The 65,466-nt window shown below is 35.3% G+C and overlaps 1 long non-coding RNA gene across 1 annotated transcript; it reads left to right on the forward strand.

The window, feature by feature from the left end:
• Positions 1 to 28,440: 28,440 nt before the first annotated feature.
• Positions 28,441 to 60,650, forward strand: LOC116278402 (uncharacterized). The gene is made up of 4 exons (XR_004187783.2): positions 28,441 to 28,557; positions 29,927 to 30,062; positions 38,514 to 38,734; positions 60,586 to 60,650. It is a non-coding gene; the product is annotated as an uncharacterized lncRNA (long non-coding RNA).
• Positions 60,651 to 65,466: the final 4,816 nt, after the last annotated feature.

Genomic DNA, 65,466 nt, shown 5'->3' on the forward strand with positions numbered 1-65,466 from the left:
CGACTGAAGCAGCCAAACCATTGAAAATGGGTAGATGCCAATAAGAGGGCAGTCACCCCTTCCAAGCATCTGAAGAATGCGCATTCAACACATTCCAGGAGCACCTCCCCCGCGGGTGACTTTGCTTAGCCCAGTGGCTATCCACCTCAAACTGCATTGTGCAGAAATTAGTAGGGAGGAAAGAAGGCTTTTCTGGAATTGTCAAGTTACGCCACACTAGTAACCCTTTCCCTCATAAGTCAGTCAGAAACCCACTGTGAAAAGGGAAAGAGTGTGTATCCAGAAGTTTCTGGGAAAGGGGTGGAAGGGTCTGCAGGGATAAACACAGTAACACACATAGAATTTGCTAGATGTGTTTTTCCTTTTAGTCACTCTTCATAATGCTTTGGTTGAAGCCGCATCTGATCTCCCTCAGTGGAATTCCCATGCTTTCTCAGTGTAAGGATGGAGGAGGGGGTGTTTCATTGTGGACCAGGGCCACCCCACCTGTGGTTTAAAAACACGAATGGCTTCAGTAGACAGAAAACCCTGCCCTTACCAGTGTACACAAATCACCCAATTTCTACTTACAAACCAAGCATGTCAGGAAACTCATTCCACCTTTGATAACCAGAAGCAGTAAATCAGCAAAATGGGTTAATTGTATTAGGTCACTAGTTTTTGCTGCTATGGAGATGCCTATGGCTACCCTTCAAGGGACACCAGAACTTTATACACATGGAGGTGACCTGCTCCCAATTCTTTTACTTTCTATCACTATCTGTTGTTCTCAGTAAACTTCTTGTAAAACTTTAGCAAGATTCTAAAATTTTAAAGATGAGCCCCACATAACTAAAATTTCTACTGTAATAAAGCAAGATTATTGTCGTACAGTTTAGTGATTATCTGTGTTAAGTAGGATTTCACTGTACATCATAATTTTTTTCTTACATAGTCCTCATGTAATAACACGTCATAGAACATACTTGATTCACTTTTCACCAGATAGGCATCATGCTTCTATCTTTTTTGAAAAAAGAAATCTTCATATTCTAGCTTCATATACTAGAGGGAACTTAATTTATCATTTACTCTGTATTCTGATCATATGTTATTAACTTGAGGTTATAATCTACTTTTAATATTTCCTCTGTTTTCTAAACTATAGATGTAAGAGGGTGAGAGTATGTGTTGTGTGTCTGTCTCAGAACCAGTCCTGGACATATTTCGGTCTTGATTTTAATTTACAATTATTTATGTAAATATTTATAAAATATTCTAAAATAAATGGCTTTTATCATTGCATGTCATGTTATTTTCTATTGAAAGTGAGTATTATACTAATTCTAACTGACTCAGATTTTTAAGGCAATACATTCTAGTCTACCCTTCATATGAGAAATGGTTAATAAGACAGGTTATTTTTAAGGGACCAAAAGCTAGAAAAGAACTTTTCCTCCAAAAGCTGTATTTCTTTATGCCATTCTGCCAAGTAGAAAATGCACGTCCTTGGATTTTACCTGAATGGTGTTTTCCTAATACTTAAACCTCATAATTCTTGATTTTGGGGGGCATATATTTCAAACTCTTGGCATTTTGATTTTTATCATTCTCAGGTAGGCTAAATTAGCTCTTAAGTGTCTTGCCTTCATTATCTACAGGAAGTATAATAAATTACAGTACAAGCCCTCTAATGAGAATTTATCTACTGGTCAGTTGAGAGGCATGAAGAATTAGGAGATGATGTATCTACAAAACTGTGAATGACATTTTGGTGTTGAAACTGATGCAGGAAAAACAGATGTGGGGCGTGAGGAGGGCCATGTCCCAGGCTTTGGCTGAGCCCCTGGGACGTGCCCCGCCAAGTGTGCGTCCTTGGCTTCACACAGGAAAGAATTCAAAAGCAAGACACAGTTGAGTAAAGGTAGACTTATTTAGAGAGATACATCGAAAGGCAAGAGAAAGGCCATGAGGTCTGGGGATTGGCTGCTCACATTAGAGTAAAAGTAGATACACGCTCCATAGACAGCGTGTGGGCCGTCTTCGAAGTGGGGGAGAGAGAGCGGGCGGTGGCCACGAGGTGCCATGTTGCCAGTTGCCAGTTCTTATGGGCTCAGTGGCTTCATATGCTAATAAGTGGAAGGACCAGTCTAACTAGCCTGGAGAAGGGACTGGGATTCCCAGGAAGTTGGCCATTTCCCAATCTTCGACCTTTCACGGCTAGCCTTGGGACTGCCATGGCGCCTGTGGGTGTGTTACTCACCATGCTAATGTATTACAATGGGTGTATAATAATGAAGCTCAAGGAAGTCAAATCTCCCACCATCTTGAGCCTCAAGGCCTATTGGGGGTTGAATCTTTCGTCATTCTGGCGTTAACTGTTATGTTGTTCCTTGAATAGCTGTGCCTTGCACCCTCTCTGTCTCAAAACCAACATGGCTTGTTAGTCTGATATGTCTCCCATGTGTGTCTTCCCTACTGCTCATACCTAGATCTTGTTTCCTCTTGATTTTCTGTGTGTGTGTGGGGGGTGTGTGTGTGTGTGTGTGTGTGTGCATGTAACATGATGGCTTTTTGAAAGATAATGTAGATAAAAGATACATTGGAGAGTAAGGGCAATAATAACCATATTCTAAGTGTCCTGTGTATCATAACACCAAGAGTTATTGTATATGTTCAAAACTGAAAATTAAAATGAATATGTTTTTATATAATAAGTACTTCATCCTAAAGTTATGCCTATGGGAAAATGCATAAAATATTAAATATAATTAGTCAAGAAAGGGTTGCATTCAGTAGTGAACTGTACTCTAAACTGTTGGACTGTGATATCTCTGGTTAAATATTTTGCAACCTAAATTCATGAGCTGTATATTTTAAAAATCTTAGGTATTTCCATCAAATAATTTGAATATGGTTTCCACTTATCCATTGTTTTTGGTTCTTACTGGTGACATTTTTATTTAAGAGTTCGTATAAAGAATACAGATAAATATGTTTCTAGGGTTTTTGAGATGATTCCGAGCTTTTTGCCCACATTAAATACTGTGAGTTTATAACATCTAATATCATTTGCCAAATAAGCAAGTTTATCATTTTTCTTTTTCTCAACAAAAGCTTTAAGGAGAGTATTAAGAATTCTTAAATTATTCAACACACCCACCTTGCCCCATTCCCTTCCTTTATAATGGAAAACTTCTGTAAAAACTAATGTTAGTATTTAAGAAATGGAAAATTATGGATCTGTGTTGCACAGTGGTCAACCAAAAAGGTTTCTTTCCCGAGCCCAGCAAATTTCATTCCATATCCCTTGAATCGGGTTTAATGTACACTGAAAAATAAAGCTCTACTTTGAATTACTAAAGTTAATGTAAGATCATCATATTTTTTGAGGTTTCCCTAATCTTCAAGACTCTAAGGGGTTTACTCTGAGACCGCTTAATCAAACCTTCATAATTTGGGGGTTCTTATTTTCTCACTGGCTGTTAACAGCCTACCATCATCAGTAAGAAAATTTTCCTTAAACAGAATGATTATATCTTCAACATTGTGTACTAATATTTTTCCTAAAGGAAAAGAAATCCTCCCTTGTATATTTATAGACAACTTTGACCCCGTATTTGGCCTAGATTAATCTCTCTGCTAATTTTCATGTCAGTTGGATGAAAGGAGGACTTCAAGGTTTATATTTCTTGCAAACTAAGGAAAAGTGAGTATCTCACATAAGGTACCAAATTTACCGTCTTTATTTCTTTTGTGCAGTGGGCCCTCACATACGTGTGCCTGACAGCCTTCCACAGTGAATTGAGTTGGTTTGTGTATGAAGCCTGTCTTTCAACCTCCTAAAAGGCGTCTAAACATTTGATAATGCGTTATCCACACCTAGGGTTCTACAACATAGACTAAATTAGGTATATGAATCCAGTATTGGAAGAGGGGTAATTAAAAAAGCATTTAAAAATTGTTTTGAAGAATGCATTGCTGCAAGGTGGCACAGCCTTATAAACATGACACCACTGTCTTATGGAATGTACAAAAGAAGGGTGGCTCTTGTGCCAAATAAACATTCTTCAATTAACGCTTCACAATATGTAGTGTGAACGTTCATAGTCTGTGTTTATCCATCCTGAGGCTGCTACTTTTAATGCCTCAAAAACTGTTGCCTGTGTATGTTCTCATTCTGGTGGATCTTGGGGGGAAGATCTGATCACAGGCACATTGACATGAAGCTGTCTAAAAAGCTAAACTCAAACCAAATGAATACAGGATAGAAGGATTCATGATGAATTCAGTGGAGCCCTGCAAGTAGACATTAGGATTTTAAGGAAACTGATGGCATGATAAACACTTTGTGTTTGACCTTGTCACACTTGCTTTGAATTCCGTAACTAGAATTCTGATATATGAAAAGCTTCCTACTTGGGTTGTTTTTAGTCATAGTTTTGGGGAAAAAATATTTCATTGTAAGGTTTTTGAAAAAGCAATTTGACACCCTTTGTCTACTTGCAGGGAATGATAGATCTTAGAACGAAATAGACCGTGTTAACCTGATTTCTCCCTTTTGTTACTGAAAGATTGACTCTCATATTGTCTATTTGTTTTGTCTGTAATACTCACCTTTTTAAAAAAAGTAATACACAATCCTTTTCAATAGTTTCATTTTTAAATAATATATAACGCCTCAATTTTGAATAGCTATAAATAGCTTTACGTGCAGTTCTTCCAGAAGGTTCATGTTCAAATAATTACAATGGTTCTATTCTATTTATTATATATTTAAATATATATTCTAAAGAAAAAAAAGAAATGCTTATCTTTGACATAGCCTAAGCTGTTTTGCCCCCCTTTTCTTCATGAATATTAGTATTTCTTAAAGCAACCAAAATTCACATCATATCAGCAGTGGGCAGACCTCAGTGCTCGGTGATTCGGCTTTAGTGATAGGGCATATTTCCTGCACATTTTATTAATGACTTCTATTTCATAAGTTTTTCTTTTCCAGTGTCTATACCTTTAATTATTCTTTCTTTGCTTATGTTAACTTCAGTCTCATAGGCATTTATAGAATGCTGGTGTTCAAATGGTTAAATAGTTGTTTGAAGCTCAGATTTTAAGTCTCGTTTAGTTGTACCAACGTGAGTTATTTCAATCAAACATTATCCCATCCCCTCTGAGCTGCTTGTTAGGTGGTTGTAGCAGAGGTTGGGCTGGTCTCGTGCAGGAGAAACAGGGATGGACTTTGTAGCTAATCTGGTCAGTGAGTCTACATCAGGTGATGGGCTCTTAGATCCTTGTTGAATTCACAGGTTGTTCTGGCATAGCTAGGGTGACGCTTTTTGAACTATGGGCAGCTGACCTTAACCTTGATGATTACCTCTTCCATCATTGCTAGCATTTTTCTTTTCCACTTATTATTTTAACTGGGGAGAAAGACCTTGTAATATTAGCCTTGTTATATCCCCTTATATGTAATATATACAGTATGTACATATTACTTAAATCATGATTAGATCCATTCTTCACTAAAAATTTTAAAGCCAGTATGTTCTTTCCTAATAATATTTCTAAAACTAAATTATTTTAAATACCAGGTAAAGCTAATAGGTAGTGGTTTCCTCAGTGTAGATTCTTAACCTAGAACTAAGCAATGCTTTCTGATAACCAGACCTCAAGTATAAGAATTTTTTTCATTATTAGAAACATTGTTAGTGTGGCCTAAGACTCCAAATTGTTATTACATTTATGAAATTCAATTCTCTGGCTACTTCTTTCTTATCCATCTTACGTTCCCTTGGAGTGTGTTTATTGCAGCACTTGGGGAAGACAAGATTTTCTTGACTCCAGTCACAACTAGAAAATATAATGAAAATTCATGTAAAAAAGTTTGCATATATAAGTAAAAAGAAGCAGGGATATGTTATTGTTTGAAAACAAGGTCAAGCATATTTTTAAAATCCTGTAATAAACAGAATGAACATTGGTTTACAAAGTACATGTTAAACTACTATCATCTATACTTCAAATGAAGACAACTGGATAAAATAAATAAAGTGTTGTCTAAAGTCATTGCTAAAGTTTCAAGGGACAGAGGCGGTCAGAAAATCACCAGGTCTGGTGAACGAACCATTTGGATATTTGATTCAAAGCCAATGGAAATTATAGGAATGGCAGCTAAAAGCATCCTGCACGTGGGTAGAACCAGAGGTACATTTATCCGGTCAAGTGTAGCAGGATTTCCGTTATCAGGTGGCTGCGTTAGTGATTGGGAACATATCCTAGAAGGCATGGTTTTCATGTATCTCCAGGCGTCTGCTCAGTGGATGAGCAGCAGGTGATGTGGCGGCTGTCTGGTAAATCCCAAGAGGATATACACCAGTGAAAGAAGAGAGCGAGGAATGTGAGAGAAACATGTTTGAACCTCATATGTTGTTAAATTGCAAAACCATCCATAATTGCATCTTTTTTTAATGTACCATTGTTCTTTCTCCTCAAGAACAGACCGTTCTGTGATTTTTCTTTCTTGTCTTCATATTTTTAAAAATAGTATGTAACACATTCTCCACTTAATCTCAAGAAAAAATTTACAGAGTTTCTTTAAATTCTTAACTCAGTGTTTTTCAAGATAGGGCAAACCGTGGTGAAGACAGGAACACACAATTCCAGACGTGGTGGAGGTGTGTAAGAACTCTAACTCTGCTGTAGACAACAGCTTAGGTAGCTGTCGGGACAATTAGGGAGGTCACATACTACCTCTTTGTTCAGGAATTCTACTTCTCTGATGTGTTCAAGATAGCCTTTTTGTGAAAAGAGTTTTGACTGTAACGAGAGAATGAATGAATAAGCATTTTTTATAAAACAAGCTCGACTTTGTTTTCTTGCTGCTGCTCCTTTGTTGTTGTCATGTGTGCTTCAGATTCACGCAGGACCCGGCGTGCTGTTCTTCTCCTTAAGAAATAACTCTTAGTGAAATACTTTCACTTCTAAACAGTGTGACATATATAGAGTTGAAATTTTCTTTTCGTTAACAGAGATCTATGTGGGAGTGTGGTCTGGAATATTGATAAAAACCCTTCGAATACCTTCAAGTCTGTCTGAACAGGCAATAAAAAGTCATCAGAGTAGAAATATACCTTCTAATTCCCCATTCCATCTATTGATTTCTTTTTCCTAAATAATGAACGAAAAGGAAAAGACGTTTTAAAAATTATCCCAGGTGTGTGGGCATGTGCTACTCACTGCACAGGGATAGAAGTCAGATATCTGAAGCTGGGATACATTTTTGCAGTCACAAGGCAGCTTTCTCTAAAACTGGTTGGGATTATTTGAGAATCCACCCAGTGGATCCCTTCCTACCCTGTTGAGAAAGTCCCCACACTGCTGTTCTTCAGACACAGAGATCAGGGTGCAGGGAAAACACCGACAAAAGGACCTTACATTTTCCTGACTTGTTTACTGACCTCCTTTCCCTCCCCATAAGCAATACATGTTTTTAGGCTTTATGTGCATGATGTTTTTCAAAATTGTTATAAGGTCCTCCCTTCACAGGAGTCTAAAGTGCCTTTCATATATTTTATTACTTTTGTAAATCTAAAACTTTTTTGGAAGGGCCATGTGAGCTGAGATGGCATTATTACAGTTTGGAAATTTTACCTGATTCTTCATTTCCGAATAACAGTGCCCTTAGATCTTGAAAAGTCCACTAGTTGTCTCTCTATTTACCCTACTAGAATTTATGTACGTTAATCAAAGGGAAAAGTTCAGACTTTTTTCCTTTACGCTCTGCTCCACTTCACATCTTCAAAACCCAGCAACTTTGCCACCACACTCCAGGTGAATCAAGCCAAGTTTGAGAAATAGAAATTAATTGGGAATTTTTAAAATTTCATTTAAATTAAATGAAAATTTGATTTTAACGTAGCAGGTGAAAACAAAACGCAAATCAAGCTACTGTTACATGGAAATGTTATTTTGTGTTTATATGGCACCTTTTGTTTTCATTGGGCTTAAATTTGCAAAATTAACATTCCAATCCTGTGTGGTAGCTTAATGCTTTTTCAAATGAGGAAACCCAAACCTTGAAGTGCTAAGTAGCCTGTCGAAATTGCACCATGAACATGGCAGAGACAAAATTAGAACTCGATTTCTAAGTTTCAATGTATTTTTTATCTGCTTTTCTTTTACAGATTAAATCCTCAAATTAGAAGGACTGTGGGCTTTCAAAATTAGGTTAGATCTCTCAGAAACACTTGTCCTATGATACACTTATGCTTATTTTTCTGTGATTTAAGTGCTTATTTTCAAAAGGTCAAAAATGTTAGAAATGTGAATGAAATAGAAATACAAATAAAAACCTCCAAACTGATAGATTTCTTATTTTGATAAAATCCTCATGGGAGATTTGGTACAAACTTTGATGTTCTACCAAATGATTTTTTTCCTTGGAATAGACATAATGGTGTATTGCTAAATGCACATTTATTGTGTAACTTGAGACTACCACATGGGAGAAAATAGAATATTTTGTTGATATGTCCTTTGAACATTGAAGTATTCAGTGGTTACTCTCAAAGTTTACCAGATAAAGGAAAGTCTTAACTTTGGCTGATTTTTTTTTAACTGGCTAATGAACAGTCAGATCAGAAATAGATGAGCAACAAAATTGTTGGGTAATGAACCAATGGAAAAATGAATCAATGGAATAAAACTTACAAGCAAAAACTTTAAAGAAATCGTATTAGATATTATGGTTGTATGTTTGATATATTGTAAAATTCAAACAAAAATACAAAACATCTCTAGGCTACCAATTATTCAGTTATGCCAGTTATTCAGCTGTTTTAAATCATTGTAACTTTCTCACTTCTGCAATGTTATGCAAAGGAAGAAATAGGGAACAAGACACATGGAGAAAAGTATTAATTTCAACACTATTCATAACATACCCCAACTGGAACTCCCAGAGAGTCTCAGCAATCAGGAAACAGTTAAATACACTGTGGTACCTTCCCAGAATGAAATGTCATACAGCCACTTAATTTATTAATTAGACAAATTATAAGTTGTGATGAAAGAAAGAGCATGAGCTTTGGGATTGGACAGACCTCTGTTTTGAATCTTTCTGTCACTTCCAAAATACTCAGGATTTGAAGTTGACTCCTAGAATCCCTGTGCCATCTTAGAAGTTCTTCCTGACAGGATGTAGACTGCCTGGCTTGTTGGGTCGTGAGATCCTGATTCAAGAGTGTACTCTAAGAGAGGCCGATTTAATTCTGAGTGGTGATGTGACAATACACTTAAGAAAGAGATAAACTTCAGAATCAGTTAGGCCAGGATCAAATTCTAGCCACTTACTAGTGGTTTGACGTCAGGTACATCACTTAACTGTCTTTGAACCTCAGATTCCCTGACATTAAATTGCAGATGAGGATACCACTTACCTCATGGAGTCATTGGGATGAGAAAATGCCATGATGTGTATCAGCACCAGACTAGATAAGGATTAGATGTTGAATATATGGTAATTGTGGTATTATTGTTGGTGGATCATTATACTAATCAAAAAAAGTCCCACTCAAAAAGATTTTAATTGTTCATTTTTGACTAAACTAATTTCCAGTATAATATTAAAGACCCTCTATAACTCCAATCCAACTGCTTGGCCATTTTTCCTAAGAACATTCCTTGTGGAAGCCAGCATTTGCCACTCTCACCTGGTCAGTTCTCAAATGTTGCACCAACCCCCCCGTAATCCTTACCTCTTTCTCTGCCCTCAGACCTGATGTCTTTCTATCTAACTTTGCCTCCTCTAACAGCTTTTCTCATCCTTCAAGGCCCAACTCAAGCGGGCTTGTTGGGTAGTCTCCCTGTGTCCTCAGAGCACTTTGTGTAAAACAGCATGCTTCCTACTTTCCAGGCATACATATCAGGCCTTTTGAGGACAAGAGACCACTTCTCCCCTCATTTTATTAATTCTTTTTAGCAACTTAGTCACTTGTACACAGTGGACAGTCACAAACTAACTGTCAAATTAAATTCAATAGCCACTGAAAGCTCTAGAAATAGCCTTATGTAACTCTTTTTGATAGCTAAGTGCCATTTGAAATGCCCATTTGAGTGATTTTTCTTATTTTTACATGTCAAATTTTCCTTTAGATGTGGTTCATTCCATAAAGGCAAAAAGTATTGGAATACCTGACCCCCTAATCACTTTTTTCCACTCCAATTTCATTTTAATTAATTGCACAGATACAAGACTTAAGGTACAATTATATGGCTGATATGTTATTTCTGTCTAGGCTAATTCATGGCCATAGCCTTTATGTAATTCACAAGCTCTATCCCTGGCTTGCTTACAATGGTGTGTATAATATTGTGGGAAATTTTTACTACTTAAAAATATGGAGAGATAAATGCATTAACTAACATGGTAAATTTGGAAGACGTGTAGATCCTCTGGAAAGAAATTGGAATCAAAATTTCAAACATATTGTACAGTTCTTTCTTTGGAAAAAAAAGAAATTTTAGGTCTATAAAACTGATTTGCTACAAGGGTGGTAAAATTGGGGAGGGGGAGCCAAAAACCTGACCCTAACATGAATGTCAGCTCATCTTGAAAGAGTTCTGAATTTCAGTCTAATTAAAGTAATTTTTTTAGCAGCCTGGTGTATAACTTCACCTATTGATAGGTGATATCCTCTAAGCCTCAAAAAACAAAAGCTGCTCTTGGAGATGTTGGACTCCTTCATGTCTTGACAAATGTGGGAACCATTTATACAGGATATTGCTCTCTGAGTGACTGAAGATATCCATTAACCTACAAAATTTGATGCATATATAATATGTATAAATATGTGTCTACATTATATATACATGTAGGTTTTTTTTCTTTTCCAAAGAATTTATACCCAAATGAATTGCCTGTTTCTTCCTGACCTAGAGAATTTGGCTAAACCCTGGGATAAAACATTCTAAAATGGTTCATGATATCCACTTTCTGACAAGGAGTCAGTATATCCAATAATGTAATCAAATAATTAAATGCCTGATCATATACACATTCATACTGAATGATCCAACCCTGGAAAAAGAAGTGACTGGACTTTCCTCAGAGTTTGACAAAGAAAACCCACCAAAATTTAAAACTATCAAAGTCAGAATAGACTTTCAAAAATCTTTATTCTTGGTCAGATGCAGTGATAAACTTAAACTTTAAAGATAAATCTATTCGTATTTTGCAAATCAATACAAGATCCAGGTCTCTCTCTTATATCAGAAATGGAGAAGCAATGGTTTAAGTATTACGTATTTTTCTTAAAAAATAAAAGAGACAAACCAGTTCATGTGCAGTCCTAACTTGGGAGTATTATTTGATTTAGGAAAACTCTAGAGTATGTGTTAAGGATCTTGTCTTGTCTTGTCTTTTGAGCCCTTTCTCTGTTTCACGCTGTGTTGCTTTTCCAGTCTCACCTCCCTGCATTCTCCTCATGTTCATTTTTATGCATCAAAATAGGACTTCTCACCCCATCCTGAATGTGTGTTTTTTATTACTTTCTACCTTGCCAAGTTCCAGACCACTTTTAGATATGTCATGTTCTACTGTTTCCCCATGGAGACTGGATGATAGTTGTGTACCACTGCAAACAAAATATACACATAAGCCAACAACTAGTATAAATAAATGCTGCCTTGATGGTTAAAAAATCAATTTATTAGGATTTAGAAGTGTTTATTAAGTAACAAAGGTAATTTTTAACCTAGTATAATGGTAATTATATTAAAGTACATCCTTTTAAAATTTATGTTGTAACCCAGCATGTAACCGAAAGAAATTAAAATTACTATTATCACACATGTTTGTATGTAATATGCTTACCAAAGGACTTGGAATATTGATGAAATCCCATGTCTTGCTAGTACTAAAAGAGTCCATCTAACATTAATAGATGAAATAATCCTTTAGCATAATTAGAGGAAACAGACATGAAATAGTTGCCTATTTTAGACCATTTTCCTCTAGTCTGTCAGCTCAAAACTAGATGAGAAACCCATTTTTTTTAGTTCCTGAAGATGAATTAGGACTGGCACAGATTTTTGGAGTTTAACAACTCATGATAACGCAGATACAGGCATTTTCCTATAAAGTTGTCATAGGCTGTGTTGCATGGATCACATATCAAATGTTCATTTTAAAACTAAGAAGCCAAAGAAATTGTGAGAAAAGAAAATGAGTAATAAATCAAACTTCAATAATACTAAGTTTAAGTAAAGAACTAATTGATTTCTGTTACCTTGTAATTCTTAAAGGTAATCCTCACATCACTGACAATTCATTATTTATTAAGTTTAGTTGTTCACTGGGCATATCCCAAGATGTTATCAGTTGGAGAACACCTAATATAAATTATTTTTAATAAGAACCCACTCCCTCCTTTTTTTCTCTCAGCTGAAATTGTCATGGAAAGTCTATTTTGTTTGTTTGCTATGAAAAAGTACTTGTGGAACAATTTGTCATGCTCTTGGTACAGGTAATTTTCTATGGTAGATGATGAAGATTCCTGGATATTTTTATTTTTTACAAACATAATAAATGTTCATTCATATAAAAATGTGTGTATATATGTAAATGTCATATGTTACAGATGTCTTGAAATATTAGACAAGTGAGTAAATACATAGACATCATAGGATCACAGGATTCTAGAATCCATGTAAATTCAAATAACAAAAATGTTTATAAATAGCACTGAAAACTTTAGTCATGTGGATTTCCTTATGAAACACACTTTAATATTGCAGCAGAGAACAGTGTGGGAGTTGCCTAATTTTAGTTCTATTTTAAAATAATGAGAATTTTAACTGGTTGCTTAATTTTAAATGACATATTCATAAAATCAAGCTATGTCCATTCAATTATTCCTATCAAGTTAACTTTCCCTCTGCTCATCAAGAATATTATCTAGTATACTCTAATTGTTTCTGGATAGTTTGGTTCTTCTGAAAATGACAGATTGATTTCTTTTAGTGGTGTTCACCCCCAAAATGATGAAAGGAAAATTGGGGACTCTACATTTCAGGGGCAATGGGATAAGCAAATATATTGGGATTTTTTAAATTATCTACAAAAATATGAACATTTGAGCTGGAAAGGACATTAGATCTTTAGTTTACAGGGAATCTAAAGAGATTATGTGCCTTCCTTTAGATTCCACAGCCAGTTAATAACCAATCATAGACAAGAGGGCAGATGTCAAGCCTTCTGGTTGGGTGTAATTTTCTACTATCCTGAAATTATTAAAGGTAATCCTCAGGACACTGAATATACCATTATTTATTAAATTATATTTCTGACTATTCCAGAATATTTTTCTATAGCCCATGTACACAGTGAATGACTCATAAAAATCAGTCACATGTTTACGATGTGAATGAATTCACACACCTTTATGTGAATTCAGTATCTAATGGAGAACTGCTACTTAGTATGTGCTCACCATCTGTCATTCAGAAAGTAGACTTTATTACTATGTATTTTTCCACTCTTTTAGTTAGAGGTACAAGTCATAAGGGAGTTAACTGAGTGTTGACCCAGTATAATTGAAAGAACCACACATTTGAAGAAGATGGCTCCAATAATGACAATGATTTGTTTACCTGTATATTGATTTAATTAGGGAAGGAAAATAAAGTGTATTTGTGATTTGTTTATGTATTTTTTAACACAACAAAAACTGGATTGAGAAGCTTGCCAGACATACATATTCATTTTCCCAAGAATATATTTTCAATGGCTTTAGTGAAGAAAATGATGCATTTGAATCAATATATTGTATGCAATTTCAATGCCAAGGATACATTTACTCTTCCAGGTTTTTATTTGTTTTAAATATATCCAACTTTAATGGAAGGGTCTTTATGTCCAGGATTGGCTGCATCAGATTTTGTTTTGGGAGGAATCTTAACTTTCACCCTATGTGAAGTTATATGCCTCTAGGATACAGCGAAGTGGCTGGTGCTGTTGGATTCTCTTCTTCTAGTGTCAGAATACTTCCCGAAGTACTGCATGTAGAACATTCGTAATCCACAATTGTTTCTCCCAGGACTCTGCTCCTTGGGGATTTGCCTGCTTAGCTTGATGGAAGTATTCCAGCTCTGCTTTCTTTCGGATAGTATTTCTCTTTCATTTTATCTAAATAGAGGATTATATTAGCTAAACATGATTAAATTTGAGATATAAGTAGGTCCATTTCTGGTATCTGGTTTTGTGACAGTTTTTACGGTTGATGTTTCTGCATGTAACATTGTGTTTTAATGTAACGATCTTTTAATAGCTACAACTCCTAGGAAAAAGTTTGGAAGCATCCTAAGCAAGTTGTTGGAAAGAAATAGGCATTCGAGTTCTTAATTCAATTAGTAACTCATAAAGTATATACTGATGAGGATGCAAAGAGCCTTTGTAAGCATTAATTTCATGAAATGAACATTTTGTAAAAGTGAACGTGAAGTGTGTAGATCCTTAGGCAAATCTTCACTGTCGGTGGAATTTATTTAAAGAGCTTTTCTGGTCACCTTTGAACCTCAATGATTTCTCCAGATGTACAGAAGTGAACAATGTAAAAATCTTGCTGTTTCAGCAGAACTGATTCCAGCTGGCTGGGAACTGGATCTGCAAGTCATTGGTTACAGCTGTGTTTCGATTTATGTGATGGTTGAAAAAATAAATTACCCGATTAGATGGCTAGAAAGAGGACTCTTTGTTTAGCCCTTGTGTGGGGACTGAAAGTGTTTATGGTGCTGTTTTCTACGCAGTCTTTGCAAAGTAAGCTGGACAAATAGACTTATTCAATGCTCCTAAGAAATGTTGCATATTCAGCTTTAATTCTTTGCTAAAGAAACTTTTTCTATATATAATGCTGTCATCCAGCAAATGTTTTAAAGGTCTAGCATTTAAGAGAAGCAGTAAGTTTTCTGTCCTACTGAGCTCTGCATTTAGTCATTGAAAAGCCGTTTTCTTTTAATATGCATTTTAAAATATGTCTTTATCAGGCATACGTATTAAAATGTGTTTCTCTTAAAATCAAATCTTTATAATAGCAAAGTATCCGAACATAAATTCTGATTTAACCCTTTTCCTTAATGAGTTATGACTCATGACACATAATAGAGAATAAATTAATTAAGTTGCTAAATTAAAAAAAGATAATCAAGCATTACTGCAAAAAAAAAAAAAAAAGACATGCCTGTGGTCCACTTAGGCTATGAGGGGTTTGAATTTGTGACTGTTTTCATTTTTATCTAAGTAAAGTTTACAGATAAGAGTAGAAAGAATATTAAACATCCTGTAACTTTCTAGGTTAGTTAAAGTCAAAATGCTAATAACTCTTGGAGGTTTAGAGTACTACCCTCCTGAGAGGATTTACATACTAATATAACATTATGTGAAGATTTAAAAAAAAAAAAGTATTTTCCAAGGTAGGTTTTTTCCTAAGTTTTCATAAAATCATAAAATCCTTAAAAGGGACAGAATGCTCAAGTGAACTTGAAATTGATCAACCCCAAGCACTTGATCAGGGGTTACAATGTCCACCAAGTTCAATAGCAATTCAGTAGGGGGAATACCCAGGAAAGTATCATTTTTTTCCCCAAAACTTAGATGATTCTTTATCCATTTCCTTTCTTAGGCTGAGATATATATTATGGAATTTAGGTGATGCAAAATGAAGAGCCATAATGTATCCAAAAGGAAACTGAGGCGGGATTGATCTGTCTTGAATTGTCACAGTTATGCTGTGTCAAGCTATTTCTCTGATCAGTGGAAGTGTACCCTCTAACCCTTAGCAAGTCAATACAATTGACTGGAAAGGATAGGAACGAAGCATAAGAATGCAGGATACACTTGAACCTTCACGGTTCAGAACTATTTAAATGATGTTTATAATGCGTAGAAGTATTTTCCTCTGCTCCCATGTGACAGAAGCTTCCTCAACTTATGTTGGAAACTGATGTAACAAAGTTCAGGAGTATGCTATAGTGGCATTCTTCATGAAAGGAATGTTTTGAAAAGTTAAACTAGTCTCATAGTACTTATACTTCTAAAAGTATATTAATTTGGAAGCAATCTCTATCACTGAGCATGGATTTAGCAAAGTGAAAATTCAATCTGGAAAAAAATGTATGATTTTGTGATGTTAAATTTCAAACATGTACATTATTTTAATAGGTAAAAAAACAGGAAAGGAAATGAAAGTATCTATAAAGAGAGAATACTTTATTTAAGATAATTTACCTTATCATTTGTCTTCCATTCCTACTTATCATAATTAATGGATAAAATATTACCTTTTCTTTATAATAAAAAATTTATAAAATTAGAATTTTTTTCGTATTAAAGAAAACTCAGAATCTAGAATAAAAATGTTTACCAGTAATCAGAGTAACTATCCATTAATAACTTTCCTTCACAAGTTAAGCAGCATTCAAAATGAGTACTTTAAAAAATCAAAAAAGATATTTTTTAAAGCTTTATAATTAATAGAGATTTTTAAACCTATGATTCACCTGGCTTTCTGATATCTTTTTTTATTCAAAATTTCTAAAATCCATTTAAGGAAGTTTTATAAACTGACATATTTTATTTAAATGCATTATTAAAGCTAAACTATGTCTATTTGATCAATTAATCCTATTTTTTTAAATCTAGATAGGCTAATTTTTATAAATAAATTATTCAAGGAAACTGTGACTTCTCCATAGTGCATGTACCATAACAGTGTATACATATTTTTTTAACTTAGAAAATTACTACCTCCCTAGTTCTAAAATGAAAATATTTTATGTTATTTCAAATAAATGAAAATTTAAATGTGAATAGGGTAATCCACATAAAAAAGCTAATATAATATTTTAATATTGCCATATTATAGAGCAAAGATGAAAGGATGCATTTTTGAGATTCTGTTATTAGGTGAGATATCACAGGAGCATATGAAGAGTATTTATCATTAGTCTTTCTGGGGATAAATGCTACTGAACAGATACAAATTTTAGATACAAATATCTAAATAGTAGGTAGTAATTACCAACATGTGTTTCCAATTTTACTTTCTTTCATTGCACAAATTTTAGAGCTGAATTAGGCCTTGGTGAGTAGCCTAATCACCCCTCCTAATTTTAAAGATAACAGAACTAAGTTTCCAGGAGTTAAATGACTTTTCCAGGACCATAAACTTCATTATTTACCAAATTGGCACAATTACCTGACTTCTAGATTACTTCCCTTCCCACTCCGTTCGAAAGTGTTGTGCATAGAACGTATAAGGAAGATAGTACTGTCAGCCCTTCAAATGTGAGGGTTCTGCGTCCGCAGATTGAACCAACCACAGATCAGAAGTATCCCAACCCCCCACCAAATTCCAGAAAGTTCCAAAAAGCAAAACTTGAAATTGCTACGTACTGACAACTATTTACATAGCATTTATATTGAATTAGGTATTATAAGGAATCTAGATATGACAACGCATATGGGAGGATGCCTGTAGGTTATATGCAAATACTACACCATTTTACACAGGAGACTTGAACATCTGCAGATTTTGGTTCCCCCAGGGTCCTGACACCAGTTCCCTGCAGATACTGAGGGATGCCTGTGCTCTTCTATAGTATGTTAGCTAAAACATAAGTTGTCACTGCTCTAAATACGACAGTCACTCGGTATCATTGTCACCTAACATTCCATCTTAAAAAGTCAAGGTTAATCTTTCAGCCCCTCACCTGTTGGGAAGCACCTCAACACAGCAGAAACGTTCCTTTATTGTCAGTATGTGTAATCCTCCCAGCTATTGAAAAGTACTCTTCCAGATTTAACGATAATTTGATACAGCATAATTTTTTCGTGGTTTCCAAATTGCCCCTCATTATCATACTGTACCTTTTACCCAAAAGAGAAACAGTTCACCAGTATCCTCAAGACCTATTTGTTCCTGTGTGTGGCTGTACCACAGTGGCCATTATTGTCACTTTCCCCTCAAGACCTCCCTCAAGTCCATGTTCTTGCCCTAATTACCCCTGTCTCAGACTTGCTCTCCTCAAGTCTCATCTCTCTGGTGTGGCTTTGAATGTGGTCCCCTGTGCATACTGACGACAGACCGAATTGGCAAGTGGGTTACATACTTGGGGAAAACAGGGGGGGAGGTGGAGAAGCAGAAAGGAAATTGGAGGGAGGGCAGGAGAAAAGGAGATTGCTATGGAAAGTTACAATCGTATGCATTTCCTAAGAGAAGAATGAACATTAGATTTTACATGTCAAGGTCTAAAGCACCATCCCTGAAAGGGAAAGAAATCTGTGATTATTTCTCCGTGTTACTTGTGATGCTCTGCACTTATCAAACGAGAATATCAAACGAGAAAGAAGGAGGAAATTTTAGGTTGACAAATAAACCCTTTGCATTCTGGTCCAAAAGTGTCTGAGTTAAACACTGAATCATTCCCTATTTCAAAAGCTCAAAGTATAAAAGAAAATATGTCAGGTTTTTCCCTTGTTAAAAACCAGCTGTACCACTCACTGTGAAATTTGTAAAGTGATAACTCATATGCACTTACGTTTTACTTTATTTTCATTTTGCTTAAGGTAATTAGTTTCAGAATCTGATTGATAACTCAAAATTTTCTTAACAGGTTCTACACATATACATACCTGTTCACCTCCCCCATAGTATTTTATTTAATAGAAAATTCAGAACCATATCATCCTATTTCATTGGCATCTGATCCTTGTCTCCCTCTCCCTTTATTATTTTTTTCTCTTAAAAAGTAAAGAAAATAGTACAACCATAGTTGTTGCTGCTTTTAACTGCAATCCCTTCCTTATATGAATATGATTTTTAAAAATTGCTTTTTCTCTATTTCTCCCACTCACACTACTATTACAGCCCTTCTTTATTGAAAACAGAAACATGTAAGATGTGCTGTTTGACACTAAGAAGAGCATGCCTCTCATTTATGGAAAGGTTAGACAAATAAGCATTTGTCAGATTTATTTGGAGACTTTAGTTTGAGTATATTTTGCATCTTCTGATGGTTTTGTTATCAACTGCCTTAAAGTTCATCACTGTATAACCTTTCCCCTTAAGTAATCTTGCTATTTCAAAATTATTAGTACATAAAAGCATTAGATGCTCTTTAGTCAAAAGAGATTGTTCTATCTTAGATCGTCAAATAAATAAATATAAATTTATTCTCTTAAGATGGACCAGAATGAAAGTATTGGAACCCAGTGATTAGTTACGCTATAAACTTTTTACAAGGACAGTTTAAATCAGCATTGTCCGATAAAACTTTCTACAATGTTGGAAATGTTTTATGTATATAAATGTTTTATATAGCTGCATTGTCCAAAATGGTATCCACCAGCCACAGGTGCTATTATACATTTGAAATATGGCAACAGAGGAAGTGAATTTTTACCTTATTTAAATTTTCATAACTGTATGTGGCTGCTCACATCTTATTGGAAAGTGTAGGTTAAATAAAACAAAGAAAATATGCAAGTAATAAAAAACAGTATATTCTGCACATCCATGAATTTTGAGTCAGAATTTGAACTGTAGGTCATCTTTTGTCCTCCATCTTCCTTACCCTAAACCTCACCAATATTTGTTAAATATAATTCCCATAATAACAATGAGTTCAAGTGGCTTTTCTAAGAAAAGATCCCTTGCCTTTGTAGTAAGGTTTAAGGCAGGTTATATTGAAGTATTTCAGAGTAGCTGTTGCTTCCTTTCACTTAATACATCATTTGATATACATCCAGATCGATTTTAGTTATATCTTTGTTAACAGAAGAAAACTCAAATAACATATAAAAATAGTCGATCTAGGAAAACCATACTTGCCTTGCTTGCTCAAATTAAATATAAACCAGACTGAAATTTTTACTTTGTACATGGTTTAGCCATAGTTGAAGTCTCATTTAGGGATGTTTTACTATTGATGGATTGAAGTTTAGAATAAGAAAAGACCATAAATCCAAGTCTGTGACAGTTGTAGTTGAACTGACTGATTACAACATCTTCTTTCAAATAAATATTGATTTAATCAAGCCTGCACTCCCATTGGCCCAACAGTGGTCTTGACAGAAGCCTGGGTGCTTGAAACTGGCTAACCTCTGTCTGGATATAAATACTTCAAATGCATTGCCATTCATTTATAATTATTATTTCCCTTCAAACCTTTATTCGTGATTTTCTAACTCCTATGGTTAATATTTTTATGTCTTCTGTAAAGTTAAGTACCATGTGGGTCTGTCTCTGTATGTAATAAACAGAGATGGCATGGAATGGGGGAAAAAAGTTGTATTTGCATCTGTTGTTTCTGATTTGCAGAGCTCAAAGTGAGGTGCTTATGCAGACAGTCCAAAGCTAAGATAGCAGTAGGCAGTTTGCTATAAGCGCATGTTCAATTATTAAAATAGTCGACATTTCATGTCTGATAGATATAGTGAGGTCAAGACATTAATTTATCCAGAGTATTGTGGGCAAGTGTGTAGAATAAAAATAGCATAAAGGACAAAGTTGATGCTGGAGAGAAAAAAGAAAAAAAAGATAGATCTGAGCAAAGAGAGTTTAAAAGATGACCAGTTTAACACACATGTAGAACAGGAAGGAATAAGTCAGCAGGCGTCTCACTGTTACCAACAATAAGTATTTTTAAGCGACCCTGTGCGTGTGTTAATTTCTGTTGTAGTGTTTCATTAAATTCTCAGCTTAAACTCCACTCCAAAATCGGTGGTTTCTGAAATCTAATTTCCCATTTTGTTCATTGCTTCAGTGCTCAGTGATTCTTGCTCTTTCCTCTCTGTTCCTTTCTTCCCCTTCTTCACTATTCCCCTCCCTCTCCCCATTTCTGCATTCCCTTCTCTTCCTCCCTCTTGTGTTCTGTTCCTTCCTGCCTTTCTCTCTCCAGTAAGAGCATGGACATAATTCCATGCTTGCTCCCGGTGGCTGCTCCCTTCTTTATTTATTTGGATTTTTTGTTTTTGCACTTGAGTTTTTCCTTTTTTTTTTTTAATCCTGTTTCTTTCAAATCAGAAGCCTGTCGGAGCCGATTGTAGAGATACATATCCTACTGCAGATGCTTCTTTCTCTTTATGAGTTGTGTGATGTTTTCTTTGGAACCTCTGTGAATGCTTGTCCTTCACATTTGTTGCCACAGATCTGTTGCCAAACTGCTACCTTAGTTGGTCCTGCAGTGCTGCAGTGCATGCTGGGATCTGTCTCTGTGAGTAAACTGAAATTTCCCCAGCACCAGACAGCATTAGAGTTGACTTGAGAATTGTCGTACTCTTCTTCCCTTTGTATGTACTTCTTGTATGCTGCAGAGTCACCGATGGCTAGCTCTGTCTGGCAAGAGATTCAGAAATATTGCTCATGTAGAAAGGAAAGGTAGGCAGTTTACCACATTCTATCATTAAAGGGAACAACTGAAGAACAAAGGAATTGGATAAATACCTGTACACTGCTTTTTATGTTGTAAAATACTGTAGCACAAACAGGATTGCATTCAGCCAAAATTTTACTTCCTTTTGTAACAATGCACATAATAGATTGTTTACAAATATGTACACAGATCCATTTTTAAGTAAACATATATTTAATCTTTAATATTTAAAGCCTGCAAACATTTCTGAGTCTCAAAGACCTTTACATGGTCACTGACATGGCTATTTATTATTATTTTAAAGCTCTTACATCAAAAAAAAATAAAAAATTTACTAATACCCTGTTGGTTGATTTCGTTCCAGCCAGTTAGGATTTCAACACAGTTTCAATCATATTGATGATTCAGATCCTGGCAGATCTTATCATTCCTGTGAAATGAGAGCACAGCTAATAAAAATATTAAGCAATTATTTTTATTAAAATCATAGTTTTTTTCATTATTTAATAGAATAATTGATCTATACAGATCCACCTCACTCTTGTGTCTCCTGGGCTGTTTGGGGACTTTATATAGAAGTGGAAATGCTCTTTTTGCTGTTTCGCCAGCCGGGGAGGGGGAGTCGGGGGTTGGAGGCAGAGAATAAAGTACTAGGAGTGCTGAAGATTTGCTGGCATTACTTCTTTATCACATGTGAGCCTGGCTGCCTGCGTCCTGAGGTGATGAATCCAGGATGAGACTGTCGGAGCCTGTTTCCACAACTGTATTTGGAGAGCTGTCTTATTGATTAGGGTGGGGGAAAGGGGTGGGGATCCGAGTGTGAGGTGAGGGGAGGACCAACTGACGACTGGCTCATGGAAGCACAAGACAGTTTCTTCCGGAAAGATGTCAAACAGCTGAGACACAGCCACAGAGGAAGTAGAAAGGTGGAAAAATAAGGAGACCCGGGAAGGAATGAAGGCTTTGAGGGCTTTTTCTTTTCACTCCTTTTCTTTCTTTCTTTCTTTCTTTTTTTTTCCCTTCCATCATCTGACCCGCAAAGGCTAGAGTGACAGCGTCATGCAAATACTGCAGTCCCGCAGGTCTGGGAGAGGGTGGATGCTAGACTGTGAGTTAATGTTAATGATGAGCGCAGTGAAAATACCAGCCGCTGCCACCCCCTGCACACAGAAGCGCTCTGAGTCAGCATCAGATGCTCTGCCTCGCCTCTCGCTGGGTGTCTGTATGCCTGTGCGCGCGCGTGCTCGCTCGGGCATCCGTGTCTAGCCGAGGGGAGGGGGTGGCGTGTGAGTGCGTGGAGGGTAAAAGCCAGTCAGTCAGTGAGAAGCAAAGGTACGTTGGAGAGCAACTAAAATCTGACTGATTTCCATCTTTGGAGCATCAGATGTATTCCCTAAGGAGGATGGGTCTCCGTGCTGGGGGTGGTATAATTATGTTAATGTCATATTTATGGAGGGGTGAGATTTTTCATTCTAATAATTGGTTGAATGCTATGGTCAAAAATTGTAAAGCCATATTCAGTTTTAGGGAAAAGCATGGACTTTATATCTAAGGACTGTTTTATTTTTTTGCTTTTTTGTGAGTGCTGCTTTTTTGTTTTATTTTTTAAAAACTATTTACTATTTTAAGCCATAACTGATTCAGTATGGGAAATCAAACGATAAATAGAAAGAGATCTTATATAATGATGCATTGCATCATGGAGCAGAATATTTAAAGTCTTACAAGGGGAAGTAAAGATCTGGACAGAGGGTGGGGGGTTGTGGTTGGAAAGGGGTGTGGTACTAGGGTGGAGGAGGGGGGCCAGTTAGCAAATATTTTGTTCAGTAGAGCTTTCCTTGCAGCTTACTTGGAAATGGATGATTCACCTGTTCTACAGGAAAACATTCTAATTCTTTCCGTTTTTGTTTTTGTTTTGTTTTGATTTTTTTTTCTTCCTCCTCTCTTCCCTTTTAAGATCAACCACTTCAGAAGAACCAGATTCCACTTCTGTGGCCAGGACTTTTATGTTATGGCTGGTCCGATTGTTTTACCCTGCGTTCTGTGCTACTTACTAAACCTTGGATCATTCCTAAAGTACAAATTCTCGAACCACAAACAAGGCTAAAAGATCGGAGGAAATTCAGTGACTATACAGGATTGGGATTGTGTATTTTCAAAAGTATAGAGCTTTATAATGCAATTATTTAAAAATAGAATTTTTTTTCTCTTATCATGTTGCCAGCGTTTTAAGTTACGTGTTTATGAAGTGGCATTGCTCAAATAGCTAGAGTATGCATGGAAATAGTGGCTGTCTGAATAGTTTGGAGATTCAAAGAGAAATAGCAAGCTTCAGAGGTATTAAATTATGACATGCAAAAAAGTTTTTGTTTTACTCTTAACTGCAACAGTATATATTTAAATTAGATTTGAAGTGTTTTATGTCCTGGGCCCACCTTAAAACTTGTGCTGTGTAGACCTGTAATGGGAAGCAAAATTTCAATTAGGGTCCCATTAAGAGGCATATAATCCTTCTTTAATGTAATAGAAGCTATGGCGTTGCTGTACAAATCTGGTCGAAACAGATTTTAACCCATTTTTGGTCTCTGTCTTGGATCTAATGGAATGACTCTTAACTGTTCATTATCTGCATTGTTTCTGATATTCTTCATTATTTTAAGGTCTGAAATTAGTCTATAAGTGGTCATCGTGAATATTCAGTTCATCCTAACTTTTCTATACCATATATATTTCTACGTATGTATTTTAATCAGTACTTAGAGGGAAAAGTTAACTGAACCCAACTGTAATTTCTAAATTAGCCTTATTACTGGAAGAAGAATTCTACCGCATCAAACCAGACTTTTCCTAGTCCCTGAGACCCTAACTTGTGAGGTATTTTAGTAACATCACAAGTCAGGCTCTTGGGACCTAGGCGGAGGGGAACCAGCGGCTTTGGACCTTATTGATTGTCTGCAGTTACCATCAGAACAAAAGAACACACATAGATTCTGCCTAGGAGAAAAGAACAATGCTCTTCTTTACAATCAGCAGTGTTTTCACCATGACCCACCCCCCCAAAATACCATTTTCAGAAACTGTGCTCTAAAGTGATTACAGAGTTGCACTGAAATAGCATTTGTATTATATTTTAGCAACCATATAAAAGCAATATAAGATATCTGTGTAGGAAGCACAATTAAAATACAACTGATGTTTAAAATGCTTCTTTTGGTATATTTTAAGAGAATAACTCTTTAGTTAATAAGGAAGAGAGTGGTTTATATTTATAACTTTTTTCATATGCATCGAAACATTAGCTACGTAAATAAATCCTGTGTGTTCTCACATAACTGTGGTTCAGAGTATGTAATGTTTAGCTATAATCATGCTTGAGGCCTAGAAATAAAATGATTTGCATCTTCTTTATGTGACCCTATTAGATTTTACTACTGATTTAAGAATAATGCTGTTTTATACTTGGTATTTATTGCCAGAGTTTTCTTTGGTCTTTTTAACAGGACGAAATCCTTTATATGTCTCATTATGATAAGACGTTATCTAGCTATAAGAGTTCAAGAGTTACCATAATTAGCAGAAATATGATACCTTTTAATTTTTACATTTTACTTGGTATACATCATGGACGCTTATGTGAGATAAATTAGTAAATATCATGTATGAAGTCAGACTGCTCCAGTTCATCCATCAACTGCATCTGAACTGTGGAGTTTGAGTTTTATGAATATTTTAGTTTTATATAAGGTAAATATTCCAACTATGACTAACATGTCATAGTTGAACATTATTAGCCATTGCTATATCTAATATGTATTGTTGAAAACAGAATTATACACTGCCTATTTTAAAATTTTGCAGTAATGTTTCAGATATTGAAATTCAAAATGGAGACGAGAGACTTTCTATAATAGAAGCACAAAATGATTTCATTCTTTAAACTTTGTTGCCTTGCACAGGTACTATAAATTATATTTATCTTCGCATTTTAAAAATAAATTTCTGAATGTATTTTAGAATACTCTAGTGGAGTCTTTGTTCACCTTTTTTATTGGATTTGCTAGAATTACTTATGATTTGAAATATCACAGAATACAAATCACCTATGAGCTGTATATTTCCTAAAAAACTTATATTACAATATCACAAACATGTTCCTCATCTATAAAGTCACAGAAAATGTGTTTAAGCATGTGTCCACACTGCACCTGTTCAGATTCTTCATTTATACCACCTATGTCATTTATCTAAAATCTCTGAAGTTTTAAGTGTGTGTATGTGTGTATGTGTAAACAGATGCTTTGAAACTCCAGATGAACGGAGATAATACAAACAGTAAAGTTTTTGGTAGCATTTTTTACTTCTTTCAACCTTATTCTCATTGTAATTAAACATTTTTGAAAGCATAAGTTTCTCAATACAAAGAACTCTGTGTACATGTATCTGCAAGTACACAGAAACTTGATTATATTTAATAACACTGTTCACACAATGGATCAGAAACTACCTCCTATATAAAATAATACCACATACAGGTCTGTGTTTATAGACACCTGTTTTAACATAATCATAAGTAATATGTATAAGATGTTCCATCAGTTTAGTTCCAAAATAATGTAAGGGATAGATGTTAATTGGCTCTAGTGATATCAAATATAAACTATTTCAAATGCAAGATTTTTTTATGTTATCATATTTATGAACCACACTATATATGAACTTCTGTTTCACAGGCAGAAGATACCAAAGCTAAATTGAAAATACAGTGATGTTTATTTTCCTCATAAACATATATAAAATATATATATTTTACTAATTGTCATGCACTCTCTGAACCGTCTCTGTGTAACCTTCTGATATATGAACTATCTTTTCTGAAAGCTTCATAAAGCTTTTCTCTTACCCCATAAAGGTGAGTAGAGATATAAGTGAATAACTTTGTTTATATAAATTACTTTATGCTGTATATGGGTAGATGGATGCCACTTTTTCTGCATTTCTGTCTTGGAGTAGTCACAGGATAATATTGTTTGTGGACTGTATAATATGATTTGGAAAATCAGATCATACCAGGCTTAAAATAAAAGGAGAGATCTACAACAAAGAGCGAGAAAATGATGTGTGTTGCATACAAAAAAAGGAGTGATATTAACAATTCGATGGCTTCCTGGTTGGGAGACCAGCCTGAGCCAGACGCATATATTAAGGGCTGTCTGCTGCCGATGTGAGCTTGCTCAGTGCGGTGGAAATGAAGAATCACCTCCTCTCTGACACCAGATTATTTTTACATTTTAATTTTGAAATAGTGAATCACTGTTTTACATAAATATACTAATCCTTGCTTGATTCTTTTTATTTCTCATATTGTTTGCTAATTTACTGTGAACTTCACATGCTTTCTTTCAATATCATCATTCACCTTAGACATCTATCAAATACCAATGAAGTAGTAGTTTTTCTTTTGTCTCTTTTCTATTGCTCTGTTAATATTGTGATACTCATGCTTTTAACTTTTAATCTATAAGGAAAACAGCAGTTTTTCAAAATGGCATTTTTTAAAGCCTTTTAGGATCCATCAAGGAAGCCACTTCTGGAATTTTGCCAGATCTAAATATGATTATATTTCATTTCAGGGTTCACGGGGTCAATAGCTTTCTGAGTATAAAAGTCCTTAACACTTCAGTGTTCAGGGATGCCGCAGAAGAGGTGTAGAGATATTCTTGTCATTCAAGCATTAGGTCACATTAATAATGTCTAGAAAGAGGTAAAGGTATCTCAGGAGAATTATAGTACAAGTTAATTTCTAATGAAATTAGAAAAGGTATATACCACCTTAAATTCCTTAAATTTAAATAAACATGTTGGTACATGTCCCTAGGCTTGGTCTAATTCACCTGATAAATATGTAAATGGTTTTACAAGCTGTCACGTTTGGATGAGTTTCGAGAAAAGCAGTACATAAAGGGTTAGCTAACACCCAAATTTTCTTGCCATTTACGCACGCAGTGCAGCCTACATTTCGGTAGGCAACAAATGCAGGCATCATTTTGTTTACTTGGATTCTTTTGTTTAATTTCTTACTAGACATTTAACTTAGCACTCAAATCCCACTGACCTTTTAGTGACTGTATTTGGAAAAGGAAAACAAAGTTCCTAATGTAGAGAAGTTTTCAAAAATCCTGCACATTTGTAAGCATTTGAAAAATAGACTTTTTAGTGTAGCTCTGTAAATACATACTTAGTATGTAGAAATTTAGGTGCTATTATTATCTGTCATTTCTATCTTTGTACTTAGTTTTTGTAATCTTTCAGGGACCAACTACACACTGAGGCATTATATGCATGTGTATATTAATACACATAATATATATACATGAATATATACATACTAATACACATTACTATGTATAAATTAATAAACATTTAGGTATAGGCTAATATAAAATTTTATATGTATTCTGTATATATCTTATTTTTTTAACTCTTGCTAAAAATAGTATGAAAATTGAGACTTTGCTGTAAAATTATCCACAACATCTTTTTCAATGAGCTACCTTTGATTTTCATTGAACGTTGCTTTTTCCCTAGTTTTAGCAGTTGGAGTACATTGCTAACCAATAATATTAACTTGTATGTATTGTTTTACTTGTGGAAGTTTGAAAGCAGGTGGAACATAAAGGTAATTGAGATTAAGTGAATTTAAATTAAATAGTTTTATATAATCAATCAGCTAATTCCATGCATATTTGATGGAGAATTTAAAAGTGAACAATTTTCATATAGTGAAATATATTTTTCATTGTTAGTGTAAGTAATGTGATTTTAAGTGTGTTACCTTAATTAACTACTAGATAAACAAAACTAGTATAAAAATAATCATGAACTGTATCTGTTAGGTCAACTAAATAAAAATAGTAACCTCCAAGTTTCATCTTGGCCTTTCGGCCTTTTAAGTTTTCTGGGGTGTTTTGGATTCTTCTGCGTAGGTAGATTTAACCATTCCTCTTTTCTAAGAAGTTTCTTCCTCTCTGTTGGTAGGTGTCTGACGATTTGTGAACACCAAATGACTATTCTGTGGAGTCATCTTTCTTGCCTTTGAATTAGCTTTCCCTAGGCCATGAGTCAACATCAATATTTTATACATCCAGATTGGTAGGTCTTTTTTGAAAGTCTTCTATGTATTTTTTCCAGATGTTTAAATGAATTGTGAGACATTAAATGTACATTGTTAGGTCTTTCCAGTTTTCAAAGATCTTCACAGAGAGATTTGGGTGACGTTGAAAGCTAGCCAACAGAAGGATTGCAGGGTTTAAAACTGTAACGTCTTTCTCATAGTAGACTTCCTATTCTTAGTGATGAGGGGGGACCAGTCTGTGGCTCAGTTATTACTTTGTTATACATCACTCCAGAAACCCTGTCTGTGCGTTTTAAACCTTGGGGAGGTTTCTACATTAGACAACATTTTTTGTTGGAGGATTACACCACAGTCGGTTCCCTTCACTTCTCTCTCTTCCTGGCCCCCCTCCACCCAACATGGAGCCTTTTCAACTTCTTCAAAGAAGTGGGGAAAAAAAGTAGACTCTTTATTAATGGCAGAAAACAAACTGGCTGCTGGACTTCCGAGACAGCCTTCTAATAATAAAGCAGAGGAGGCACTGCAACAAAGAATTCCTGAATGTACTAAATATATAGGGAAGCCTATTTAAATTCACCAGAGGGGCTTAGAGGACAAGCAGCAGAAAGTTTAGAATTCAATTCAAGCCATGCCAGAAAATGAAAATGCACTTAAAAAAGGATTTCTGAAACAAATGTTCAAAGACATGTCAACTTTTAAGATTCTTTCTAGAATAATGAAATTCGTACTCTAATTTCTGTGGTGACTTATTCAATTAGAAAGGAAATGTGATTAACAGGATCTCAAAGGAACAGTATCTTCTGTTTAAAGAAAATGTGTTTTCTTTCCATAGAGTGGGCTCTAGTGAAGTCCACTGAATACACTGACGAAATTCACCAAAGTATGTGCATGAGACAAAGAGATGATGTGTTTTGTTTTTCCAGCAGTATCATAATGGAAGTGCTCTTCCTACTTTGGAAGAAAGAGACTCAACTTGTATCATCTTTCAAGTTCATTTCCACCCATTCAATTCTGTGATTTATAATAATATTTTAAATAAATGTAATGAAGTAATTCTGAAAGAGCAAATTGCTGATAAATAATTGGACTACATGTTGCTAAATTTGAGAGATTAAAAAAAAATGACCCCTACTTTATCTCTTATTGACTTTAGAAAATGCTCTTTACACTTATTCTATAAGACATGTAAATCCATAAGGAGCAATGACATCTATAAGAATATATATTTTACTGGTCTGAATGTTGAGATAAAGAACTGCTTTTAAAGTTAATTTAAAGACCATTATGGCCTTGATTCAGGGGTGAAATTTCTAGCAGGCTTTTTCCTAAATTCTTCTTGTAGAATTAACATAGATATTAGAAAAAGATTGTCATTCTGTGTCTCAGGGATTACAAATCATAAAGAGGATGAAAACTTGGTCTCACTAGTGACACATCTTGGTTACCATTGAGGAAAGATTCTGCTTGAGAAAGAAACCCATGTGAAATTCATCAATTCATAAATATAACTTATCAACTCAAAGTAAGTTGTTAATTCATTCATTAATCCATTCATTCATAAATGTATATTCAGCATTGAAAAAAAAAAGAATTCAATGAATTAAGCCTGCATCAACACATGGAACCACTATGGCCCATTAAGATGTGACCATTTAACAAAATTTGAGTTTGAAATGAAATGTCATATATGTGAAAATTAGTTATAGATATTTAATATTTAATGGTAAAAAGTAGTTGTTTCCCTCAGTACATATAGATGCAGCCTGAGCCATAATCTACCAAATAACTGAACTGATTTCCAGTAAAGTTTTAATGACATTTTAATATCAAGGACTTCAATGGACCTCATGATTGATGAATGAAATAATCCAAGTAAATGCGTTAGCTCAGTCTCTAGCACCAAGAAAGCACTCAATGAATATGAGCTTCTTTCTTCCTGTGTGAGTTTTAGTATTTATTTGCCTTTGCTAAAGAGACTGTCTTTTCATCGCCTGAATTTGCTAGGTGTACACTCTCCCAAAGAGTGAGATGCAGACACCATTAGGAAATCATTTCAGCTTCAGGGCACTCACACATCTCTTACTATAAATATGTTTATCAAAGGTTTTCTGAGTGCCAGCTATAGGAGAGAAAAAGAGGAATTCTGCTCTTCAATAGCCTATGTTATACAAAAGATGTCTTTCACCTAACACTTTTTGTCCTTTTTGTCTGCCTTAGCATTTCATAAATCCTAAAAAGAAGTTTTATTCCTTTTTATACTTTTTAGATGAGCATTTTATGTGCTTTGTCCTATTTTCTAGTTGTTTATAAGACATCTATATACTCTTGAGTTGCTTTGGACAAGATATGGGGTAGTGTTAAGATTTTTCACTGCCTAGATTCTGGTCATATTATTCCCTATATCAGGCAAAGATCTGGTGATTAAGAGTCATTGGTAGACCATGAAAATGTTAATAATTGTGGTTTATAGAAATGATATGTCCAGAATAATTGGACCAAAATGTAGTATTTATGTATGATTTCAGTCTATCTAAAAAAAAGCCATCATTTAATTTCTTTAAAAAATAAGTTGAATTGAATATAATGATATTAATCATGCAAAGGTTTGTAAAGCAGCAATTGTATTGATTAGTCAAAGGATCCAAACATTCTAATCGGGCTAGTCTCTGGGAGTTAACAAAATATGCAGAATAAACTTGGATTTTTAGACATTTGCATCATGAATGGCCACCTTTGAACTTGAACAGTGAAGCAGAAATAGAAGACCAGAATTCTAATACTACTTCTACCACTGCTGTCTTATGGAACTGAACCTCTCTCCTTTTCAATTTTTTAACTTGCAATTGATTTAAGAATTTTAAATGTGGAGAAAGATAATTTTAAAGTGATTTAAAAATGTATATCATTAGATAGTTGGATGAGGACTTTTTGGGTCAAAGAGTAGGAAAGAAGAGCATTAACTTAGATCATTACATTAATCAGACTCTTTCAGTAGTGAAACTAGTTTAAATGAAAAAGGAAACTGTATGTTCATCATCATCATCTCTTCCTCCTCCCCCCACTTCCTCCTCTCCCTCTTCTTCTCTTGCTTCTCCTCTCCTCCCCTAGCTGGTTCTCCCTCTCTCTCTCTCTCTCTCTTTCTCTGTTTCTCTTTTTATCTCCAGTGGGTTAACTTCATTCTCAGGCAGTTGGCCTCATTCTCACATCTCTCTATGTGATAGCAAAGATGGCCATTGGGAACTCTCAGCCTGCATCATGCATCATTCCTAGAGCTTATGATTCCAGAATGGGGAAAAAAAAAGAAAAAGTTTCTTTCTCTCTATCCCTACATCAATTTCATTTCTCTGAAAGGCTCTGATTGGCTCTGTTTTGGAGCCACCTCTCTCTGCATTTGAGAGTGACTCATTTGGACAGCCTTTGTAGGGAGAGGCTTACAAGATTAACCTAGTAAGGTTAATGTCAATGGCAGAAGGTGAAAGAAATTCAAAGCAAGCAAAAATGTAACAGGGCTCCCAACAGCCACAACATATTTCTAAACTGCTTAGCATTATGATATGTTATAGGCTTCTGTCAAATACGTTTGTCTTGGTAAACTTAGTGGGCCCTATCCACATATAGGCGATATTAAGTTTTTGGCCCAAATGTGTTCTGTATAGCATTGTAACTGCAGTTCTCAACCTTGAGTATAATGGAGGTTAATTACATTTTATTAACACTTCCCATGATCATTTAATAAATGGCATACATACATCAGGAAAGTCAATATTTGGACTCATTTAGGAATCTGCCCTTTTTTAAATTATTTAGGATTATTAGAAATGGGAGTTTGGTTAAAAAAAATGGCAATATATTCTGTAGTCTAATGTCTATCCTCAGCCAGCATATGTTTAAGCCATTCTGTTCAGCAAATTGTATATCCTGTCCACTTTTACCTCTAATATTAGGGAGCTTTATGTTGTTGATTCTTGAGAATATTTTATTTTGGCTTATAAATTTATTTCTCCCCCTTCTACTATCTTTAAGGTTAAAAATATACATTCTAATCATATAAAGTCAATATAGTGGCTATAATTATATATAGATATAATTATATTTGTATAGTTGTATATATATATATAATATACACATATATATAATTACATCTTTATATATGTATAACCATTATATGATTCTATATGATTAGAATGTTAGATCTTTATCCTTTTCAGCCCTATTGTTTATTCATGGTATGACCTAGGCAATTTTAAACATTTTAATACCAAGAACTACTATATAGGGATCTTCTTCAATGAGAAAAAGATGAATTTGTTATGAATAATGATTCTTATGCAAATCATTTTGCAGTATTTTTGTGATGCAGATGAGCAATGCTATAAATATAATTTAGCAAGTTTGAAAATTGATTTTAACATTCTCAATTCTTCTTCCTAATTAATCAAATTACAAAATTATGCTGTGGTTTCCAGTATATTAGAATAAGTTGTCAGATTTGGAACATCTGTTTATGCTCGTTTTATGAATATGTGTTTCTAAACGTCTGAAATATAGATTGCCATAAATAATGTCTATTATTATTCTGTGGAAGTATGATATCTACTTCCTCCCACAATGCTTGTTTATTTCCCACAAAGCAAATCTTCCAGGTTTGTATTTTACCTTTTTCCTTATCAAGATTGAAAAAAAAGACTAGGGTTTTAGTTAAGCTTTGCTGATTGGTTAAGAAAAGGACAGCTGTCATCGGCAGTCTTTCGACACTGTACCGTGGCTCCAGACAGTCAGCTGGTACCATCACTTTGTCCCAAATATAAATCAGTCTTGTAATGGCCAAGCCTGACACCCTGACATTTTCAAGAAGAGTAAAAGATCTGATTTGAATGGAAATCAATTTTATTTCACAAATCTTGGGTTACTACTCTCCAAGCCTTTTCTTCTTGTCTCCTCTTGAGACTTATTTGGGATTTTCATAATCATTAGAGGATGATTTTAGTTGTTACATCATTTCATCTTTTAGCTGTAAAACCGTATTCTTACTTCCTTCTTCAATCCTGAGATGCAAAACTTGATTTTTTAAATTTTATGTAAGAAAAAAAGTTACCAATATGCCAGATTTTATTTTAACCATGATGTATTGATAGCTTTAAAATGTGGCAGTAGCAGCAACTGCCATTATTTTTTCAGAATTTTTGGAAAATGTTCTGTGATTTAAAAATACAAGCTGTGTACACACATATGCAGATTAACGTTTGGTTATCTAATAACACACAATGTCATTTATGGAGTGATTTTGAACTGCAGTCAAGTAGGTCTCAAGTCTAGAATCCTCTGAAAAGTATTTGTACTTTCACATTCTTGCACATAAAAAAGTAGGTTTAAGGATTATAGAGTCAGTGAGGAATAGCATGCATTTAATTGTATTATGTGGGTCAGGCATTATATTCCGCCTTGGTTTTTTTGACCATTCAACCCAAACAGCATAGAAAAAAGTCAACATTTAACTGGTGTGAAAAGAAATTCTTCATAGCCCTTTTAGGAGGTTGGCATTGAATGTTTTAAAAAATTAACTACCTGTTATGTCTTCCACCTTTAGGAGAGCAGTGCAATTTTTTTTAACCACAAAGGGAAAGGAAGTTGTACTTCCTTAGTATTTTTGCTCTCTCCCTCAACAAGATTGATCTAAACTCAATGAAACCTTAGATCTTCTAACACAATTATTAATCAAAAATTTGAGCATCACCTCTCTCTCTTATTAAGTATGGAAGAATTACAATGCTTGTCAGTGATTTCTCTTTATCATCTTCATTATTAGTGTTCAGTTTTGTCCCAAATCTCACTTCTAAACAGGAATATTCTTTGAGTGCTAAATTCATTATTTTGTAATCCCCTGTGAACAAGTGGAGTTATAGACAATTGCAAACAGAAGACTCTCAGCCTTTAAATCTTTTTATCCACCCTTCTACCATTCATTCATTCATTCATAATCTACAGGACAAGAGCCTATGATAAGTATGTGTGAAATGCAAAATGAAGTTAGAATTCCTTCTTCACAAGATTTTATGTTCCTATGAGAAAATAAGGAAAACTAAAAAAAAGTTATCAAGTCAGAATGTGACAGATCCAGAAGGAATATATTAACACAATGTTTTGAGATTCAAGAGGAAGTATTTACTTTGGTTATTGAGAATCAAGGAAAATTCCCTAGAGGAGGTTGCATTTAGACAGTCTGGGATACATAAGACTTCTAGAAGAAGTAATGACTGGGTTTCAGGAAAAATATGCAGCATGTGCACATGTGTAGATGCAGGAAAGATGAGCTATGTTTGGCATTCAATTTCATTGGAAGATCGGGTACATTTTTATAAGATGGCTATTGAAGGGTAAGCTGAGGTCAGCTTAAGGATGCCCTGCAATGCTTACAGAGGCTCTTCCAGTAATTGTGCAGTGTTATAGTGTGGCAGGCACTAGGAATCCTTTAAATATTATTTTGGAAAATACAAGATTAATCCAAAATCAGTGTAACTTCAGACCTCTACCCAGGGAACATATCAGAACTACTTAGAAAAACTTACGAAGACACACCATTCTTCCCATCCTGCACATTCTGACTCAGCAGGTGGAAGTAGAGCCCCTGCATGTGCATTTCGTAAAAGCTCCCGAGACAATTACACCCAAATTGATGAAGAGTTGGGGAGAGAATGTTGAAATGAGAAAAATCAGGGATAACTAGACACAGAAGAAACAAAAAAGGAGATCTAAACCAGGGAGTTCCTAACCTGAAGTCTGCCATGTTCCCATGAGATTATGTGAAATATACTGAATAGTGGACATCCATTTTTCTGGGGAAAATGATCCAATAGTGTTTATAAGATTCTGCAGATCTCAAACTCCCAGTTTATCCTTTCCCTGACTGATATATATATAATAGAATAAACAAGTTTATACCGTATAGCACAGGGAAATATATTCAATATCTTGTAGTAGCTTATGGTGAAAAAGAATAAAAAAATGAATGTATGTATACTCATGTATGACTGAAGCATTGTGCTGTACACCAGAAATTGATACAACATTGTAAACTGACAAACCTCAATTAAAAAAAAAGATTCTGAATGGAGACTAAAACCATCCCAAAATTAAGAACCACTAGAAGTACTTAAGTGTGAAAAGGAGATGCTAAATGTAAGAAATCATGACATTTCTTAATATAAGACAATTTCATGACCTAGTAGATTGCATAGGGATAAAAAATTGTGGCAGTGAAGAAAGGAGTAGAAAATGACAATACATTTTTCCACCTTTTGCCACTAGAAGAATGAGAATCATGATAATCCTGTGAACCAGCATCAGATACCCCCCGACTTCTATTTCAGTTAATACAGCACTGATATCATGCATGTTGGATTCATGGTGTGAATATGACTCCCAGAGTATGATGTCAAACAGGTAATGAACATTTTGGAGGTGATGACATAGCTTTGACAACCATTTTTAAGGAGAGCTAGTTGAATATGCTGAAGTCAGGAATCTAGGCTCCTTCTATCCTGTTTCTCTCTTTGATTTTCATTTCCCAAGTAATCTCAAAATGACCATTGAAGATACACCATGTTGTTTTTCAGACAGTAGGAATATGTAGGGAAAAATAAGGGCACTATACTTCCTTTTAAAGAACATTTTTGGAATTTTTGTATGTACCTTCCACTGTACCCTTAGAACTTAGTCACCAGGTGCACAAAGCTTCCGGGGAATGGGTGCATGGAAATGTAGACATTTTCTGGGTAGTCATTCATCCAGCTAAAAACCAGAGGTAAAAGAGGAGAATAGATATTGCAGAAAAACTAGCCGACTTTGTAATAGTGAAGTAAATAATTTTGAAGCCTTCAATGACTAATGATGGAAAACCATAATATAGAGACTTTTTATCTCAACCTTCAGCCTAAATAAATATGTTGATTGGAAAGAGGTAGAAATTTCTTTATAACATTATTTATGAAAACATGTCTCATTGCAAACCCCTGTCTTTCTCAAGTGATTTATCCTGAAATGCTGGAATTCTTCTATGTGCAACTGGAAAGATAGTATTCCTAGTTAAAAAGAGAACAACTACCTATGACATAACCTACCAGTCCAATGTTACTAAACCTACCAGTCTCAATCCATCTTAAATGAATTAAAAATATTTTCACATTAGTCTAAAGACAGCTAGTTTCTTTACAAAATAAATTAAACTTTTTCCTGCACAATACCAAGTGTTCGTTTTATAAAATTAGACATTTCAGACAAATAGAAAAGCAAAAAAAGTATGAGTCTCATCACTCAGAAAATAACTCTTGTTATCATCCAGTATCTAATCATGCTTCTCTCTCCCCCTTCTTTGTCTCTCTCTCTCATCTCACACACACACTGAATATCTTCATGAATATTTGCAATTGGATTTTTAATGGTTAAATACCAAATGAACACTTTCCCACATATTATGTTAACATATGTTATTGTTTGAGTGTAGTACAATTTATTTAACCAGTCCATTCATAGGTGTAAATTGAGTTTATTTCCATCCTTTTTTCCTAATGTAAATAGTATTCTGAGATAAATACATACTTATAAATTGTATGTAATTATTCCCTTGGTATAGTAATTGGGACAGATGATAGTGGCCTGAATGAAGGTGGTGGCAGTGGAAGTGGAATGACAGGGAGGGAACAGAGAAGTGTTTAGAAGATGGAATTGACAGAGCCAAGTGATTGACTATATGTGGGATGATATCTGGAAAATTTTAACCAGGGCTATTACTTCCCCAGATTATGCTTGTTCCTTTACTTCTCTGTTCTCATCTTTTCAGTGACATGTGTTGCCTTAGTGGAAGGGCAGACACAATCAAGAAAAAAGTCAACAGAAGATCTAAAGTGCTTAGTAGAATATTTAAAAAAAAAACTTACAGCAAGTACAATAAGCTCAAAACAAGCTTCTCTTTTTTGTATATATATATTTTTTAATTGAAGTATAGTCAGTTTACAGTGTTGCATCAGCTTCTGGTGTACAGCATAATGCTTCAGTCATACATGAACATATATAGATTCATTTTCTTCTTTTGTACGGTAAGTTACTTCAAGACGCTGAATACAGTATCCTGTGCTATACAGTATGGACTCGTTTATCTACTTTATATATATTATTACCTGCAAATCTTGAGCTCCCAATTTATCCATTCCCCCCGCTTCCCCTGCTGATAACCATAAATTTGTTTTCTATGTCTGTGAGTTTGTTTTTGTTTTGTAAATAGGTTTGTCTTTTTTTTTTTTTAGATTCCACATATAAGTGATATCATATGGTATTTTTCTTTCTCTTTCTGGCTTATGTCACGTAGAATGACAGTCTCTAGTTCTATCCATGTTATTGCAAATAGCATTGTTTTATTATTTTTCATGGCTGAGTAGTAGTCTATTGTATAAATATACCACAACTTCTTTATCCAGTGATCTGTCAATTGATTTGAAAGAGCTAGGCTCCTCAGAGGGAAATGGTTTTATTTTTAATTCATATATGACTTGGTTAGAAATATTAACGTGATGCTAGAGATCTGGATCATAGAACTGATCAGAGTTAGCCATAAAGTAGAGAAGAGTTCAGGATATAAGTAAGAAAGTGGTTGCCCATCACACAGGACAGCATGAAACTTTCTAGGCTGTGTGGGCAGTGAGGAGCCTTGATTGCAAGAGAGAGGGGAGAAAACCAGATGTAGACAAGGAACATCACATATTCTAAGCTCTGACTACTGCAGCTTCTGGGAGAGGGAAGTGGGGAACAGATTCCTGTTAGATGAGTATGAAGACATCAGGACCGGAGGGGTTATGAGCCCTGCCCACCTGGAACCCTGGGGGGTGGCAGGTTTGTAGATGCTTATAGGAATGGCAGCAAGGAGAAGAGTCTGATCCAGCATCCTTCCCCTCTAACTTTCAACCCTTCACCTTCTCCCAAGGAAGTCCTTCAGCAGGGCATGGGAAATATCTGGAGAAGTTTCCTCATCTTCAAGAGGCATCAAGGAGACAGCTAAATACAGATGGAGAATTCTGTGGAGTTCCTGAAATCCACAACAACTGTGAGGACCAAGGAAAGTGGTTTAATCAGCAAGCTGGGCTCGCTGAGAGCAGCGTTACACAGCCTCACAGCTGAGGGAAGAATTTCATGAATTTTCCAAAGGTAAAAGACCAACACCCAAAGAGACATTTCAACATTAGTTAGTGAGGACCAGAAAAAACAGTGGGTAACCTTAGACAGGAGAAAGTAGAAATCAGAGATGAGAAATGCTACCTTTGTTATATACTAAGTGCTCATATATTCTGGGATATTCTAGTCCCTTTTAAAATGGCAGATTCAAAAGTGATAACCATATTTCTAGATTTTCTTTTCCTTTACCTTTCTAGGGAGTGAATTAAGAACCTTTGGAAATTGGAAACCTTTTCATGTAGTTTACTCAAGGGTTAGCATAGGGTGTAGTCTTTTTCAAGTTTCTTTCAAGACTTTGCTTTTTGTTATTTTGTCTTGGTCCTTGTCAGACAGGCCCGTTTATTAATTCACTGAATCAGCAATCACATTGAGTACCTTCCATATGGCAAGCAGATTATTCTAATCTAGAAACTTAGTTTTAAAGTGTAAATTTAGCTTCAGCTGCAGTTTATTTTATTGTATTTGTTTAATGTTAATTGAACATATCGATACCTTTATACAGGATGGAGCACATGCTTCACAAAATTCTTACTGACGGACACTAAGGTTACAATTAGAAAGAAACAAAAGTGCGTACAAGCACAACTACTCACAACAGCATGGGAAATACTGATGATGCTAAAGAATATCTCCGATGGAATAGTCGAGAATGTGCTGTATAAAGTCATGGTACATCTCTTCAAAAATCATTGACTGAAAAAATGTCATGAGAAAAGCAGCATTATTTCTTTGTTAGTGCTTCCAATATCTCTTCCTGGCAATTCAGGTGGAACAGAGAATCCAGTGAAATCTGGTGCTTTGCCTCATTATTAAGCTCATATCTGCCAGCTAATCATGTGTGATACAGCAAAAATGTAAAAGCATTTGAATCAATAGCTCTTTCAGATGCTCTTCTGATAAAACTGCTTCATTTTATTTTCTAACTAATTAATTCATGTAAGTGGAGAGATTAACAGAAAAACTTATTCATATTATGAGTAACAGGATCCAAACAGTTTATTGAACTGTATTGTTGGCATCTTTGCAACCAATAAGACTCTTTAATAGTCAGATCTCAGAAACATCTGTCTTAGAAAGGAGTATACATTCTGGCTTCCACTTACTTGAGAAGGAATTAACCTAGGGTCAGGAGCAGAGGTTAGGTTACTTCTACCTGGAAATTAATCAGAAAATTCATTTTGCCCTTTGATGTTGCTTTTCTGCACACCCACCCCATGCCTACCTTCACCTTTTATCTTCTTAAGATCCTAAAGCTCCCTTTCACGCACTATGGTAGTTGAAAGGAATTTAAAGTTGTGGATTTCTATATTTATGTAATTATATACTGAAAATATAATAGGGTAGGGGAAAATGTTTTTAAGAGATGTGACACCTTAAAGAAAATTCACAGACATCAAAAGTGACTCTAATATATTGGCAAATTTCAGGCTACATTTCTAGTCATATTTCTGCTAGAAGAAACCTACTTTCCATTTTGTGTTTTCTCATTTGCATGACTGCAAAGCTATTCATGCATATGAAAAGGATATTATTCATCTCCATACTCCTTCCTCTCCATATTCCAAACCCAATGTGTTGATGAGTTATGCATAAGGAAACACTGCTGTATCTATATATTTATGCATGTATACCTATGTGATTCAAATTCGGTATCACAACGGGATAGCAAGCCCAAGTGATAACATTATGTACTAGATGTGTCGTATTACATCATTAATAGCACATCAAAATTGTCAAATATGTTGAAATCCAGTAATTGCAAGTGACAAGCTTTAGCGTGATTTGTCTCCATTGGGAAGGATTGAAAAAGAGAGTGAGAGAAAGGAGTATACTTCTGAATTTCCCCTCTAAGTGCTTATGGTAGGTTCTTATTACTTCTGCAAATATTTTTAGTGAGATGCTGTTTTCACAGTATTCATGGTAACTGGCTAGTGCAGTTTTCACGTGCTTGCACCTTATCGTCTCTCAAGTTCAGAAACCCAGTGCTGTTCCAGAAAGAACTACAAAGTTGAACTGGCAGGAAGAAAAATGACCAAACTGGCAGGGCTTATCTCCCTCTAATGTGTGACTCTTCTTAACTCAATATTTCAGGAAATTATTCACTTGAAAGTTTAGATGGAGTTCACAAAGAAAAATGATTTCTCTTCTACTCTCTGGTTCTACTCCTACTCCTCAGAAAAGCTAATAGTATTGCTTCATTCCTAAAAGTTTTCTCTTAAAAATGTCTCAGCATTTGGCAATAAGAGGAAAATAGGATGACAGTGAATTTCATGGGCACAGAACTCATTCATTACAATGATGAGGTATTCAAGAACCCCCACCCTTTGTGTCCTGCTTTATCTGTATTTGGGGATGGCATGGATGAGGAGAAAAAGGAAGCTTATGTGTTTTCTTTAAAATTAATTCCCAGCTTTATGAGTGAATTATTGTAAGCCCTGAGGACATTATAACTGCATTCTTCTTTTCAGTAATTGTGGCAGATATTAAAGTGCACAGACAAAGGTAGTCATGTGTAGAATAACCTGTTTTTTCAGACAGACCCACTTGTCCAAGATCAAACGGCTGCAGCACGTTTAGGGTTACAGTCTCCTCCCTTCCTCCTCATTCTCAACCGCAGTGGAGCTTTTTCCAGCGTTGCCATGGTAACACTATATCTGGCTGCTAGCTCTGTCGTAAGTTATTGAACTGAGACTGGCTTTTGGTTTAGCAGATAATTAGGTTCTGTCTCACAGGTTCATTTTCCTGTGACTGGGATGTGAATATGACCTACAGCTGGCCTCAATTTCAGTGTCACAGGCAAAACTTTAACCCTTCCCAAGCTCCCAAGGCTCTGAAGCCTTGCTTGTGAAGGGGAGGAAGTCTGGTGCAGCCCACCCACACCTAGGAGAGGATCACCAAGTCCCCATTTTATTTTTTATCTTCATCATAACACTAAGGAAAATATGATCAAGATTGTACACTTAGAGCATTTTAAAAATTAAAAACATATCAGCAATATAGTACATTACTATGTGCATTTTATATATAACATGTAACGTACAAAGCATTCCCTAGTCATTATCTTTCCCCTACTTCTTAAATGACTTTTTAAGTCACGTCAAAGTACCTTGTGCTGCAATTTGGAGTGCACAATACTTAGGTTTCAAAAACCCCATTCTCAGGAATGTTAGCTTGGTACACTTATTCTCAGCTTCCAGAACTGCCTGTCAGTTGATTCATGCCCCTCCTTCTCCTGTTTATAAACCCTGGATTTTTGCTGACATTGAAAGGTGCCTTTGGAGTCACAGGCAGGTCCATACTATGGGGAACAACGCCACCACTCTGCTAAAATTCCCGAATGTTCACTCAGGGCTTGAATCTTGTTGGTTTGGAAAGCAAGCGAGATATGTCCTTTGTTTTGGACAAAGAAATAAGCATAACTTTTAGAACAGATACTGAATTCACAATACTCACGGCAACATGGGGACCTGCGTGTTTAATAGGAGAGAGTGTGTCTTTCTATGTCAAACAATAGGAGAGACCCTCAAGGAAATCGATGTCTGAAAAATTTAGTGCATTATCCTCAAAATGCAAGAAAGGAAGAAGAGAGAGTTGAGACCACCATGATTAAAACATGAATTAAAGAAATTCTATTGCTTAATTGGCTGGAGAATCACACAACTATGTCAGTAGAGATAGGAAAGACTTGGAAGACTCAACAGCTGGATATTCGAACCAGGATACATCTGTGTGTGTATGTGTGTGTGTACCACATAGACTATATTCTGTTTTAATCCATTCCTTCCATTTTCAGACTCCCAATGAGAAGGGCATTCTGAATGGTAGCAGCCTCAGATGTCCTGAGGAAGAGCAGCTTTGGGTCCAAAAGGGTCCCATGAACGCAGAGAACTTAGCATAGGGGGTTGAGGTCAGGGTCAGGGGAATTTGTATGAAGTAGTAGAGACAGAGGTGATATGTGAGAAACTCAGTTGTTGGTAGTTATTTTCCACTAAACTGAGTTTCTTTTAACTTTTAATGTCAGTACATAGCACTTCTTTTCTTACTAATAAACAGTAAATGTTTGCTGAATGAATGCATGAATTCTTCCTCACTCTCTATTCTATGTAATAAGAATTAAATGAGCACTCAGTTATAAAAAGGTCTTGGAGTGTCTACAAGCATTTTTCAATCCAAAGTCCTTTAACTGTCTTCCCAGTTTCCCATAACCCTAAGCCCTACACAAGCAGGTCATGTCTTGCCTGTGTTATGGCAACAGCCTTGTCACTGATCTTCTTCCCTCTTATTACCTACTGTAATCTCTATTATACCTGGGAGATGGGGCGTTAATTTAAAACGCTTATCACTCCTCCTCACAGCTTCCCAGTGGTTTTCCGTGTAGTATGACTAGCAAACACAATCCTTACTGTGCTTACAAGGCCTGCCTACCTTGCTGACATCATCACTCCCCTCTTTTTACCCTTCTTGTGAACACATGCCCACTGGTGAGCCTTATCCTTTACTGGTCCCTCTGGAACACATGACTTATTCCTTCACTTTATTCTGGTCTCTCTACTCAAATGTCACCTTCTTAAAGATGCTTTCCTTAAACATCTTAAAAAGCACATCATTCATTGTCCAACATTTCTCTTGCTCTAAGTTTTCTTCATAGTGCTTATCAGTTCTTGATAGGCTGTTAAACAACAAGCAAATATGAATATACCTTTCCCACTAAAATACAAGTTCCTTATGGGAAAGAGCTTTGATTATTCATGAGTAGACTCTAGTACCTCGAACCTAGTAGGCTGGACTATAGTAGCCTTCAATAAATATTTGTTGAATAAGTAGGTGAATGAATGAAGACATCCAAGTAGAGGGTCTGGATATCCCAACCTATATATATATTGAGGTTGAGTATCTCAATACACACACACACACACACACACACACACACACACACACACACACACACACACACATATTGGAATATATATACATTTTGTGACCAAGAATGAGTGGTCCCAACATAATGAATGAAATACCCTGCATGATGAAATTGTATGAGTCATGCAATAAAATTTAGGGACAGAGCTTATTTCTTTAACTTGCTTCACTAGATTGAGGTAAAACAAGGATAGGAAGCTTATTTCTACCTCATCCTTGCATGGATTAAATTCAAAATAAAGCATCATCCATATACCAAACACATTTCAACCTTAGTCACTCATGGAAGAGTCTTTCTGAAAAGGACCAGATAGTAAATAGCTTTGGTTCTGGGGTCATACAGGCTGTGTCACAACTTCTGTGAACGTCTGTCGAGATGTGAAAGCAGCCACGGGCAACACAGAAACAACTGGGTTTGGCTGTGCTCCAGTAACACGTTACTTATTAAAACAGGGACTCAGCCACGTTCAGCACACAGACCATAGTGTGCTGACCTCTGTTGTAGTGCCTTTTCCCAGTTCCTCCTCCCACCAAGAGAATGCCCAAAGGACCATGTCTCTCTCACCTGGTTCTTTCAAGAAATGAAACAAATTGGGGAATGGCTGGTGGGTGGAACACTACTGAGGCGCTTTTTTTTTCCTTTTTCTCCTTCTTTGTTTAATTATTAGTCATTTCCTAACTTTAAACTGCCACTGCAGTAGCAATAACAATGGTGTATTGGTAAATGTCTAACAACTGACTCTCTGAGAAAGGAAAAAAAGATGTTTACGAATTTCTGTAGTGTAAATTCTCCCATCATGGCCATTTTAAACTACCACTATGATGTCACTTAACCTTGATGTTGGGAAAAGATGCGCTTAATAGTCTCATGAATCAGTGTGAGCTGGCTCCAGCCCACAGCAGGATGCCTATTTAAAAGCTTCAGTAACTTTGCTCACTGTCACTGCAAAGTCTGTAGGATGGTGGTGGTCTTGATGGGAGCAACTGGTTGGATGATCTCTTGGAATGACGGAAAAGTATGCAAATGTAATGTTGTATGTAAAGCCTTTAGCTCTGTGTTTGGTTAAAATACATACTCAGTAAATGGTGGCTATTATCCTCTTACTTTAAGTTATTATAAGCATTAACATTAAATGCTTAGCTACTGGCTCAATCCCATTTTAATGCCTTTGTGTTAATAAGGCCTCTTAACATGGACACAACAAAGGTAAAGGAATTTTATGTAGCTATTCATGCTTCTGCCCAGCTCAAGGTTAAGATAGCAACAAAATACTCCAACCAGAATAAAAGTCTCCACTTGACTTCAGCTCTTCATAACACTTCACAAGGGTCAAGCTGTTTTATTTTCCTTCAGTGTTAAATAGAAAGCATCTTAGGAGCAGAGTTCAATTATTGATTCAATAGTGGGTTCAATTTGACTGTAATTCTGACAAATATACTTCAATGAGTCCAAGACCAGGGATGGACCAACAAAAGGGTGAAGGTTTCACTCATGCTTTGAGGCAAATGCTCAGACTGAATTAGTAACACGGATGTCTTATGTTGTTTGGCTACTAAAAATATAGTTCAGTAGTAGAATAACAGGGAAAATATTGACAGTGGTTTGAGTGACCAGACACCAAAATGGACATCAATCTGAAAGAAATTAGTAAAATAATAATAATAATAATAAAAAATAGAGACCCTGAAAGAGATTAATAAACAGCTTAGGTTTAATCACTCAATGTTCAGAAGAAAAGGCTAATAAATGCTGTTTTAAATACTGTAAGAGTGTTTTTTTTAACTATTTACCCTCTAGTGTCTTCTGCTCATTTTCTTTAATCTATAAAGAGTTCTGTACTTTTATAAAAGATGTGATTTAGTGTTTGATCAGTGAAATAAGGTAAGAAAGAGAAGCTAATCTTAGTCTTTTCTTCTAGGCTTCTGTTAGCACATAATTTAAATATATTGGTTTTGTGGTGGTTATCCTGGTCTGCTTCTGGACAACCCTTTGTTCTAGAAGCCTTCTTTTTAAACCATGGAATACCTCAGACCAAAACCTGGTCAGAAGTCCCTTCAGTTCCCAAATAATACTAATTGAGTTGAGTTTTCTGTTTCAATAAACTCTTCTGTATGTATCTTTTGCTACATTTTCTTTTGGTTTTCCGCTCATATTAATAATATTAATGAAAATATATTTTAGGTAATCAGCTTTCTTTTAAACAGTGTATATTATGGAAAATTTTGAAGATATACAAATTTGAGAGAATATGTAAAGAACTTCTAAATGCCCATCACCCATAGAGGTTAAATTATTCAACTACTTATTAGAGGGGAGGGGGAAAATTGACATCTTTTTTCCCAGTAACATTGAGATATATTTGACGTATAACATTGTGTAATATATTGTGAAATGATTTTCACAAGGTTAGTTAACACATCCATCCCCTCACATAATTGTATAGTTTGCCTTTTTCCTTTTCTTTTCTTTTCTTTTTTTTTAGTAGGGAGAACATTTAAGATCTACTCTCTTAGCAAATCTCAGGTGTGCAATATATTATTGTCAACTACAGTCACCATGACGTATGTTAGAACCTCAAAACTTTTTCATTTTGTAACTGGCGATTTGTACCCTTTGATCATCACTCATTTCTCCCACTCCCCAGCTTCTGGCAGCTGTCAGCCTACAATTTGTTTCTATGAGTTTGTGTTTTTTAGATCCCACATATAAGTGAGATCATGTATGATTTGTCTTTATCTGACTTATTTCGTTTGGCATAATGCCCTCAAAATTAACCCATGTTGTCACAAATGACAAGATTCACTTATTTTTTATGGCTGAACAATATTCCACTTTATTATATATATGCTTTATATGTATATAGTATATATATGTGGTGTGTATACACACACACATCACATTCTTTTATCCATTCATTCACTGATGGATACTTAAGTGGTTTCTGTGTTTTGGCTATATGTAAACAATGCTGCAATGAACATGGGGGTGCACTATCTCTTGAGATAGTGATTTCCCTTTCTTCAGATACATACTCAGTTATTCAACTTTTATCAATGTATGGCTGATCTGGTTTCATCTATACCCACCATTGAGTCATTTCTAACTTCCTGGATTACTCTGAAGCAAGCTCGTGCATCATATAATATGCATGCATCTACAAATATTTCACTACATATATCTAAAAGTAGAGCACTGTTTTGTTAAAGCACAATGGGACTATTTCCCTACAAGTATTTACAGTAGTTCCCTAAGATCATCAAATATCCCATAAGTGTACAAATTTTCCTGGTGTCTCATGGTTCTTGAAAAGTTAATTTGTTTGAATGAGGGTGCAAACACGGGTCACATATAACATTTGGTTGACATACGTCTAAAGCCCCTTTCAATATATAGGTTCCTCTTCTTTTAGTTCTTTGCAGCTTATTTGTTGATGAAACAGAGTCAGTTTTCCTTTAATGTCTTTCTCCTGCTGGATTTTGCTGATTGCATCACTGAAGTGTCATTAGTCTTGTTCTTCTCTACTTGTATTTCCTGTAAACTGAGAGCTTCACATTCAGGTTCTCTTCCTTTTTTTGTTTTAGCAAGATTCATTCATGAATGGTATCATATACATCCCAGCAGGAATCACACAGAAAGCTTGTTTTTATCTTGGCTAAGTGGGAGGAGGTTTTTGATTTTTATAATGATATAATTATGGTTGCGTCATCCAGGAATCAAATATTTCAGACTCATGTGTTAGAATTCAACACATGATTTAGAATTTAATGTTATATCATTATTTCATGATATTTCAAAAAGAGCACCTTAATCTTCAGGGATTCCACCAAGGGAGCCAGTTTGAGCACCATTATCCTCATAAATATCTAACTATGGATTATTCCACTCATAAGTCTGAAATTAGATTAAATTATGGAGAAATTCCAAAGGAAGTAGCCTTGAACAAACACAAGGTACATATGGAGACCTTCTTCAATCTAAAATAATCCAAAATAATCCTGATTCATTCTCAGAAGAGAGCGAGGAATTGCATTAGACCCAGACTTTTGTAGTGACCCTTAACTTTATAAAAACTTAGAGAGGACCAATATGGACTTATTTACTGGGGCAATTCAAAGCATCAGCGTTGTCTTGTGGTGAGTTGTGTGAACCATTCCATCCAAAAAGATGGTGTGACTTTGTCACTCCCCTGGGATGCAGAGTTGAGATAAAAATGTAAAGACATGATATGAAATGTCAATTGTCTCTTAAAAATAGAAGTATGTGTGTATTCTTGGGAATGGAATAAAAGCATGTGATTGTGTATGAACTTTCAGAAACTTACGGCTTTTTAAATAGCCACCTCTCTGGTTACCTTTCTGAGTCCTCTTATTAAAAAAAACTCCTATCACTTGCTGGATATGAACAGGATATATTTTTTCATTATTTATTTATTGGGGACAAATAAATTATAGCTAGTTTTCCATTTTTGTGGATGCTTTGAGTTCAAAGTTATGGTATCATATATAAAATACTAAGATTATTCAACAATGCATTGCTAAAATTAGACCCATGTTCTATTTTGAAACTGGGAGAATATCTTACTTAGATTCTGAGAACTATTATCTTAATGAGTATTCTTCAAGTTCTAAGGTTCCCTGAATCTATTTTAATTCCATTTCAACAATGGAGAGGTTTTTCCAGGAAGTTACATAAATCTACAAAATGAAATGTGGAAGTCCATGACCTACTTCTGATACTTCAATCCTTCCTACTGCTTTTGCTCCCAAAGTAAGAATCTTGGCATGTAGCTTTGTTGTATCATCATTATCAATTTTAAAAGAATTTTCTGTTTTAATTAAGCTTCTTAACCTAATATGTAATTTTACAATTATTATTTCATATAAAATCTTAACTTGTCACAGTTAGGAACCTGCAGCAGGCTGAGCCTTTTGAACAACATGATGATGTTACTGTGAAAATAGGTAAGGATAGCGCAAAGCAACCCCAAACTTACAATGTCTACACAACAGTAGTGATGAGATATTGTGGGCAGAGCTGGACCAGGGATTATTACATTTCTCATGTGATGGGATTTGTATTATTTTGTTTCATATTTCATAACATATGAGATCCACAAAATTAACTCCCTTAAGTAAGGTGCTTTTGTGTTGCTTGTTCTGACAGTGCTGTGTACTAATTAGAATATGAACAGAAAAGTGCGAAATGTAATGTTCCTTATACCAAGGAACAGGTTAGTTTTTATTTGTTTAATAAAACCCATACTCTGGGTGTTTTACTCAGGAACCTAAAATTCGGTTGAGTATAAAAAATCGCAATTACTCAGGAAGCCTCTGAAGCTATATTTCATGAGCTGTTGATGTGACATTTATTGGTATATTATAATGTGAAAAGAAGTTTCATGAAATACAAGTAAATATACTTGGCATTAAATTAAATTGTTGTTAAGTGTGTAGTTTATGTTCTTGTGTGACAATTTTAGATTTTGTTTATATCCACTTATGATGCATTTGAAAAAGCTTTTCTGGAGTCTGATTGATTTGTAACCAAATACCAATTTTTATAGTACATCATTACAATTCTGTATTAGTGATAGCACAGTTTGTCAGAGAAGATATGCTTTCTATTGACATTTGAATGTATTTCTTAATTTACCCTGATAATGACAAAAACTTATATGGGAAAATTTGAGCCAGCACTATATAATTTTTTTTTAATTGAAGTATAGTCAGTTTACAATGTTGCATCAATTTCTGGTGTATAAGATAATGTTTCAGTCATACATACACATACATGTATTTGTTTTCATATTGTTTTTCATTGTAGGTTACTGCAAGATACTGAATATAGCTCCCTGTACTACACTGTAGAAACTTGTTTATTTTATATATAGTAGTTAGTATCAGCAAATATCAGACTCCCAATTTATCTCTTCCCACCATCTCTCCCCCTGGTCACCAAAAGTTTGTTTTCTATGTCTGTGAGTCTGCTTCTGTTTTGTAAATAAGTTCATTTTTGTCTTTTTGTTTGAGATTCCATATATAAGTGATATCATATGGTATTTTTCTTTCTCTTTCTGGCTTCCTTCACTTAGAATGATGATCTACAGGTCCATCCATGTTTGCTGAAAATAGCATTATTTTATTCTTTTTTATGACTGAGTAGTATTCCATTGTATAAATATAGCACAGCATCTTTATCCAGTCATCTGTTGATGGACATTTAGGTTATTTCCATGTCTAGGCTATTATAAATAGCAGCACTGTATAAATTTAAGTGTGATTTCCTAGAACACTCCCTTGTTTTCTGGTATTTTTAAACAAAACAAAATTAATAGATTTTGTAAGAGTCAAATTGAAGAACTTGACCTATTAAATATATAAGCTTGGTTTTATTAGTTGTCATTTTGAAGAAATACAGACCATAAAATAGCAGAATCTTCAAGCTTGAAGATATCTTAAAAATCACCCACCCACTGTTCTGAGGCCAGATCCCTTAACAACATATTTGGATTATAAGCACTCTGCACTAGTAGTTAACATATTCGAAGGTAGAGAGCTTACTACTTTCATAAGCAGCTAATGATGTCTTTGGGTAGGTCTAATTTTCAGAAAGTTCTTTCCTACATTGAACCAATTTTTTTTCCTCTAACAATACCAAATATGTGGACATGATAATACTTTGAATATTTAGGGTCATTTTTTTCATGCCCTTCTTTCCCACATATTTTTAATATGCTATGATACATTTTCAGGGATCTCTAAAAATTATTGTATTATTATTATATGCCTACACAGAGTTAAGGATATAGTCTTCCATATTATCAAGTCTGCCCAAGATTTTATAGCCTAACTACAAGGAATTAGGGTCCAACTACAAAGTTAAAAGGGAAGAGTCCACAGAAGACCACTCTTACTTCTGAAAGTTGAGTTTCTTGGATCCGCTTCCAGCTTTGTTAATTCACCAGGGCAGCTCACAAAACTAACTGAAACCTATTGTACTTACAGTTTCAGATTTATAGGGACATGATACTGAAAATCAGCCAAAAGAAGAGACACAGTGCAGAGCCTAGGAGGGTTCCAAGTGGAAGTTTCTATTGTCCTCAGTATGTGAATTCCCCTTCTAAGTACTGATGTGTGACAATACACATGGTGTATTGCCAACAGAGGAAGCTCACGTGAGCTTCAGCGTACAGAGTTTTTATTGGTGCTTTATTCCATAGGCATGATCTGCTGATTGATTGATTGATTTACCAGGTTGTTCAAAGGGCCCACCATGAATAATAGACTCTCTTATCACTTGGGAGATTCCAAGGGTTCATAAGTTACCTCCTAGGAGCCAAGTGCACAGGCTGGACCTCTCTTTGGGTAAGGCCAAATTCCTTACCATGTTGTATGATTTACTGTTTTCTTGGAGAAAAATCTTCAATTCCTTAATATTATATAAAATACAGTTTTAGGAGCTCAACTTATCTCGGTTGCATTTCTCTAGAAAATATTTAATATATTAACTTCTTTGGGGTCCTGGAAACTTTGAGTAACCTTGGTAACAAAATATATACCTCGTATCACTTGTCTACAAAAGCCATCTCTATGTTGAAGTGTTTGATCCCTACTGTAAAGTGGGAAATAATATTTTGGACTTGGAAGGTGGGCAGACAAAGAAAATTCTGATATCCAATAGCCATTAGATCTTGTAAAAGTTTCATATTCTTTCTGAGCTCCCACTCTCTCACAGATACAGAGTTAATAATAACAGTCACATATCACGGGGACTAAAGAAGATCACATGTAAAATCTTTAATGTATCATAGGAGCTTAATAACTATTCCCTTCTGGAAAAGATACTGCTTGGTGTGACTTTGTGTTTGAGAGGTATCTTATACAGTGTTTGCCTACCAAGTGTTCCTTACCAGATGTATGCATACATTATTAAAACAAAGCAGAATTCATTCACTTCATCAAATATTTATCTAAGTCCAACTGAGAAGTGTAAAGCTGTATGCTAGTGACTGAGAGAGAAAAAGGCTAGTTTCTGCCTTCCTGGAGAGAGAATGTTTTCATACATATCTTTGACATAAGTAGACCAGAATAGGCATAGAATTAAGCAGCCTATCTGGTGCATAATGGAAGTGCAAGGGAGAAGGAAATTTGGGGTTATTGGAGAATGCTTCTCTAAGAAGCTGATATGTCGTGGAAGACTCAGGGTTTTAGGAGGGCTCTGACAGCACTTTCAAGAATAGTGAATACCATTTTTCAGAATTTCTGAATGAATTTACTGGGTAGAAAAGTGAATTTTGCAGCAAGATGGAAATAAATTTATCATGAATATAGAAACAAAATATAAATAAAATGATCTTATATCAGAAATGAGTTCTCTAAAATAAGTGGCAAAGTTAAAAAAAACTGAGATGAAAGCTTAAACTTTATATTTAAAATATCTTGTTTATCTTATTGTAATGTAAAGAGATTGCTTCTGTGCTTTGTCCTTTAAAAACTCAGGACACTTTGCCCAATTTCTGAAATGTAATAAGGCAGGCAGTTCATTTGAGAACTGTGAGTTAGCCATCATCAAACAGTTCATTCAGCAAATATTCCCTGGATGTATTCTGTGTGCCAGGCACTGTTCCAGGCTCTGTGGGAAACTGACAGTAAACAAGTAAGTAAATACGCAAAATGTCAGAGGGTGTTAGTACCATTACGAAAATCAAAGCTGTGGAATGGGTGATAGAGAGTGTTGGAGGAGAGTAGAATTTGTTCTTTCATAGAAATATGTCAGGAAGGACCTCGTGACAGGCATCTTAGCAGAGACAGTTCTGACTGTTGGAGCAAGTCCGAGAGATCTCCGGGGGTGAGGGTTCCAGGCAGAGTAAACAGCAAGAGCCAGATTCCCCAAGTCAGAGCATGCGTGGGCCTTTCCCAGGAACAGCAAAGACTCCGGGAGACTGAGGGAAGGAGAAAGCAGGGGAGGTTACTACACTGGGCTCTGTAGGCCACTGCAAAGATTCTGGATTTTATTACAAGTGCTGTCTCCATAACCCACGGCTACCTCTTAAACGTTGTCTTCACATCTTGTCTTTTTGTTCCCTACACCTGTGCTGCCCAGTATGGTATGGCTACTGAGAACTTGGACTGTGGCTAGTTCAAATGGACAGTATGGAAAAAAATTAAAATATCTCACTAATTTTTATATTGTTTAATAGGTTGAAATGAACACCTTATGGATATATTGGGTTAAATAAAGTTTTTTTAAAAAACTCAACCTACTTCTTTTCTTTTAATTAACATCTTTGTTTTGAGAGAGATTTCCATGCAATTGTAAGAAACAATACAGAGAGATCTTATCCTCCCTTTACCCACTTTTGCCCAATGGTAACATCTTGCATACCTACTATCACCGTATTACTGCCAGGATACTGACAGTGATACATCTTATTCCGGTTTGCCTAGTTTTAATTGTATTCATTTGTGTGTGTGTGTGTGTGTGTGTGTGTGTGTTTAGTTCTGTGCAATTTTACGACATTTGTAAATACATATTTCTACCACCACACCAAGACTCAGGACAGTTCCTTCATCACGAAGATCCATCTTGTACCTTTATAACCACATCCACCCCATTCCTGTGCTTCGTCCCTTCCTCTGTCCCTAACCTCTAGCAACCACTAGTTTTATGTAACTTTGTCATGTCAAGAATGTTAAGTAAATGGAATCATACAGGATATATCCTTGGGACTTGGCTTTTTCATCTTAGAATAATTCTCTGAAGGTTGATTCAAGTTGTACGTACAGCAATAGTTCATTCCTCTTTACTGTCGAGTAACATTCCACACTAAATCCTCACCCACTGGTTATTGGTTTTAGTTTTTGCTATAATGAATAAAGTCCCCATAAACATTTCTGTGCATGTTGTTAACATACATTTTAATTTATCTGGGGTAAGTACTTGAGTCCATCAGCCATATTGTATTTGCGTATTAAGTATTATAAGAAACTGTCAAGAAATTTTTCCGGAGTACTGTACCCACCTCTTTTTACTTTTTGTTAACATGGCTACTAGAAAATTATAATGACATATGTGGCTCACATTTCTATTGGTCTGTTCTAGTGCATCCTGTGTGCCTTCTTTCCATCTGAAGTGTGTTTTCATTATCCCTCACAAATGCACATGAACTTCTATGGCACAATGGTTAAGAGCAGAATCTAAACCCAGATGGCCTGGGCTGCATGTTGGGTCTAGCCTTTACAGACTCTGTGATTTGTTAAGATATTTAGTGCTTTTTTTCCCTCTGTTTATCTGTGAATGGGTGGATTGTAGCAATGCTGACCTCATTGGATTGGTGCAAAGATTGAGTGCGTTAGCACATGTGAAGTTCTTTCCTGATGACACCATTTGACCCCTGGCCAAGAGCAGATTTCAGTCCTCATATAGACTTCCACTGCAGTCAATACTCTCACTAAAATCATAATTATAGGATTATTTCATATCTTTCTCCACTAATACATGGGCAGTGACCTCGTCTACCTGATTCAGTGTTATATCCTCAGTGCTACACAGAACTGGCCAAAAGAAGGCAGTTAATATATCATTGTTGAATAAATGAATGAATGAATGAATGAATGAGTGAATGAATGAATGGCTTTCAATGTAAGCATTTACTCACGATTTACTTAAAATAATATTTTAATTTCTTCTTCCTTAATTTCTAAAAGTCAGGTATTATTCATGTTTCTCTGATTCAGAAAATTGGGTCTCTATCTTAAATTATGTGAATAGTTTTTGACATGTGGGTCCTATGTATTGTGGAATAAAAAAATGTTCTAGAGTAGTGATAGAATTCAACGGTGAAAAGTATTAACACTCATATATATAATACTCTTTGATTGGTAGTTTTGGCTCAATTGCTCAGTTTAAGTAATCATTCTTTTGTTGCTCTGGGATTCCCTGAAGGTTGATGGAATTCGTGTTACTTAACTGCTTTCCTTGAGTTCATAGTCCTTATGAAGACTGATCCTCCAAAGCATCAGTAGGTGACAGTAAGATTGAACTTTGTGCTTCTGCAGGTAACTACCTCAGTATTTCAATTATTTAAGGCCTTAAATAGGTAAGTTCTATGACATTCTAGGGAAGTCAGAGAAAACCATGACTTGACATAGATAATTTTAATTTACCTGATCTTTGTTTAAAACCCAAACCATGTACCAACTTCCAAGAGCACATGCCTTTTTCATTCACACACACACACACAGTCACACAAACACATTTTTATTGGTGACCCACCTTTATCTTTGTACCTACTAAGGGAGGTTACCCTAGTAGAAAGAACACTGACTTATGGTTATTTTGATCTAAGGTGAGCAAGGCCCTTGCTATAACTCCATGGTCTTAAAAAGACCAGTTAACATGTTTCATCCTTCATTTCATTTGCAAAGTAATGGAAGTGATAATAAGATCTACCAAGAGGAATTGTAGTGGTAACTGAATACGAGAGTCCATCTATAGATCCCTAACATAAAAAAACAAACTCTCCATATTTGGATGTAGCAGGTCATGTGCTGAGTTCCACGGACATATACATAGACATATGTTTTCTCCAGTTTTACCTCAAGGGCAGCTATCATTAGACCAGTGTTATACCTTAGCATGCTGAGTATCAGAAATGCACTTTAACTTCCCATGGTTTCATGACAAGGCTTTGCCGTAAAATTATGACTCTCAACTCTATAATCAGTAGAAGAACAAAATGTTCCTCTTTCCATTTAAATAGCTGAGCTCAAATTGGTGCTGAAGTGGGGAGGGTATAACTCAATGGTAGAGTGTGTGTCTAGCATGTATGAGGTCTTGGGTTCATTCCCCAGTACCTCCATTCAAGATAAATAAATTTTTAAAAAACCTAATTACCTCCCACCCAAACTAAAATAAATAAATGAATAAATAAATAAATGAATAAATTTAAAATAATCTTTAAAACTTTGTACTGAAGCATATCCAGGTGTAAAAGATCATGATGATACTTGTTTCCTGGTTTAATGATTTTTAATACTGAGTGGATTAAATGATACAAAATAAGATAAAATGTGATAATATTTATTATTTACTTTGTGATCAGAACAATATTAAATAATTTACCAGATTATTATTTACTGAGATATAATCGACATATAATATTGTATAAGTTTAAGGTATACAGCATGTTGATACCATACATTTCTGTATTGCAATATGATTTCCACCATAACATTAGCTAACACCTTCAATGTGTCCCATAACTTGCATTTCTTTTTTTTTTTTTGTCTTGAGAAATGTAAGATCTAGTCTGTTAGCCTTGAAGTATATAATATAGTATTGTCACAATAACAACACAGGTAATTACTATTATCATTCCTATTTTACACTTAAGGGCACAGGCTAAGAGAGATTAAATTAGTGGTTCAAGGTCAGGGTGCTAGTAATTATTAAAGCTAGAATATGATTCTGTGTAATATGAGGGTTCAGGCCTTCACCAGTGATGCATGTTGCCTCTTAGTTCAATAATTTAAGTTGGTCATTTGGGTTAATCATGGAGAAGCTGATGTGCCCCATGTTTTCATTTGCCATATATTTTTCAACATTTTTTTATTCATATAGGGTCTGGTAAAATAAAATCAGGTTCTCTCCTATGCCATTACATTTATCGTGTTCCCATGGCATTTATAAATAAAATAAACAATAATAACAACAAACCTTTGTCCAAAGTGACCTAAAATTCTAGCTCCTACTCCTATTTCCTTATTGCAGCCCAAAGCCTTCGACATCATAAATACCTGTATTCCAATAATATTGAATTTTCATCATCAGGTAACTCCAGGGTCACAAATAAGAAAGCGTAACATTATATTTTTTTACAGTCATTCCTTTTACCATATTTTAATACATCTATAGTTACTGTCTAAAATAACTATATTAAATGGATTATTTTCTCTTATTATAATACTCAATCCTTACTTAAAGATGACAGTTTCTTTGAACATCCATCTCCATAATGCACAGGAGTCTATGTTTGGAATTTGTTCACTTTCTCTCTACTGTACATCTGTTCCACACACCTATTGTTATGTGAAAACTGTTGCCTATAGGATCACTTTGCCTCTGTTGCTGTTTTATTATTGCTATTCTCTGTCATTGGAATGCTCCTATTGTGGAGCCAGGAAAACTTTCAACCTGGAGAACATTTGCTTCAAATAGTACATTTTACTTATTTATTTATTTCCCTAAAATATCAACTTTGGTTAATAATTATATACAGGCTTTGTTCTCCTTATCTGGATGTCAACAGTAATTGGAATCCATATCCATATCCTACCTTGCAATCATGCTGCAAAAGGCCAATAAATTCCCGCTGAGTGTGTTACTTGTTAAATTTAGTGCATTACATTCAGAGTAATGAATAAAAGCAGTGGGCCGTTACCGTCTGGCTGGCTGAGGAAGGCTCTCGAACAGCCAGACTCCCCCGAGGCCTTGAGCCGGCTTAAAACGGTGACAGGCGGAATCAAGGGAGTCCCTGAGCGTCACCGTTCGGTTTGTCTCCTTTAATTTCCTCTTCTGTGGAGACTCAGAAGGCTGTGGCGAGGTGAGGTCATCCTGATCATTAATTCACCACACTTCCATAAAACGCTGCATGCTCGGGTTTCGTTGACAAGCAAATAACGGTTTCGATAAATAGTTAGGTATTCGTGTTTGGCAGAGAGATGAGAATATCATTGAACACAAACTTGAGGCTGGGCCTCCATGCAGTTTGCTTTGTGTGTCTACGTATGTCTACTGTGTATTCATTTTGCTATTAAAGATGCACATAGATATTTTTAGATGAGTGAATAGTCAATGTCAAGCCCATGGATATATATGTACTTATTTCCATCTCATATTTATTGAACACACATAAGCAGTTACTGAAAAATGACTACCATTCTTAAGCCTATGTGTAGCTCTTTCTTAATGAATAAATATATTCTTCATACGAAAAGATTCTTTCTTAAAATATATTATCATAAAACTGAACACGTGCTGTAAATGCACAAATGCAAATGTTAGAGCAACGTGGTCTGTGTTCTCAGGTAACTTTTTTCTTGCTCACTGAGAGCCAATCTTTATTCTCCCAGCAAATAATTGTTATGTGCTCTGTACTGTGCAAAAGCCAGCTGACTCCCTTAGTCCTTTGGGTTATTGCAACTGTAAATATTCACCCAGAAACAGCGAGGTTCCCAAAGAAGGGAATTGAAAACAATTTGTATGAAATGACCGCTTACATTATGCTTGAATGTCTTGGAAATTCTAGCATAGAGTGTCCTCTGCTATCCATGATAGAACATCTGGTTCCAAATAACATGCTGTATCTCATTAGAGAGATAGTAGATCTAATTATGCAACATATAGGTGAGATCATTATAGTAACATTATCTCGATGAGGTAAGTCAAGTACATGAAATCTAACACTGTAGCTTGAAAAAAATTTTTAAAAGCAAATGTAAGGAATTAATGACCACATAACTGTACATTAAAAGATGCTGAAAACCAGTCATGACTCTGACATGTAATGGAAAATAGAATAATATAAATGATAGGTACTCTGATTAATTCTGCTGGAGATAAAAGTAAACTTCTTGGGCAAATATTATCTTTTAATGAAGAGAAATTCATTTCTAAATAAGATAAAACAAAAAGGCAACAGAAGAGACATAGATTTTGTTGTTTTATGTTTATTCTGTTACCTTTTTTGGCACTTCTACTGTGTCAGAGATTCTCAAACTTCAGAGTGTAACAAAATCACAGAGAAAGCTTGTTAAAACGCAGATTGATGGTCCCAGCCTCAAAGCTTCTGGTTCAGTAGGGCTGGGTGGGGTCTGACAATTTGCATTTCTGAAATGCCCAAGTGACACTGATACTGCTGGTCCAGATCCTATCTGAGAACCACTGGACCTTGTGAAAATCACTGTAGAAGACATTTAACTCACAGTATCTTCTTGATTAGTTTTCTGTAAGATGAGATTCCAAGGATCATATATTCTGCTTAATATTTTTCAATCAAGCTATAGATCTTGGAAATTCAGATTCTATTACAAAGTAAGCATCCTTAACTATAATTAAGTCTTCTGCCTGACAAGTACATTGGGCATATTTTTAACACCATATTTTTAAACAACAGAACAAACAATAAAGTAAATACATATTACCTAGCAGGGAAGAGGCCAAAAATGAGAAGTTATCACTCCATGAAGCTAATTTAGCTCCATCCTATCTGTAGATGTTATCTCTTTCCTAAGGTATCTATCTGAGTGTGCAAACTACCAAGTTGATTGATTCTGATGTACAGCATAGGGACTATAGTTAATAATACTGTGTCATATACTTGAAATTTGTTAACAGTGTAGATCTTAAGCATTCTTATTATACATGTAAAAAAATGGTAAATATATGAGGCAATGTATGTGTTAATTAACCTGATTGTGGTTATAATTTCTCAAAGTGTGTATGTATCAAATCATCACACTGTACACTTTAAACAAGTTTACTTGTCAATTACACCTCAATAAACATGGAAGAAAAAATAATAAGTAAATAAATAAATTGGTTTATGCTGTCAAATTTTCAATTTAAAAAAGTAGTAATTGACTAAATATTGTCATCATATATAAAACAGCTAATTAGCTCCTTTCTTTGTAAAGGAATGATAACTATAGCTGGAATGGTTTTGCTAATTTATTACCTAACAGTTTAGAAAGATGCATATAATAAAATACCAGCAAAAGTTTGCATATGAGTTTTGCTTGTGTTTGTTTTTATCTGCTTCTTATCTCAAGTCAAGCATTATAATTGTTATGGTAACAACTGATATTCAAAGGACATTTCTAGAGAGAATATTTTCTTGACTCTATTCAGGTAGCCTTCAAAATTAGATAATCTGGTCCATATTCTGAACTCACATAGCTGAGGCTCATAAAATAAGGGAACATCCATGTGATAGTCTGCCTAAAAATATAGGAAAAGATGGTAGGTTCTTAATATCAGGGCCATGACTCCAAATTTTCGTGTGGAAGAGTTGAAACCAAATTTATGAAATAACGTTCTTAATTTTGAAAAATTGGGATATAATCTGTTTTTCCATGGTGGTTTTATCTGCGCTATCTGATTAACTCTGAGAAACCCTTTTATTGTCCACTCTTACCCCAAAACACAGCTGTACACTCCATTCATCTGCATGTTAAAAATGATGCAATAGTCATTGAAATGATACAAATGCTTTTCAATCATTTTGATGTGGTTACCCCAGTCCAGAAGGAAGTTCTATTTCTGAATCACTTTTAAGTATCCAGAAAAGCTCTTTCTTATGTTGTGTTATATCCACAGGCAAAACTGGACTGAGGGTTCAGATTCCATTGACTCTCCTATGTCCTTATTCTCGGCTGCATTCTGTAGTCACATGAGGAGCTTTAGAAAATATTGATGCCTACCTAGGTCTCAGCCACAATTATTTCGATTTAATTGGTCTGGTGAGAAGTTAGGTCATTAGGATTTTTTAAGAATCTCCCCATGTGATTACAATGTGTAGCCAAGTTTGAGACCAATGTTTACAATTATTTACAGGTGACTCCATTAAAAGGGCTAATAACGATAAAGTTAGTGTAGACATCTCACTTTCTGAGACTATTAGCACAAGAGAAATAGTAAAGTGCTCATTCCCATTAGTATGGATTTGTCTGCATGTGTGTATGTTTGACCATGGCAGAGATGGGGTTATCAAGGTGAAGATTTACTGTAATCTTGGTGGAAACACGTTTATGGGAACATACACTTACAGAAGCAACGTTTATCATGGGAGTTTAAGTTTTACTTGGTCAGGTTCTTATCTTTTCTCTCCATTCTACTGTGTTAGTTCCTTACCCAGGATTCTTGAGAATCTATGACATACCAGTCCGGTACAAGGACAGGAACACAACCCTGAAAGAACATAAAGGTAAGATTATACAATTGTTGGTAATATGCTTTTCAGAAAACTGAATGAATGCAAATGTGAAAATCATTGGCAAAGTAAGATACTTAAATTTTTTTAATTAAAAAACAAAAATGATTGGGATTAAAATATAGGTTATATGGACAAAAATCAGCAAGAGAATGTAGATGCGGGGCTAGGAGTGGAAGGATCTTAAAAGGAAAAATGTACCAAGATTTTCATCTTAACCAAGAGGAGCCAATATATTGATTCATTCTTGTCTTTGGTAATGACACGAGTATAAGGTATAAAGAATGTATGTAGACATGTGAAGGGAAGTATAACATAAATTTAAAATATAAACATGAATTATAACTGCCAAATCACCCCAGAAGAACTGTATAATTTAAATAACTAAAATCAAGGATGTTAAAGGAAACGTTAATAACCAGTATCTACAAATACCTGTACCCTACAAACAGAAACTACACATTTATTTTCAAGCATCTGTGGTTTATTTACCAAAATAGATCAGTATTAGTCAAGAACAAATGAATGATAAATAACAGAAATTGCAGAAATCACATATGGTCACAACTGCATAGTACTAAAAAATACATTTTTTCATAAAACTACTCCTCAAAATATTAAAAACAAACAGTAAAACAAAAACATTAAATAAATAAATCATTTGCCTAAATAACTGTCGTGACAAATTGGAAAATAAAATAATAATTGCAGACTATTTAGAAATCTACTAACATTACAGCACCACATTTCAACAGAAGTGTATTACCAAAGCTATTCTAAGAGACCAATTCATAGGCTCTAGCCTTTATTATATTAAAATTAAAGTAAATAAATAAAGTATTTATCTGAAGAACTTAAGTAGACTACAATAAATCAAAGAGACAAAGGTTAGGGACAGAAGCAATGCAAATTTAATTGAATTAGAGAAATATAAGATCAACAAGTGAAGCACAGAATCAAATTTTTCTAAGCAAAAATCTTTAATTTTATGCAAAGAGTAAAAAGCAAAAAAAAATTAGAAATGAGGAAAAGAATACATGTAGGAAATGAAAAAAAAATGTATCATCATTTCCCCAATTTCTTAGCACCAAGTATTTTTTCATTCATAAATGCCCCACCTGGGACATCTAATGGAAACTGATATGTCAAAGATGAGATGGGCATCACAGAGGAAAGTAAAGAAGGCCAACTCTACATATACTTAATCATAAAAAGAATTTAGAAAATAGTCTAAAATAAATGGGAATGGAGGATGTGCCACAGAAAGTAAGACACACCAATGAGGGTAGGTTTGAAATACCAATTCAAAGCAGAGCCAAGCTATAGTTCCTTTATTTGGGAACTTACTATGTGTCAGGCATTGTGCCTAAGAAATTTCCATATGTAATCACATTTCATCTTTCCAGTGCCTGTATCTGGTAGGCTCTGCTATTGTCCATTTTTTAGATAAGGGAACTAAAATTTGGAGAGATGAAAAGGAATGTATCTATATAGGTCTACACATATAGATATAAAGATAGCTGAATATATATATATAGCCAGAGTTATATCTATAATAGATACAACTGAATCATTATGTTATACACCAGAAATTAACACTATGTTGTAAACCAGCTATACTTCAATTAAAAAAATTATAATAAAATAAAATTTGGAGACATTAAGACATTGGTCCATGGTAGAGATAATAACAGCAGAATCTTGATTCAAACCATAATTTTGCACCCAGTTTTAAGTTATTAAGCATAGTGTTGTAATGTCATGAACTACTTTTATTGATTGCAAAGGATTGAAGTCCATCTCATGGTTTAAGAGAAAGCAGAAATCATAGCAAGGAGTCAGAGGGGTTTCATAGAAGCCAGAGACAGGATGTAGCCAGGCTTCAGGAGCATCAGAAACCAGGCAATAAACACTCTCCAAGATCAGTTTGTACCCACCTCCACTCTCACTACCTCACCTCTTCCCACCACCCCAAACTTGCTCCCTCCCTGATCCCCCTTGTGCCATCTTCCCCACCCTCACCTGTCACTGGCTTACTCACTTCGGTTCACATGTTGGAAAAACAGTTACTGTGAGCTTTATATCTCCTACTTCAAGCACTCAATGCCCCAAAACATGAACTTGATTCACTGTTGCTCACAAACCCCACAAATCATGGGGATGGAAAACTCTGGGCACATCTAGGTCATTGTCTGTTCTATAACAATCATCAGTTCATTCGTTTAAATCAAAATTACTTGGGGAATGTTCTGTGTGTTCGACACTGTCCTGAGTACGGAGAAGGCAGCGGTGAACCAGACAGACAAGATCTTACATTCTAGTGGGGAGAGACAGGCAAGAAATAAACTGAAATATAAGTATCTGAGAGGCAAGTACATATATTAAATAAATATATAAGCCAATGTTCAATGGTGCTGAGTTCAAACTAGGTGATATATATAGCGAGTGATGGGATGGAGGTCAACGTTAGGTAGGGGATATTTTCTCTAAGATGACTTTCGAGTAGAGACTCAAATGACAAGAAGAAAGCAGCCACTGAAAAAGCAAGAAAGGCCACATTCTAGGAGGAGAGGATGAAAGGTAGAAAATCAATAAGCTGAAAATATTAGTCATCCAGGATGGCTAGAAAGTAATAAGTGAATGGAAGAAAGATAGGTGATAAGTTAGGAGTCAGAGAGAGAGAGACGGGGACTAAAACTCTGTGTGGGAGATATTTGAGAGTTATTTAAAGTGGAAAAAGTTATAGCCAGAAGCAGGATGCTCTGATTTGCCCAAGTTGGGTCTGATCCCTTGGGTAATATTTTAATTTGGCTGCTGTTGCTGCAGCCAGAGGGCTGTAAAAGGAGGATGGATATTTCCCCGGGGAAGCTGTGGTTCTGGGCAGATAAAGCAATGAACAATCCTGTCCTCTTCACAGTTCTGTTCAAGAACCTCTGCTATAAATTCCTTTAACAGTTAGTGTCCATATACTGTCAAGCACCAGTAAATATGGTTGAATTTTCCCCAGACTGTATTCAAATAGATGAATTCCTCATTTTTAAATGGTTACTGCAGACATGTTGTCTCCCCACCCAGTTTATAGACCACCTAAATCTAAATGCTTATCAAGCTTCGATGACCTTTAACGTTCTCCTGCCCAGACTCTTTTCCGTTCTTAACCAGAGTTTAGTAGCCACTGTTCAACCTAGCTTTATCTGGATGGTTGTATTTTCAACCAGTTTAAAATATTTTAGAGTTTTCTGATTTTCCATTCAATTTTAAGGCATTTGAAAGGAGCCAGCTCAACTAGAATATCATCCAGTGTTGGAAAATCATCTTTTTTATGCTGATTTGTTGCTTGATTACCTAATGGCTAACATCTACTTAAATACTGTCTCTTGCCTCTAGGCACTGGCTTCCAGTTCGATTTCCTTGGGCTTTGTATCTTTGGTTTTCCATCCTCCAAGCTCTGTTACTTGCCATAATTATTTTCAGTTTTCTTAGTAAAAATGATTTGGATCCTGAGGGCATTTGCTAGATATCAGACAAGGAGCATCATATGGCGATAAAAGTACGTCAGACTAATGGAAAAATGGAGCAAAATGGAAAGAGATGCCGCAAGAAAGGAGAGAATCTGGAAGCAAAAAGAAAAGGGGCAGTCAAGATAGCCATCATATCCGAAAACAAAGAAATGGCCCGAAAGAGTTATGAATCGCTGCAGCAGAATTAATGAGATGGAAAATTTCTCAAGGAAAAGAGCCAAGCAGAGATAAAGGAAGGAAAAACCAGCACAAAAGGAAGAAAAACAACGTAGGAGAAAAGAAAAATTTTAACCCCCCCAAGTGCAAGGTGAATGAGTAAAACAAAAGCATGGATAAATTAAGAAATGGTGCATTGCATTAGAGCAAATTTATTCTGTTTTCTTTATTCTTATCTTTAACTGGCTTTGCATTTCTCCCGTAGCAAAGCCAAACTGAAAGGATAATTTTGTTTATGTACCCAATTTGCATAATTGTGCAATATAAATTACAATGCTAATTAAGGACAGCCCTTGGGCTTCTGGAATTGGGTCAAAGTGACTCCCTGAGAGGAAGGAGGTTGGGGCATTGGCTCTGTCCCCTCTCCCACCGCAGGGAAGCCGGGCAGGAGCAAAGAAACTCTCTGACAGTGTGTGAAATCTTGTCAGAATTTGTTGAGGACCCAGAACTATATGTCTCACTCCGAAACTTGGCTTTTAAAATCATCTTTGTGTGATTCAGCAATGAGGCGCTTAAAAGCTAAAAGTTCTCTAATCCTCGGGGAAGTCTGTGTTGGTTATCATCTTATGAGGCTTTTTTTTTTCTCACTTTTTTTTTTTTTTATTCAGAGGAATAATGTTTTTCAAACTGGAGATAACTGAGCGTGAACCTGGCATGCAATATTTTCTCACTGGACTGTTGCCAGAATTGTCCCAAACCAGAGTATGACATGCCCCACTCGGAAGCCCAGGGAAGCTGACAAGCTGCATTCTGAGCTTTAGTTAAATCCATGTCCTGAAAACTAACCGAGCTGTTGCACCATAACTGCATCAAAAATTCAGTCCCAGAGAGTCTGTTCCCTGCACTCGTCATAATAGGGAACTGAAAGGTTTAGGGTTCATATAATCTTTTGCATAGGTTTTTCAAGGAAAGACTATTTCTGAGTCCCTGTAAGTGAAGGCGGCCACGGCTACCATGGAGGAGACAGCATAGATGTCTGGAGGAGGTGTTTTGCAAGCTTTTTAAAGCTATTGAACCCTGATTGCTAGCAAAGACCCTATTGTATGCAACACAGAGA

Source organism: Vicugna pacos, chromosome 1, assembly GCF_048564905.1.
Source record: "Vicugna pacos chromosome 1, VicPac4, whole genome shotgun sequence".
Taxonomy (NCBI): Eukaryota; Metazoa; Chordata; class Mammalia; order Artiodactyla; family Camelidae; genus Vicugna; species Vicugna pacos.